The sequence below is a fragment of the Rhinolophus sinicus genome, linkage group LG07 (assembly GCF_036562045.2).
Source record: "Rhinolophus sinicus isolate RSC01 linkage group LG07, ASM3656204v1, whole genome shotgun sequence".
In the NCBI taxonomy this organism is placed as follows: Eukaryota; Metazoa; Chordata; class Mammalia; order Chiroptera; family Rhinolophidae; genus Rhinolophus; species Rhinolophus sinicus.
In genome coordinates, this window is record NC_133757.1 from 67193859 (window position 1) to 67265947 (window position 72089).

The 72089-nt window shown below is 41.4% G+C and overlaps 1 protein-coding gene across 8 annotated transcripts; it reads right to left on the minus strand.

The window, feature by feature from the left end:
- Positions 1-10723: 10723 nt before the first annotated feature.
- On the minus strand, positions 10724-39074 carry ZNF248 (zinc finger protein 248). 8 transcript variants are annotated; one of them, XM_074337329.1, is made up of 8 exons: positions 38939-39035; positions 38156-38213; positions 37575-37620; positions 37339-37440; positions 37198-37239; positions 21876-22017; positions 21484-21579; positions 10724-18508 (listed from the first exon to the last, which is right to left on the minus strand). In XM_074337329.1, exons 5-8 carry the CDS (start codon positions 37210-37212, stop codon positions 17022-17024), a joined length of 1740 nt encoding a protein of 579 aa, XP_074193430.1. In that variant the 5' UTR covers positions 37213-37239; positions 37339-37440; positions 37575-37620; positions 38156-38213; positions 38939-39035; the 3' UTR covers positions 10724-17021. The 8 variants fall into 8 exon arrangements, with proteins under 8 accessions (XP_074193430.1, XP_074193429.1, XP_074193431.1 ...); XM_074337328.1 differs by lacking the exon at positions 37575-37620; XM_074337330.1 differs by lacking the exon at positions 38156-38213 and having other exon boundaries at positions 38939-39034.
- Between the last annotated feature and the right edge of the window lie 33015 nt (positions 39075-72089).

Below are 72089 nucleotides of genomic sequence, written 5' to 3' on the forward strand. Positions count from 1 at the left end.
TATTATATTATATTATATTATATATTATATTATATTATATTATTACATTACATTACATTACATTACATTACATTACATTACATTATATTATAAAGACCTGGTCTTATAGAAAATAAGACCCGGACTTATATTAATTTTTGCACCAAAAGATGCATTAGAGCTGATTGTCCGGCTAGGTCTTATTTTTGGGGAAACACAGTATAGCCTTGTAGTATAATTGGGTATCAGGTATCGTGACACCTCCCACTCTGTTCTTATTTCTCAAGATTGCCGTGGCTATCTGGGGTCTTCTATGATTTCATATAAATTTTAGGATTATGTGTTCTATTTCTGTGAAAAATGTCCTTGGTAGTTTGATAGGAATTGCATTGAATCTGTATATTGCCTTAGGCAGTATGGACATTTTATCTATATTAATTCTTCCTATCCATGAGCATGGTATGTGTTTCCATCTATTTGTATTCTTTAATTTCTCTCTTCTTCAGTGTCTTATAATTTTCTGAGTACAGGTCTTTTACTTGTTTGGTTAAATTTATTCCTAAGTATTTTATAGTTTTTGAAGCAATTGTAAATGGGACTGTTTTCTTAATTTCTGCTTCTGATAGTTTATTATTGATATATACAAATGCAACTGATTTCTGAATATTAATTTTGTATCCTGCTACTTTACAAATTCATTTATCAGTTCTAATAGTTTTTGGTGGTGTCTTTCGGGTTCTTTCTATATAGAATATTGTCATCCGCATATAACAACAATTTTACTTCCTCCTTACCAATTTGGATGCCTTTTATTTCTTTTTCTTGTCTATTGCTGTGGCTAGAACTTCCAGAACTATGTTGAATAGAAGTGGAGAAAGTGGGCAACCTTGTTGTCAGAGGTGTGTTGAAGTACCCTACTATGATAGTGTTACTGTTGATCTCTGTCTTTATGTCAGGCAATATCTGTTTTATATATTTAGGTGCTCCTATGTTGGGTGCATAGATGTTTACTAGTGTTATGTCCTCTTGTCGGATCGATCCCTTTATTATTATGTAGTGCCCATCTTTGTATTTTAATATATTCTTCATTTTAAAGGGTATTTTGTCAGATATAATTATTGCTACTACAGCTTTTTTCTCATTGCCATTTGCATGAAATATCTTATTCCAACCCTTCACTTTCAGCCTGTGTGTGTCTTTTGATCTGAGGTGAGTCTCTTGTATACAGCATACACAAGAGTCTTGTTTTCTTATCCACTCAGCCACCCTATGTCTTTTGATTGGAGCATTTAATCCATTTAAATTTAAAGTGATTATTGATAGGTATATAGTTATTGCCATTTTGTTATTTGTATTTCTGGTCTTCATTAGACTTTTTTTTTATCTTCTGCTTACAGAAGCCCTTTTAACATTTCCTGCAATGCTGGCTTGGTGGAAATGAATTCCTTTAGCTTATTCTTTTCTGGGAAGTTCTTTATCTCTCCTTCAATTTTAAATGATAGCCTTGCTGGATCAAGCAATCTAGGTTGTAAGGCTTTGTTTTTCTTCACTTTGAATACCTCCTGCCACTCCCTTCTGGCCTACAAAGTTTCTGTAGAAAAGTCAACCGGTAGTCTTATAGGGGTTCCCTTGTATGTAACCCACTGTCTTTCTCTTGCTGCTTTCAGGATTCTCTCTGTCTTTAACCTTTTCCATTTTAATTATAATGTGTCTTGGTGTGGGCCTGGTTGGGTTCATCTTGGTTGGAAATCTCTCTGCTCCCTGGGCTTGTATGTCGATTTCCTTCACCAGGTTAGGGAAGTTTTCAGTTATTATTACTTCAAATATGTTCTCAACCCCTTCTTCCCTCTCGTCTTTCTGGTATTCCTATGATGTGCATGTTGCTGCATTTGATGTTTTCCCATAGGTCTCTTAAACCATTTTCATTGTCTTTTATTCTTTTTTCTTTTTGTTGTTCCGCTTGGGTGATCTCTGCTAAATTTTCGTCTAAATCACTGATTCGATCCTCTGCCTCATCTAACTTGCTTGTAATTCCTTCAAGTGTGTTTTTTATTTCAGTTATTGTATTCTTTAATTCTAACTGGTTGTTCTTTATGATTTCTCTAGTCTTCTTTATGTCATCACTAAGCTCCTTAAACATTCTTACCATCAGTATTCTGAACTGTCTCTGATAGATTGATTACCTGTATTTCATTTAGTTCCAATTCTGGAGGTATCTTCTGTTCTTTTTTGGGGGGACATATTTGTTTCTTCATTCTGGGTGACTCTCTGTGTTTGCTTTGATGTATTAGGCAGATCCCCTAGTGTTCTCAGTCTTTGATGAGTGGTCTTATGTAGTATGTGGCCTTTGTATTTGAATTGCACCACTTCCCTATTCTCCTGTGCGTGTGCTCCAGAGGTGACCCTTGTGTTGTGCGTATTCTCCCGTTAAAGTTGAGCTTTAATTGCTTTTGGCTTGTCAGTAGGTGGGATTGGCTCCTAGGCTGACTAGTTGTGAAAATTGGCTATATGCCCACAGTAGATGTGCTGCTGTGTGAAGGTTGACCCCCTCAGATGTGACTTGGCCCCTATGGGCTCTTGTCCTGTAGAGAATTCCCTTTGGGTGTGTCACCTGTAGGTCAAACCTGGTAATACTCTGGTTTGGTCTGGAGTTGGCCTCTGGGTGTGTTGATTCTTGTGCCTCTTTGGCTGGCGCTAGTGTAGGGCGATTTCAGAACAAAACAAATGAACAAGCACAACAAGAACAAATAAAAAATATATATATACTCACATGTAAAAACAACCGACCCCAATACTCAACATAGACAAAAATATCAAAAATAAACAAATCTATAGAAACAAAACAAAAAATAGCAACACCAAAAAAAGAGCAATACAGGAAAATGGAAAGAGTGCAGAAAAGTGGGGCAAGGAAAAGAGAAGAGAGAAAGGGGAAAAATGTGTGTGTGTGTGTGTGTGCTAAAAATGATACTACTACTAAAATAAAAAAATGATAATACGACTAAAATAAAATAAAAAAAATTTTTAAAGTCTTGGCTTAAGCCCACCTGGCTATCTCCAGGTTCTCCTCTGCTGTACAAAAACTCCTCTGCGTGTTGTGGAAGCAGAGCCAGCCACCTGGTGTCCAGGGTGACCCTGGCAATGCAGTTCTAGATGGGTGGGGCTATCAGGTGTGGTTGGTAGTTTTTACAGTCAGTGCAGTTTCTCCTCTCGCCTGCACAAACATGCGCTGAGAACACCACAGCCAGCCACTGGGAGGTGGGCTTCTTCCCTGTAAGCGGCTCTCCTGAGTCTTAGAGCACTTCTTCCATTGGGGGGTGTGGAGAGCATGAGATTTCTGAGCTGCTGAAAGCTCAGAGCTGCCTCTGCCACCCGCTGCTGACCCCTGCGTGTATCTCTGCAGCTGTAATTGCCCTGCTGGAGCAGCCAAGATGGGGACTGGGAGGGGAAGTGTCTTCTGTCTCCCAGCCCAGACTCTTCCCTAGATCACAGCTGCAAACTGGCTTTTTCCAGATCCTGAGCGCTGCAGCTCCTCCGTAATCTGACACTACTCGCAGTTCAGGGACCAGCTTGAGACTCTGGAAGTGCGGGAAAGTGGGGGAAGGGGTCCAGGTATGGAGTTGGCTTTTTGTCTGACCAAGAACCCAGCTGGAGATCTCAGCTGCGGTTACTGCCTCAAATGCTGGGTACACTGAATTATCGGCAGGAGAGATCAGCTGTGGGGCACAGGGAGAGCCCAGAGTCTGGCTGGTGCAATCTATGGTCTTTGTCCTGAGGCCCCACGTCACCGCAGTCACGGATGCGGTGGCGACTCCACGTCACTCTCTTCCCTCTTCTCCTGCTCGCCTGGTTTACCTACCTTCAAGTAATCCATGTGCGAGTCTCTTAGCTGTTCTGTGTGATGAGCAGAGAATCCTTTTTTCTTCTCTCCTTCTTCTGCCCCCCCCCCCCCCCCCCCCGTTCAAGTCATTGTTTCTCAATCTAGTCAGTTGTGTAGGACACAGCTCCCTGGCCCATGTTGGTATTATGAGCCTTGAGCTCCCCGCCTCCGCCAGGCAATCGGTCACCAGTTATCAGTTGGCTGCTCACAGCAGCTCATGGCAGCTCTCGCCGGCTGCTTGCCGCTCACGATGGCTGCTGGCCACTCATGGTGGGTGCTGGCCACTCATGCTGGCCACCAGCTGCTCCTGGCAGCACACAGCAGCCCAGCTCCAGGGAGAGCCATTGTTCACAATCTTATATGTAGAGGGCGCAGCTCACTGGCCCATGTGGGAATTGAGCCTGCGACCTTGTGATTAGGAGCATGGCACTCCAACTACCTGAGCCACTGGGAGGGCCCCAGAGAATCCTTTGATGGGTTATAGATGTTCAATTTGTGTTAAGTTCCAGAGGAGAGCTCAGGAAACCCACCTCACTGCTGCCATTTCTATGACATCACTCTTAGTCAGAATGCTTTTAATTATGAGTTATATATGATTATAAAAATGTAGCATAAGGGAGATCTTTATGGCAATTGAATATCTCTTTAGCTTGATTTAGGTGGAGATTATGTAAATCTACACCTGAAAACATGGCATCAAATTATCAACACACCTTGTAGCGATGCTAATTTTCTGGGTTTGATGTTGTTACATAAGATGTAAGTATTAATGAAAACTGGGTAGATGGTTCCAGAACCTCTCTGTTATCATTGCAACTTGCTGTGAATCTATATTTCAAAATAAAAGATTTAAGAGGTTTCAGTTAAGGTTCACTTTGGTTATTATTAATAGAGTGTCCAGGTTTCTGTGTGAATATAAGTTTTCATTACAAGTATTCACTTTATCTTGGGTGTTTCTATTGCTTATGACTTTTGAGGAATTGTTGCCTTTCATCAAGCTTTTAAATGTATGTGCTTAAATTGTTTGTAATATTCTCATTTTTTGGAGTATTCCTTTTTATTCACTTAACATCTGCAAGGTCTTTGGTGTTATTCCCTTTATTCCTAAAATTTCTAATTCCTGTCTTATATTTTTTTATCAGTGTTGCCAGAGTTTATAAATTTTATTGAGTTTTTCAAAGAACCAGCTGTTCCCCCGCCCCGAAATTTTCTCTACTTGTACTCTGATTTTAATTGATTTCTGCTATTTTCCTTATCCTTGTATATGCCAAAGTTTTATTTTGTTGTTCTAGTTTCATAAGGTGGAAACTTTGATTATTGATTTGAGAACTTTCTTTTCTAATATGAATATTTAATGCTATAAATGTCCTTCAGTGTTAGCTGTGGTATACAAACGTTGGGATGTTACATTTTCATGTTTTTCTGTTCAAAATATTTTCTAATTTTTCTTGAGATTTCTCTTTGACCCATGGATTAAGAAGTGTTTGTTGAATTCCCAAGTATATGGAGATTTACCTATTATATTTTTGTAATTGATTTCTAGTTTGATTCCATTATTGTCTGAGAACATACTTTGTGTGTTTTCATTTATATGTAATATTTATCTTTGTAGACTGGAAAAGAATATTCATTCAACTGTTGTTGGGTATAGTATTAAATCAGATCTAGTTTGCTGATTGTATAATTCAGTTCTTCTTTGTCCTTGCTGATGTGTTTATTACTTTTATTGATAGACAAATATTGATATCTCAAACTATAACTAAGAATTTGCCTATTTCTCCTCTCAATCCTTTTAGTTTTTGCTTCATGTGTTTTAGAGCTCTGTAGTTAGGTGTGTACACGTGTAGGATGGGCATGTCTTCTTGTTTACTTGATGTTTTATTATTATTCAGTGTCCCTCTTCTGGTAATTTTCTTTCCTCTGAAGTCCATTTTGTCTGACATTAGCATAGCCACTCCAGCTTTATTTTGAATAGTATTTGCATGGTGTATCTTTTTTAAAGTCTTTTTTTTTTTTTACTTTTGACCTACCTACATCATTTCATTTTCAAGAGAGTTTTCTGTGGAGTACATATAGTTGAACTTCTTATTAATTCTGAGAGTCTGCCTTTTAATTAATCTGTTTAGACCAATTTCATTTAATGTTACTGATATATTAAGTTTTAGGTCTATTATATTATTTAATTTCTCTTTATGCCTTCTATTGTTTATATGTTTCTCCCTTTATTGCCATCTTTTGGGTTATTCAAAAATTTTCTAGTATTGCACTGTTATAATTTTGACGATCTGTCTATATGGTTTTTAGAAGGTTGCACTAGGAAATACAAAATACACACTTAACTTTTCACAAACTAGAATCAGTTATTTACTTCCTCAATTGAAATGTACCAACCTTTTCATTATATAGGTTCTCCCCTCCCCCTATGCTTTTCTATGTTCCACCTACAGATATTAAAAATCAATTTCAGCGCGGCTGGATGGTTCAGTTGGTTAGAGTGCGTGCTCTTAACAACAAGGTTGCTGGTTCTATTCCCACATGGGATGGTGGGCTGTGCCCCCCTACAACTAAGATTGAAAATGGCGACTGGATTTGGAGCTGAGCTCTGCCCTCCACAACTAGATTGAAGGACCATGACTTGACTTGGAGCTGATGGGTCCTGGAAAAAACACAGTTACCCAATAAAAAATTTGTTTAAAAATTATAAAAAACTAATCAGGCCATATTATAATTTTACTTTCAAACGTAAAACATGTTTTAAAGAACTCAAGAGAGAATAGTCCATTATGTTTACCTAGATATTTCTGTTGCTTTTTCCTGATTGTGGAGGTACAAAGTTTTTTTCTATCATTACCCTGTCTAAAGAAATTCCTTTAGCAATTTTTTGGAGTTTTTTTAGTGTAGGTTAATATGCAATGTATTCTTAATTTTACTTCAGCTGATAATGTCTTTATCTCACCTTCATTTCTGAAGGATTTTTCTGCATATAAAATTCTAGGTTCACAGTTTTTTCAGCACTTTTAAAATGTGCCACTTTTTTCTGGGCTCCATCATTTCTTTTTATGAGAAATTTGTAGTCATTCAAATAATTCTTCCCTTATGAGTAATATTATACTTTTTGTGGTTTTCAGCAATTTCATTATATCTAGGTATGTATTTATTTGGGTCTATCCTATTAGGGATTCACTAACCTTCTTGAGACAGTAGGTTTATATCATATGCAGTTTTTTTTAAAAAAACACACCAAACTTGTTCTTCTCCCTTCTAGGACTAAATGTTAGACATTTTATTTTCCTACAGGTCTCTGTCTGTTCCTAGGAGGTTTTTGTTGATGTTTTTTGTTTTGTTTTGTTTAGGTTTTGTTTTGTTTTTTGTTCTTGTTTTTTTTTCCAATCAGTATTCTCCCACTTCCTCATACTGGGTAGATTCTATTAATCTATCTTCAAGTTAATGGACTCACTCTTCATTCTGCTATCGAACCCATCTAATGATTTTTTTTTTTAATTTCAATTACTGGCTACCTTCATTTGGCAATATGCACTTCAGGTTCCTCAATTTCCTTTCATGGCTTTATAGTATGCTTTTTATTGATGAATAATATTCCATTACAAGGAGTAACCAGTTTGTTTATTCTTCAATGATTTCTTCATTATTTTTTTCTGTTATTTTCTTAGTGATTGCTTTCTCTAAAATAACTATTCCCCTATTATCATACACAGCTGAATTTATCAGAATGTACATTAAATTTGGGCTTTTGTGTTTCTTCTTTAAAGAAATGTCTATTCAGTTCCTCTGTCCATGTTTTAATCAGATTATATGGTGTTTTTTTTCCCTATGGAGATGTATGCATTCCTGATATGTTTTGGGTATTAATCCCTTAACAGATACATGATTTGCAAACATATTCTCCAGTTCTGTAGGTTCACCTTTTCATTTTGATTCTTTTGCCATGTAGAAGCCTTTTTATTTAACATCGTCCTACTTGTTGATTTTTGCTTTTGTGGCTTATGCTTTGGGTGTCATATCCAAATCATCGCCAAGACCAATTTCATTTTTTTAACTTTTCAATTACAGTTGACATTTAATATTATTTTATATTAGTTTAAGCATAGTGGCTAGACATTTACATAATTTACAAAGTGATCCCCAATTTAGTCTTTTCCATCTAGCACTAAACAGTTATTGTAATATTGACTATATTCCCTATACTGTACTTTACATCCCCATGACTATTTAATAACTACAAATTTGTACTTTTTAATCTGTTCACCTTTTTCACCCAGCCTGACACACAACCCTCCTATCTGGCAACCATCAATTTTTTCTCTCTATCTATAGGTTGGTTGGTTTGTGTGTGTTTTTAATATAACTTTGCTATTTTATTTTTTTATTTCTATTTTATTGGGAAATATTGGGGAACAGTGTGTTTCTCTAGGGCCCATCAGCTCCAAGTCGTCGTCCTTCAGTCTAGTTGTGGAGGGTGCAGCTCAGCTCCAAGTCCAGTCGCCATTTTCAATCTTTAGTTGCAGGGGGCAGAGCCCACCATCCCACGCGGATATTGAACTGGCAACCTTGTTGAGAGCTTGCATTCTAACCAACTGAGCCATCTGGCCACCCCTCCAAAAGCTCAGTGGCAGCTCGTTGTCTCCAATCTAGTTGTGGAGGGCGCAGCTCACTGGCCCGTGTGGGAATCGAACCAACAACCCTGTTGTTCAGAGTTCGTGCTCTAACCAACTCAGCCATCTGACCACCCCAAGTCTGTTTCTATTTTATCTTGTTCTTTAGATTCAACATGTAAGATCACATGGTATGTCTTTCTCAGTCTGACTTATTTCACTTAGCATAATACCCTCTAGGTCCAATCATGTTGTCACAAATAGTAAGATTTCATTCTTTTTATGGCAGAGTAATATTCCATTGTATGAGTTCTTTATAAATTTTGAATATAAACCCATCAGATGTATCATTGGTGAATATCTTCTCCCATTTAGGTTATCTTTTCATTTGGGTGGTTTCCCTTGCTGTGTAAAAACTTTTTAGTTTGATGTAGTGCCATTTGTTTATTTTTTTGTTTCCTTTGCCAGAAGAGATATATAAGAAAAAAAGTTTACTAACAATGTCAGTGAGTTTACTGCTCATGTTTTCTTCTAGGAGTTTTATGAATTTGGGTATGACCTTTAAGTTTTTAATCCATTTTGGGTTTATTTTTGCATATGGTGTAAAGTGGTCATTTCATTTTTCTTTTTTAGCATGTATCTGCCAGTTTCCCCGACATCATTTATTAAATAGACTGTCTTTACCCCATCGTGTATTCTTGCCTCCTTTGTCATAAAGGACCATATAGATGTGGGTTTATTTCTGGGCTCTATTCTGTTTCATTGATCTATGTGTCTGTTTTGATGTCAATACCATGCAGTTTTGATTACTGTAGCCTTGTAGTAGTTTGATATCATATCAAGTCGCATGATACTTCCAACTTTGTTCTTTCTCAAAATGGCCATAGCTATTCAGGGTCTTTTATGGTTCCATACAAATTTTAGGATGGTCCTAGTTTGTGAAAAAGGAAAAAAAAATCCATAGGTATTTTGATAGGGATTGCACTCAATCTATGATTGCTTTGGTTATTATGGACATTTTAACTGTTAATTCTTCCTATCCATGGAAAATGCTTCCATTTAATTGCATCTTCTTCAATTTCTTTTTTATTAACATTTTTTAGTTTTCAATTACGAGTGACATACAATATTGTATTAGTTTCAGGTGGATAGCATAGTGATTAGACATTTATATAACTTACGAAGTGATCACCCTGATAAATCTAGAACCCACCTACACCATACATAGTTATTACAATATTATTGACTATATTCCTTATGCTATACTTTACATCCGCACGACTATTTTGTACCTACCAATTAGTACATAATATCTTTCTCTTTCTGGGCACCAATCACCCAATGCCTCTCACATTGGCAACCATCAAAATGTTCTCTGTATCTATTTGTTTCTGTTTTGTTTGTTCGGTTCCACATATAAGTGAAATCACATGGCATTTGTCTCTCTGTATGTCTTATTCAACTCAGCATATGCTCTAGGTCCATCCAGGTTGTTGCAGATGGCAAGGTTTTATTCATTTTTATGTCTGAGTAATATTCCATTGTATGTAGGTACATCTTTATCCATTCATCCATTGATAGGACATCCAAGCTGCCTCCATATCTTTGCTACTGTAAATAATGCTGCAATGAACACATATGGCTACACATGTCCCTTTGAAGTAGTGTTTTGGGTTTCTTCTGATAAATACCCAGCAGTGGGATTGCTGGGTACTTGTCTCTTGTTATATAGCCTTTGTTTTAAAGTCTACTTTGTCTAAGTACTGCTACCCCAGCTGTGTTATTGGTAGGAAGCTCATGGTAAAGCTCACTCTCTTAGATGGGGATAACTACCCCCATTTTGTAGATAAGAAAACTGAGCCCAGAGAAAGTTCCAAGCTATGGACTCCAGACATGGGACAGGATACTAAGAACCACTTCCCAAGTATCTAAAGGGGACCTTACTCTTAAGTGGTGTCTAAGAATAGACCTCTTTTCCTCATTGTCTGGAAAAGAAGGCTGGGGATGTAACTACATCTGAGAGGAGGGGCAAGGGGAAGCCAAGTTAAGACAGAAAATGGGCCCAATTCCATAGAAACAGATTCTTGGGAGTTAATCAGAAAACAATTTCCAGGCACTGGGAGTATATATTGTGCAGTCATTTCAGAAAGCCATTATCTATGAGCCAGCAATTCCTTTCCTGATTTTATACACTTGAGCACTGGTTTTCAAGCTCTGGGAAATGAGCCATTTGTTGGTTGTGAAATAAGTGTAGTATACAGAGAAAAGTATTTAATAGAATGGAGTACACAATACAAAATAAAACAGCAAAGCACATTACAGGTAATTAGGGTGTTATCTCATGAAACAAATCACAGATATATAAAGTTGTTGGTTAAACAAGTATATATATCTTACACACACACACACACACACCTTCCGCCAGGTATCTAAATGGTCTCTTTGCACTGTAGTCTACCCAGTGAGGTCCTTCCCTGCCCATGCTTTTTAAAATCAAGCCATGCTTCTGATGACTTTTCCTATCTTTTTTTTTTTTTATAGTGATTAAGTTTATTACGAGTTTTAAATATCTACAAAAATAGAGCAAATAGTGAACTTCAACAAATCCTAAACGGTCAGTCTCCAAAGCAGCTATAATACAGTATACACACCTATACCTGGAGGATCTCCTGCAGTCTCCGGGAAGGTACAAGCCAAAGATCCATTTCTTGGAAATCATTGTTAAGACCAATACATAGCAGTCTACTGTGATTTAAAGACAACAAAAATTTATCTTTTACAGCATTTATCACCATGATCTTCTCTCATGCAGATGTATTTTCTTGATATGGCTGCTGGTAGCAACAAGGACACAACCTACCTAGTCATCGTGACTTCTCAATAAAAATATTCTAGGATGGGTTTTCATTGGTCTATTCTGTAACAAAAGATCATCCTTGGATCAATACAAATGTGGAGCCAGGAAGAGATGGTATCATCTGGGGTAAATACCAATTCTGTGCTCACAAGGACTGATAATATTACTACAACATAGAAAAGTTACATTGAGCAAACAAAAGCAATTGCCACTACATAAAATTTAAGTACATAAGATTAGTGGACAGTTGGTCCTGTCCAAAACATCCATTGAGACATGTGGTCCACACCAGAATGTCTTGAAATTTGTCCTATCAAAAATAACCCATTAGCATATTTGGTCCTGTACAAAAAGTTCACACTTAGAAAATATCCCTGGGTTCAAATATGCCATAATATTGATTTATACTTTTGGTTTACAGGGTTAATACATTAAAAAATACTATTATGTTTTATTGGTCCAATAATTGTGTTGTGGCTGTATTGCCAATAATAACCCTTCTTGCTTTGGTATGGTACATGGTAATAGCACATAGGGTTAGGTAGATGGGTCAGGGTTCAAATCTTGCAGAAGAGTGGGATTTAATTATGTGTAGTGAGGAAGAGTCCAACAGTTAGAGAAATGCACAGAGAATAACAAGTCGAGGATGGGATCTCATGATGCACAGCGCTGTTAATATGTCACTGGGCATTTGATTGGATTTGGCTGTGTTGTTCAACGAGTTTAGTCAGAGTATCTGGCTTGTTCAGGCGTGAGAATGGGTGTGGCTCTCCTACCACACAGAAGCTGGGTTTAATAGTTTCCATGAGGATAATACCACGCATCTAATAAACCCTCTACAACTATCCCATTGTCCAGGTGTAATGTCTGATGTTTCCCTTGACTCGATGTCCTATAGAGGTATAATTGCAGTAGACTGCAAGAGTCTGCCATGATTTAGAGAGGTTTTAGTGGGTGTGACTTCCCCACTTACCTGACAATCAGTGTGGTTGACTATGCTCCAGCCTGGTCCCTACCTATTGGCTGATCTAGCCCGGGTGAACTGGGTGTCAAATCTGTAGGACATTAGTAAGATCTCCCCTAGCAGTAAACCAGCAATCATGGTCAGAAAGCTAGGTAAAAGAAAAAACCCTTTTGTTGCTTGGCAATATGACATCTTTATTTGAAAATTCTTAGCAAAATATGGCAGAAATAGTATACTCACATAAAGGAAAGCATATGCTACATTATAATGGTTTTGGTTGCCATTTCCATTCCTTTAACAGAGACAGCAGTAAAAGATACTGGTGCTGTGAAGACAGGAGAATCTGTAATGCTAGATGTACAAGTCAGGATTTGGATAACATTACAGTCATTTAAGATGGGAAAGGAAAACATCAACAGAACATTGGTATTGAAGGGGAGGTAAGGAAAAACCCTAAACAAGTTAAAACAACATGCATTAGAACCAAATGTAACACCATTATAGGTATCTCAAAGAACTCTCCATGATATTCATGATGAAGAGGTTCTGTTAATGCTACCAGAGAGGAACTCATTAAAGTGGCAAGAATTCAAAATAGACATCGACCTCCAAACCTAACTTCATTGAACAGAATTGTAATTACAGGAGTATAAAGTGACCAAATGCAGAGAACCACTTCTTATGCACAATTCTGGTGCTCAAAATGATGAAAGAATTCTTACTTGCACAACTTAGGACAATATTCAACATTTAAGTGCCAGTACCACATTATTCAATGATGCCAGCAACACAGTTCACTAAGTTATTTACTGTGTACAGTGCAGTATTGGGTTATAGTACGCCACTGATTTATGCCCTAACAGAAAGACGAGAAGACACTTACAGATATGTATATTTGCATCTGCACAGGAAAGAAATGTCATTAACCCCTTCATTGTGCACGACAGATTTCAAGACTGTAAATATGAATGTGATTTGACTACCACCAAATGCATAAAGATGCTTGTTTCACAACTGCTGTGGTGGAAAATATCTTTTTTTGGGTCTAACACATGAGTATGTGACAACAGAAAGTAACACACATACAGTTATCTGTATCCATGTTGTTGGGACTTCCACTTGTACCTTTGGAAGATGTAAATAAAGCTCTTGCATACACTGTGGAGACTGCAGAATAAAATTAGATGACTTAATGGATTATGTTGAGAGAGGGTTATGTCTGAGGAAGGCGTAGCAGAGGCAGAAGACCAGAAGCTCCAAGATATCCACCAGAAACCTGCAATGTTTACAGATCAGTACTAAAGGGTGATTAAAGGACAAACACCACAGTGGAAGGCTGGCAAAGCAAATTTCAAAGCTGATGGTAGTGCATCATCCTTCCACTTGGAGATTTATTGAAGTGTTAAAAGATGAACAGCAAAGCAATAAACAAGTTATCACCCAGGTTCTTGATGGTCATAATCAAATACAACCACCAACTTCACGATAATACTGACAAGTCAAATATGTACAACAAAAATTGTTAACTGATACAAATATAAAGCCAATAATCAAGCTGATGTACACTTTAGAGCAACTGCTCATCGACTTGAGTAACTGTGCCGAACTTCATGACAAGGAAGGACAAGAATAAATGTGAAATCCAAAATTCGTCATGAATTACAATAAAATAATGTAAATAAAATTTTAATGAAGTTAACTGTTTCTACGAGTATTACTTGACAAATCAAGGACCAAATGTTTCAATGGATGTTTTATATAGGACAAAATACCAAAGACCTTTTGGTGTGGACCAAATGTCTCAGTGGATGTTTTGGACAGGACCAAATCTCCTGCAAGGACATGGTAAAAATTCTGTATCAAGCCAACAAGAAAAAGAGTGAATTAATAAAACAGTGCAGGGGCAACTGGCTATTCATTTGGAATAGTGAGCTGCTTACCTCATACCACATGTAACAAGAAACATCACAGATGGATGTATGCATAATGCAATTTTGCATGTCTACTTCACACATGTCAAAGAGACACCTGCCACAGTGCTCAATTCCAAAAGGAATTTACTTATGATACAATAGCACAGCAAAGCAGAAACACAACTTTCAACTAGTAGAATACATTTCTAATACTGAGCCTTTACATAGGAATTTACAGGAATAAAAAACATTGTGCTGCTTATTCTCCACTGGCTCCACTCAGACCTCCTCTGTGCCCACTTGGGCTCACCTGAAAATGGCATGTTTGGGTTCTCCAAAGGGAGGCACCAACAATTTGATGCCACAATTCCAGTGCTCACAATATCTCCTATGAGGTGGTCTCTCCTCCAAGACAGCAGCTCTCATTGGGCTCTGGTAACACTTGTTTCCATCTTTTGCCCCTTTAGAGTTTAGAATGGTAATAACTTATGGGCGATGATAGTCTCTCAGTGCTTCAATATCCCTTGTTCCTGGCCCACACCTCTGTAGTAAGTCTGCCATTAAAATCTTCTTGAATTCTGTTTTTCACTAGAACCATGGCTGACACAAAGACCCATCCCTATATTAACTTGTCAAAAGTAGTAATTCTTCCCCCAAATTGCTGTATAGAATATCAACACTTAGAAAATAATTTGTATTGGGGGGAATGCCTTCAGCTCTAAGTAATAGACAGCACTAAGAATAAACAAGAAATCATTATTATTGCAGTAATATATAAGGTTCTAGTAGAGAGGAGGTCCAGATAGAGTTGTGCAGCTCAGTTATGTCACCTCTGAGCCAGGCTTTTCCCATCTTGTGTACTGTTATCTTCCAGGCTATTGCTCTTTAGGGCCACAAACTATAATCTGGCATAACGTACAGACATGAAAAAGTCCAGCAGAAAAAGCCAATCTCTTCTCATGTCTCTTCGTGTCATTACAATATTTTATTGCTGAGCTCTTTCCCTGAAGCACTGCAGAATATTTTCCAAACATTTCATTGGTCACTTGTCCACTCCAATAAAATCATTAGAATAGAATCTCCATGATTAACTCAGACTAATCTGGATTTACCCCAAATCATTTGGGGAAGGACAAAGACAAAATAGACCTCAGTGAGTGAGTCTCTTGGAACTGCTTATCAACACATTGCAAGGAAACATAAGAAACAGGAGGAAAAAGGTGACAGAGAAAGTATATGGTCCTCTATGATATGAAATACGAACCCAGTTCTTGGATTACATGCAACTCAGGTTACGTATATCATGCATAAATAGATACAGCAACGAAATACCAAGGGTATTAAAGAGGCATTTCATTACACACCACTATTTTTATTTGTAGACAGCAGTATTACTGTTTATAATTGATGTTAACCTTTGTGAAATTTATCATTGTTATTAACAGCATTTACAGTATTGACTGACCCAGAAGCAGCTGAAAAACCTCAGGAAAATATTGTTTGGGTTTTTAATGGAAGTGGTAGTTCAGTAATAATGGTCATACTCATTCATATATGCCAAAAAAGTCAGAGGAAAGGTAGGTGATGTGAAGTATTACATACTGCCCCCACTCTAAAGTGACTGAAGAACTGAAGAGACAAGAAGTACTGAAAATAGAACTGATGCAGAGGTAGTTAAAAATCTCACAAAAACATATTTTGGCTTCTTTATTGAAGAGACAGGTCAGCAATAATGGACATAGTCATATATTTATGTCAGGAAATAGGAGAAAGGGTATGTGGTTTGTACTTTAAAATTTCCAAATACATGTTCTTATACCCACAGTGGTGTGCTGGTAAATACTGGACAATAGGTTCACTGAGAAAATAAAAACCCTAAATTGTAGTTTGCCAATTTCCATGGTGTAAATACTCCTACTAAAGCCAAACTACCAAAATGATGACACTGAATACAGAGCTGGGAAGAGAAGTATGGTAGCATACCATTATACAGTATTTTTTCCATGCAGATTCAATAATATAAGTAACCTAAAGAACAAAGAAAATAGCAAAATGTTATACATTAGGAAGTGATTGAGTGTTGAATATTTATTACCTTTGTTTTTAATACAATTTTTAAATAACGACTGTGTTTAACAACTGACTCACAAAATTCCTGAAAATTGAACAATCAGCGGTAGTCACAAGCCAGTAGGAGCTTACTCTAGCATACCACTGTATGTGTATAAATATATTTACGTGTACATATATAATTATGTCAGCCTATAAAGACACTGGTGGTATTTAGTGTGGGAAATATTAATATAGATCATAATACTTAACTAAGTGTTCATATTTTCTCTTCACAAGCATGTTGGGCTCTAATGTATAAATCAAGCATACTTCAAATTTGTTATATTGGCATACTCACATAAGGCCTGCAAACATTAGGGACTCTTCACATCAATGTTTAATGCTGTTGTCATTCAACATTTTTTAGCTTCAAATTACACTGTGACTGTTGGTATAATAAATACTACCCATTATATTTACAATAAAATTTTGGTATCACATCTGGAATATGAAACTACACATTATTTTTAGATGAAGATTTTTACCACGTCACTTATTTTAATGGATTTCCTCTCAGTACAAATTTTCTGACAAAAAGTTTTAATTTTTCTTGAAAGCTTTCACACATTTAAAACATTAATAAGGTTTTACTCTAGTATAATCTGAAATCACTTTTTAGTAATTTGTGACATTCTTTGGGTTCACTAATCTCATTTAAAATTTTTTGTTAATGAATTTGAAAGGATAGATGGTTTCTGAACATTCAGGATATTGAAAGAGTTTTCACCCTTGTGTGAATTCTCTGATGTTTAGTGAGTACTGACCTCTGACTAAAGGTTTTCCCACATCCATTACACTCATAGGGTTTCTCCCCTGTGTGAGTTCTCTGATGTTTAGTGAGAGCTGATTTCTCACAGAAGGTTTTTGCACACTCATTACATTTATAGGGTTTCTCTCCTGTGTGAGTTCTTTGATGTACAATGAGGTTTGACTTCACACAGAAGGATTTCCCACATTCATTACATATAAAGGGTTTCTCTCCTGTGTGTGTTCTCTGATGTACAGTTAGAGCTGACCTGTGGCAGAAAGATTTTCCACATGCATTACATTCATAGGGTTTCTCTCCTGTGTGAGTTCTCTGATGTTCAGTGAGGTTTGACTTCACACAGAACGTTTTTCCACACTGCTTACATTCATAAGGTTTTTCTCCTGTATGTGTTCGCTGATGGTTGGTAAGGTGTGGTTTCTGACAAAAGGATTTCCCACATTCAGTACATTCATAGGGTTTCTCTCCTGTGTGTGTTCTCTGATGCTGAGTGAGGTTTGACTTCTCCCAGAATGTTTTCCCACATTCAGAACATTCGAATGTTTTTTCTCCTGAGTGAGCTCTTCGAGGTTGGGTGAGATGTGACTTCTTGTTGAAATTTCCATTTTCCTTGTGCTCATAAGGTTTTCCCCCCATGTGCACTATCTGATGTTTAAAGAGGGCTGACTTTATCCATGTTTTGTGACTTACTTTATATTCACGGGGAATCTTTCCTGCATAAGTTCCCTCATGGATAATCAAAGTTGAACTGTCACAGAAAATTTGCCCATATTCATTATATTCATAAGGATTGTCCCCCGTCAGAGCGCTCTGATGTCCCAGTCTTAAATCCATATAGAAGGACTTCCCACAAATACTGCATTCATATGGTTCCATTTCCAAATGAGTTCTCTGAGATAAATTGAGCTTTAAACTTTGGATGAAGGTTCTCTGACATTCATTATAATTACAGAGTGTCTCTCCTATCTGAACTCTCTTGTTTGTGAAAAAGGCTGCCTCCTCATGGAAGCCTTGTCCATTTTCATTATATTCAAAAGGCTGATCAAAAATTAGCTGAGTGAGATCTTGGCTATGGCTGAGGATATTCCTTTTTTGATTATAAGATTTCCCTCTAGTAGGAGTTTTCTCATGCCTAACATCAAGGAGCAATTTTTCATATACATTATATTCATCAGGCTTCTTTCCAGAATAGTTCTTATTAATAATTAAGCCTGAAATATTCTTCAAACTCATTTCACACGAGTCACATATCTTATATGGGAAATTTCTTGAAGGAACACAGTCTGTACCCAGACTGAAAGTTTTCCTTACTCTATCACCACCATCTATACTTAACATTTTGTTGGTGGTGAAAGCAAGTTGCCAAAAATGTTCATCTTGATTTTCCTGGCTGCTCTCTATCAGGTTATCAACTTTCCAGTCTTCTAGAAATGAGAAAAATAATCACATCTGATGAATCCAGTACAATTCTAACGGAACTGACTTTTACACAAATGCCCAATTACACTATCAATTCTTTTGTTTTAGGCTCAGTTTCCTAGTATGAACTAAATCCAAGTGTACATTTCCTTTACCCTTCTAGTTTGAGTGGAAAATACATGCTTCAGTGGGAACAAGGAAAGGAAACTGACAATGACATGTAATACTTTTTAAATATAACCTTCAAAAGTAAACAGAAAAAAGAAAATTCAAAGCACAGGGAATTGGGGAGTGGCTGATTCAGAGACAGGGAAACTCAGAGAATGGGGTGAACCTAAAAAAGACATTGAATGCTGAATAAAGTGACAGTGATGATTAGCAGACAAGGGCTTTCAGAGGATGAACTATGTTTGGTAGATAGAGCACAGTTTAGTCCTTATTCCCTCATATGTAGATTACTGGGGTAGGATTCCTACTAGAGTACATGCCTTGACTCTACACATCAACACCAAACTAAAGTTCTGAAAATATCAGCTTCCTCAGGTTCAAAAGAATAGCTCTATAACCCAGGATCTAGATTTTGCTGAAATTTAATTCACAAGGAACAATTATTTTTAAAAATGCTTTATGAGGCAAGCTGGAGAAAGTGAAATAAATTCAAGATATGGTGTGCAAGCAACAGAGATAGGTAGAATAGGACCACAATGTAAGAGTCAATAAAAGAAGACTTTAATTTCATTTATTAATAGGGAGCAACTTTGTCAGGCTAGTAAAAGACACAATGGATGCTTTAGGTAAAAAACTAAAAACCACTTAGGAATTAGATCAAGCCAGGAATGAAGAAACACAGACATAGTTCTGGTTATAAGTGATATCAGTGAAAAGTGAAAAAATGAAGAGATGTAGAAGATCATCTCCAAAGGAAAATAACCAGAGGCATCTAAAGAGACTGGCAGGAGGGGATAACAGGTTTAGTTGAGCGACCCAGGTCACCACGTAAGGTGGTTAACAGGATATAGACTATCCCTATTGAACTCCTGGAAAGTAGGCTGTCTGGTTTTCATGTCGTGCAGTCTGTTTCTTGTCAGTCTCCTCTAATGATAAGATCTAATGGATTTACAGCCCTGTAAAAATGTTATACCAGGACTACTTCTCTCCCAACCACTCTCTAGAAAAGGAGTCAGCAAATTATGCTTGCAAGGCAATGGTCCTTGAACTAAGAATGTTTTTTACACCTTTAGAGGGAAAAAGATGGAAGAGGCAGTTGGAAACAGTGAAGAGGAAAAAAGAGATGAAAGAAAGAGCAGCAGCTGCATCCGAAGACACATGTGGCCAGTAAGCCGAAAATATTTACTATCTGGCCTTTTACAAAACATTTGCAGCATCTTATCTAGAAGGTGTTCTCCAGCCCCCAACTCTGACACTACCTGAGGCTGACGCCTTTCAGATGGATACTTCTGGTTCTGGACTCCATACTTGTATATATCCAACCTCCTATTCAATACAGTAGGCTAGGTTTTAAGTTATCTCAAGCTTCTTGAGTCCAAATGTCAATTTCTAATTACGGCCCTATAATCTCTCCTCCCTAATTTTCTCTAGCTCAGTAAATGGCACCCTAATTCATCTTTTATGCTGGAGACAAATCACTAGAGTCGTGCTTGAGTCCTCTTTCTCTCACACTCTACATCCAATCCAACAGCAAATCCTCTTGCTTTCACCTTCCAGATTTCGGTACAAACCTGCCATTGCTCAGCACTTCCAGAAGGGACTTAGCCACTATCCTCTCCCGTCTAGAGCACCTCAGTCTCCTAACTGGTACTCCTTCCTTGCTCATGCCTAACCACCTGCCGCAGTGTACTCACTGCACGGAAGTCAGGCAGACCCTTTTAAATTGTAAATCAGATCTGATGTCTTAATCTGATTTACACTTACTAAAAAACCAAAACATGAAAAATAAGGCTTTCTCAAATCACCCCAAATAAAATTAACATATCTACCATGGTCCATGCTACTTATGACATCATCTCCTATCAATCTCCTCCACGCCCACTTGTCTCCAGCCATGCTGGCCCCTTGCCATCCTTCAAATACTTTAAGAATGCGTCTGTCTGAGGAGTTCAGCACCTGATGTTTTCTGCCTGGAATACTCAGAATCCTCAGAGCCACACTTCTCACGTCATTAGAGTCTCACCTCTACTGAACTCATCACAAAGGCTTTTTTTGACTTGCTTACCAAAGAGCACATGCCATCAATCCTCATCCCCTTCCCACTGCTTTAACTCTCTTTACTCACCATCATCCAACACTGTACATACACACACATATCTACACACACACACAAACACACATGCACGCATGTTTTTTGTCCCTCACTATAATACACACTCTGATAGCAGCGACATTATTCTTTTAATTACCTAAAAACCTAACTGGATCATAGTGAGTACTTATAGAAGTACTGTATGAAAACATACCAGCTAACAAAAGGTGTCCAAAGACAACAGAGGGAAGGTGGATAATTCTAAAAGATACACTAATTGTAAACACACAATGGGATTTATAAATGATGTAATACAGAATTGTACACCTGAAATCTATGTAACTTGACTAACAATTATCACCCCAATAAACTTTAATTTAAAAAAAGACGTATAACATAACAAAAATAAATAAATAAATAAATAAAAGATATACTAATCAAGAAAAATTATCTAAGATGAAGCCAACTGAGTTTGAGTTCCAGGTATAGGTAAATCACTCTTAAAATGTCAAAAAACAAAGGAAAGCATTTATGAAGATAAGTGACATATGGCAGAATGTGATTAAGGTCATGGAGGGATGTGGGGCACCTGTCGCTTAGTCACTTCCAAAAATCTGGGGCCACAGAAAAAAATTTCTGAAAAATATTTGAAAGGTAATAAACCCTAAACCAGATCTCATTTCCTCTGGCTTCCATCTGCCCGTGAACTCATGAACTCACCTAGGCGGCACTGGCTTGGGAATCCTTGTTCTAATATCCAGGGCTCTTCTCCTTGTTCTATCTTGATGATCACATCTGGTTTAGTAATACAATGCCCTGTTAAGAGAAAATAGTACAAAACTATGGCTAAATAGCCTGGCTTTAGGGATTCTGAAAAAAATGATAGGAAAGAAAGATACAGCTTCAGGAGCTGTCCAAAGGATGTGCCCAAACGAACCAATCCCTGAGGAGGTAAGAACACAGCATTCTTTATTAAAGGTGGCCAAAAGGGATCATTCATCTCAGGGCCTTAAATCTCAAGCTTCAAATCAAAAAACTCTATAGGGAGTTCATGTGTTTCATCAGCTGAGAAATGCATGGTACTGCTGGTCACATGGAAAAAAAATTCTTACCTATTGCGACAAGGTGGTTGTAATTTTCCAGCATTACGTCTCTGTGTAGTATCTTCTGAGCAGGATCGAGCAGATACCACTCTTCCTGGGTGAAGTCCACACATACATCTTGGAATGACACCTGTTCCTGTAAATGTGTATTCTTTTTTTATAGGAAGCAGTCAGAATAATATGAGGAGGAAAAGATTTAAAAGAATTAATCTCTTTAGAGTTTACTAAAAATTGACACATAGATGCCTTCTTTTGTGCTATACTACGTAGGATGAAAGTACCTATACAAATTGAGTTTCCACTAAGGGCCTGGAACTGTCCTGGCTACAAATACTACTGTTGAAAACAAACCCAGTTCCTATTCTTAAAGTGCTTATGACCAGATAAGGAGACATATACATTAATATTTATTAAATCAGACATTGCAGGAGATAGCACTATACACAAAGTAGCCTGGGGTTACCATGGAAATGGGGTTACCAAGGACAAGTTAGATCTTTCATATTATCTTTCATGTTATTAACTTTCACTGAAGAAGTAAAACTTTCACTTGCTAAAACGAATAGTGGCCTTCAAATGGTGCAGACCCTGACCAAGCTCAACGTATAACTAACTGATTAACGTGATCAGCCCTGCATTCTACTTGCCCAGAGAAAAGCATGAATCCTCTCTGTTAAAAGAGATCATTTCTAGAGCCTCTACCAATTTTTCTGTTGTTAAATGCAATGTTTGGCATCCAATAAAAATCTTCATGGTCTGTGAAGGACCAAAAGAAAAAATAAACAAAAGCAGACCCACATATTGGAACTGATAAACAAGAACTTCAAAATGAAATATGATGAATATATTCAATGAAATATTAAAATATAAACAAAATAAATGAAAAGATGGGAAAAGTTCAACAATATGTGTGTTGTGCAGAAAAGAAATAATAGAGCAAGACTGCGACTGCTGGCCTTTGAAAGGTCTGCCACAAGCGTGTCCCTTGGCTGGCATCTGAGATCTTGATTTCAGGAGGACTCTAACCATTCCCTGATAAGAATGGTTCACTTAGCCTAAACTGCTTGTATAGACAGTATGGTTTATGCTGCATATATGCATTCCTTCTGGAGTCTGGAATTTTATGTGCTAAGCAGAGAGCACCTACGTGACCAGCCCCTGATAAAAACCCTGAGCACTCAGTATCTGTTGAGCTTCCATGGCAGAAATTTCACATTTGTTGTCACAGCTCATTGCTAGAAGACTTAAGTATGTTCTGGGAGAAGACTCTTAGAAGCATATGCCTGGTTTCCTCTGGTCTGTGCCCCATATGCCTTTTCCCTCTGCTGATTTTGCTTTAGATCCTTCCACTTTAAAAAGTCACAACCAACAACTACATGCTGAGTCATCCCAGTGAATTACTGAACCTGGGGATGGTCTTGGGGACTTCTGATACATGTGTATACATACATGTGCATATATGCATGTATACATACATACATAAAATGGGCATTCTAGAGCTGAAAAATACAATATCTGAATTAAAAACTCATTACATAGGTTCAAAATCATACTAGAGAAAGAAGACACAATCTGAAATACGTACACATATGCATCTAACAAGAGTATCTAAATGCGTACAGCAAAAACTGATAAAACTAAAAGGAGAAACAGATGAATCTATTAATACAGTCATAGTTGGACACTTCACTTGTCTTTCAGTATTGAGAGATCAAGCAGACAAAAAATCAGTAAGTATATAGATGACCTAAACAGCACTAGCAATTAACATGATCTAACTGACTCCATCCAAAATAATAAATTACACATTCTACCATGCATTCCAGCTCACATGGAACATTCACCAAAATGGACCAGTCTAGCAACAAAATATACCTTAACAAATTTAAAACAATAACAAATAATACAAAATATGTTCTCAGACCACAATGGAAATCGAAAACAATAAACAAGACATAACTGGAAAATCTCCCAAATGTTTGAAAATAAAGCAAATAAAAATGGCGGCATGAGGTGAGGCTCCAGAAATTGCCCCTGGAACTTACAAGTTGAACAATTGTAACTCCACAAACGACTCCCTGCACAGCAGACAGGCAAGAAGAAGAGTCTAACTACTGAATTCACCTAAAGGTGTGCAAATTGAGTGAGCAGAGGAGGAGGGAAAGAAGTACAGAGACGGAGCCACGCAGGGTAGGACGCAGACCTAGCTCAGTGCTCCAAGCTTGCTGCATTTCAGAACTACTGCAGCTGTGAGAGAGGGAAGAACTCGGACTGCTAGGGCTCTGCTTATGGCCCACAGGGCTGAGGGGACAGCATATAACATGGCTGAACCCAACGCTCATGGCAGAGATCTCGCAGCAAAGACTGAGGGAAGAAGGCTGAAAACGGTGGTTTAAGCCCTCACTGCCAAAGAGAAAGGAAGCCTTAGGCACTGAGACTAGCCGGCCCCTCCCGACCCTCCCAGAGCTCGCCCTGTCCGTACCTGCCCAGTGCTAGAAGTGGAACAGTAGCAGTATCAGATCAAACGAACAGAATATTTGCAGTTCTGAGAACTGTGGTCCGCAAACACAGAATCACAGCCCAACTAGTTCCGGCAAAGGGGAGGGAGCTGTGGAAGCAGGACCAACTGTGGTGGTGGTCGCCGCCATTGCTCTGAGACACCTCTCACAACCCACCCTGGCCCTATCCCAACCTATCTGGGCGGATCCCTGCAGGAGTAAACAGAACTGCTGAAACACATGGGCTCTGAATCCGGTGCAGGAAGAGCTTTGAAACTTCAGAAGCTCTCCACATCCCCCCATGGAGGCAGCACCCTATGACCCAGGTGAACCGTTCATAGAGCAGAAGCCCACCTTCCAGAGAATCCTCCCATTGTGTGAGAAGCTGGAATAGTGCAGAGAAAATATAACACTACAGTGTGAGAGAGAATAAAAGGCTGCAGTCGGACAGAGAATAAAACATTCTACGAACATCTACTGGAAAACAAAAGAAAAACCTCTTTCTATCAACCTGTTGCACACCCATTCCTGTAGCTGTCAAGAAATAAATAGATCATTAACAGCCATGAATAACCAAGGCAACAAGACAGCTCGAGAAAGAAAATGAAAACTCTCCAGAAAATGAACTTAAAGATATGGAAATATGTGACTTAAATGACAGAGAATTCAAGATAGTAGCTATTAAAAAAAAAACTCAACGAGATGCAAGAAAACAGACAGGCAGTTTAATGAACTCAGAAACACAATCAAAGAACAACATGAACATTTTACCAAAGAGATGGAAATTTTTGCAAAGAACCAAATAGAATTTCTGGAGATTAAGAACTCAATAAAAGAAATGAAGAATGAAATAGCCCCTTAGGTAGTAGAGTTGACCAGATGGAGGAAAGAATCAGTGACATCGAAGATAGAAACCTGGAAATGACACAGATGGAAGAAGAAAGACACTTGAGACTTCAAAGAAATGAAAGAACTTTACAAGAACTTTCTGACTCCATCAGAAAGAGCAATATAAGAATAATGGGTATATCAGAAGGAGAAGAAAGAGAGAAGGGAACAGAGAGTATATTCAACCAAACAATTGACGAAAACTTCCGAAACTTGTGGAAAGAACTGGATCCTTGAATCCAAGAAGCAAATAGAACACGTAATTACCCCAACCCTAACAGGCCTTCTCCAAGGCACATTGTATTGAAGCTGTCAAAAATTAACGACAAAGAAAGAATTCTCAAGGCACTCAGGGAAAAGAAGACGGTAACCTACAAAAAAAAGCCCATTAGAACATCATCAGATTTTTCAGCAGGACAGGAACTTTACAAGCCAGCAGGGAGTTGGGTCAAATATTCAAACTATTGAAAGAGAGAAACTATGAACCAAGAATAATATATCCAGCAAAGATAACCTTTAGATATGAAGGAGGAATAAAGACATTTCCAGACACACAGAAGCTGAGGGAATTTTCTAACACATGACTTGCATTATAAGAAATACTGAAGGAGGCTATTCGACCAGCATAAATAGGGATAATTTGTGACAACCAAAACATAAAAGGGGGTAGAGTAAAGGCCTTAATTGGAATATGGGAACGGGGAAAGTAAGCATGCTGAAGAAAACAGAATACTCTAAATATGAAACTTTATTTTATATAAACTTAATGATAACCATTCGAGAAAAATCCAGAACTGAAATATATAACGTAATAAAAGAAGACACAGAGGCAAAAATCATAGAATACCACCACACAGAACAGACAACAAAAAGGCAAAGAAACAATGGAGACGCACAGTCTTACCAGAAAGCCAAAGATAGAATGATAGGAAATCCTCACATTTCAATAATCACCCTATGTGTAAATGGACTGAACTCACCAATAACAAGGCACAGAGTAGCAGATTGGATCAAAAAACTAAACCCAACCATATGCTGCCTCCAAGAGACAGCTACAAGGACAAACACAGACTCAAAGTAAAAGGGCAGAAATTGACACTCCTAGCAAATGATATCCAGAGAAAATCGGGTATATCCGTACTGGTATCAGATGAAACACACTTCAGGATAAAAAAAAAAAAGGCAAAGATGGACATTTCATAACGATAAAGGGGACTGACTACACAACAAGAAGACATAACAGTCATTAATATTTATGGCCACAATCAGTGAGTACCAAAATACACCAAGCAACTAGTAAGAGAACTAAAGGAAGAAATTAACCAAAACTCAACTATAGTAGGGGACCTAAATACATCATTGACAGCTATGGATAGATCATCTAAACAGAAAATAATGAAATAGCAGACCTGAATGACACATTAGATGAAATGGACATAATTAACATTTATAGAGCACTTCATCCTAAAACATCAGACAACACATTTTTTTTCTAGTGTACAGGGAACATTCTCAAGGATAGACCATACATTGGGACATAAACCTAGCCTCAGCAAATTAAAGAAGATTGAAATCATACCAAGCATATTCTCTGATCACAAGGCTTTGAAATTGGACATCAACTGCAAAAAGCAATCAGGAAAAACTACAAACACGTGGAGATTAAACAACATACTTTTAAAGAATGACCGGGTAAGAGAAGAAATAACAGGTGAGATAAAAGATACATAGAAACAAATGACAATGAAAATACATCCTACCAAAATTTTTGGGATGCAGCGAAAGCAGTTTTAAGAGGGAAATTTATTATCATGACAGGCCTATCTCAAGTCACAAGAAAAATCCCAGATAAGTAACCTCACGTTACACCTTAAGGAACCAGAAAAAGAAGAACAAATAAAACTCAAGTCAGCATAAGAAAAGGAAATAATAAAAATCAGAGCAGAACTAAATAAAATAGAGAATAAACAGACAATAGAAAAAATTAAAGTGACAAAGAGCTGGTTCTTTGAAAAGATTAACAAAATTGACAAACCCTTGGCTAGACTCACTAAGATAAAAAGAGAGAAGACACTAATTAACAAAATCAGAAACGTAAAAGGGGAAGTTATCATGGACACCACAGGAATACAAAGGATCATCCAAGAATACTATGAAGGACTATATGCCACCAAATTCAATAACCTAGAAGAAATGGACAAGTTCTTAGAAACATACAGCCTTCCTAGGCTGAACCATGAAGAATTGGAAAATCTAAACAGACCGATCACCAGTAACGAAATTGAATCGATCATCCAAAACCTTCCCAAAAGCAAAAGTCCGAGACCAGTTGGCTTCACTAGTGAATTCTACCAAACCTTCAAAGAGGATCTACTACCAATCCTGCTCAAACTCTTCCAAAAAAACAGAAGAGACAGTACTCCCTAACTCATTTTATGAAGCCAACATTACCCTGATACCAAAACGTGGTTAGGACACACAAAAAAAGAAACTACAGACCAATATCTCTGATGAACGCAGATGCAAAAATCCTAAACAAACTTCTAGCAAATCAAATGCAACAATGCATTAAAGAGATTATTCATCACGACCAAATGGGGTTCATTCCCGGGGCACAAGGATGGTTCAACGTCCACAAATCCATCAATGTGATACATCACATAAACAAAATAAAGGACAAAAATCATATGATTATATCAATTGATGCAGAAAAAGCATTTGACAAGATACAACATCCATTTATGATTAAAACACTTAATAAAATAGGTATAGAAGGAAAATACCTTAACATAATAGAGGCCATATATGACAAACCCTCAGCCAATCTCATAATTAATGGTGAAAAACTGGAGCCCTTTGCTCTACGTTCAGGAACACGACAGGGCTGTCCCCTATCACCTCTGCTTTTCAACATAGTGTTGGAAGTCCTCGCCAGAGCAATCAGGCAAGAGAAAGTAATAAAAGCATCCAAATCGGGAATGAAGAAGTTAAATTGTCACTCTTTGCAGATGACATGATGCTATACATAGCACACCCTATAGACTCCACCAAAAAACTATTAGAAACAATCAATGAATACAGTCAAGTTGCCGGCTACAAAATCAACATACAAAAGTCCATTGCATTCCTGTATACTAACAATGAAATCTCAGAAAAAGAATTCCAAGAAAATAATTCCTTTTGCAATTGCAGCAAAAATAATAAAATACCAAGGAATAAACATAACCAAGGATGTGAAACACCTATATGCTGAAAATTATAAGACATTTTTAAAAGAAATTGAAGCAGACACAAAGAAATGGAAAGACATTCTGTGGTCATGGACTGGAAGAATCAACATAGTTAAAATGGCCATATTACCCAAAGCAATATACAGATTTAATGCAATCCCCATCAAAATCCCAATGGCATTTTTTAAAGAAATCATCAGATTTGTTTGGAACCACAAAAGACCCTGAACAGCCAAAGCAATCTTAAGAAAAAAGAAAAATACTGGAGGTATCACACTCCCTGACTTTAGCTTGTACTACAGAGCACCAATAATCAAAACAGCATGGTATTGGCAGAAAAACAGACATGTAGACCAACGGAATAGAATTGAGAACCTAGAAATAAAACTACATAAATGTGGACAGATAATTTTTCACAAAGAAGCTAAAAACATACAATGGAGGAAAGACAGCCTTTTCAATAATTGGTGCTGGGAGAATTGGATAGCCACGTGCAAAAGAATGAAACTGAACTGCTATCTGTCACCATGTACCAAAATTAACTCAAAATAGATCAAAGACCTAAGCATAAGATTTGAAACAATAAACTGCATAGAAGAAAACATAGGTACTAAACTTATGGACATTGGGTTCAAAGAGAATTTTATGAATTTGCCTCCAAAGGCAATGGAAGTAAAAGCTAAAATAAATGAATGGGACTATATCAAACTTAAAAGCTTCTGCACAGCAAAAGAAACCATCGACAAAATAAAGAGGAAACCCACTGAATGGGAGAAGATTTTTGCAAACACCACCTCCAATAAGGGGCTAGTATCCAAAATATACAAGGAACTCACACAACTCAACAAAAAAACAAACAACCCAATTGAAAAATGGGCAGACGACCTGAAGAGACATTTCTCCAAAGAGGACATACAAATGGCAAATAGACATATGAAAAAATGCTCAACACCACTAATCATCAGAGAAATGCAAATAAAAACCACAATGAGATATCACCTCACCCCAGTTAGAATGGCTATCATCAACAAGACAAACAATAACAAGTGTGGGAGAGGCTGTGAAGAAAAAGGAACCTTCATACACTGTTGGTGGGAATGCAGATTGGTGCAGCCACTATGGAAGGCAGTGTGGAGATTCCTCAAAAAATTAAGAATAGAATTAATTACCATAAGACCCAGCAATCCCTCTCCTGAGTATCTACCCAAAAAATCTGAAAACATTGATACATAAAGACATGTGTGTTCCAATGTTCACTGCAGCTTTATTTATGGTTGCCAAGACATGGAAACAACCAAAATGTCCTTCGATAGATGATTTCATTGATATGTGGTATATAAAACTGAAAACAAGAAAAGAAGACAAACAAATGAAGGAATAAAACTCATAGACATAGACAATAGTTTAGGAGTTACCAGAGGGTAAGGGAGCAGGGGTCTCTAGAAGAGGGTAAACGGGGTGTAATATATGGTGATAGAACCAGAACTGATTCTGGGTGAAATATAGATAATGTATTACAGAATTGTACACCTAAATTCTATGTAACTTTACTAACAATTGTCACCCCAATAAACTGTAATTTAAGAATAAAAAAGAAAAAGGGCTGGTCCGGTGGTACAGGTGGTTAGAAAGTCATGCTCCTAACCCCGAGGTCACTGGTGGATTCCCACATGTGCCAGTGAACTGTGCCCTCTATAGGTAAGATCCTGAACAACAGCTCTACCTGGAGCTGGGCTGCTGTAAGCAGCCATAGGTTGGCGTAAGCTGCCACGGGCTGCCGTGAGCTGCTGCAGGCTGCTGAGTCCTGCCATGATCGGGCAGTGGCAAGCATGAGCCGCTGGCAGCTGGCAGCCGTTCAGAGCTGCCGTGAACTGCTGTGATTGGCCAACCAACCACCAGGGACTGACTGCTTGGGGGGGGGGGGATGTGGATGGGGAGGGGGGAGCGCAAGGCTCATAATAGCAGCATTTGCCAGGGAGCTGTGTCCTGCACAACTAGACTGAGAAAGAATGGCTTGAACCAGAGTAGGGGGGGAGGCGGGACAGTGGGGAAGCTCATAAATAACCAATAGGTCAATGAAGAAATCTCAAAAGAAAATTTAATGTATTTTAAATGAATACACCACTTGTCAAAATTTGTGTGAAACCAGTGCATAAAGTGAGACTTATAACATCAAATGCACATGTTAAAAAAAGATTTCAAACTGGTAACCTAAGCTTCCATTTTAGTAAACAAGAGAAAAAAGGCAAATTAAGCCTAAAGCAAGCAACAATAAAGGAAACAATAAAAATTAGAATAAGTCAATGAAATGAAAAAATAGAGGGAAAAAAATCAGTAAAACCAAAAGCTGCTTCTTTGAAAAGATCAATAAAATTAAGAAACCTCCAGACAGTCTCACCAAGAAAAAAGAGGAAAGAAACAAACTGGAATCTCAGAAATGAAAGACACCACTGATTCTAAAGGACATTGAAACAATAAGAGAATATTACAAATAATTCTATTCCTGAAAAATTGAAAACTTAGATGAAATGGACCAATTCTTTAAAAGACAGCTAACCAATTCATACAAGAAGAAACAGATAATCTGAAAAGACCTATAGCTGTTAAAAATATGAATCAATAATTAAAACACTTCCAAAATAGAAAGCACCAAGCCCAGATGGTGTCACTAGTGAGTTCTACTAAACATTTAAGGAAAAAATATTACCAATTCTCCACAATTACCTCCGGTAAAAACACTTTCATACTTATTACATGAGGCCAACATTATCTTAATACCAAAACCAGATTAAGACATTATGAGAAAACAAAAGACCAATATCTCTCATTAACATAGAGGCAAAAATCTTCAGATATTGGCAACTCAAATCTGACAATGTAAAAGAGAATTATAAACCACAACCAAGTGGAATTTACTCCAGGTACGGAAGGCTAGGTCAACATTTTGAAAACTCAATCAATATAATCCAGCACATCAATAGGACAAAGAAGAAAAATACATGATCGTTATATCAATTGATAAAAAAAAAAGCAAAAGCTTTTGACAAAATCCTACAGTCATTCATGAGAGCAAACTACAAATAGAGGGGCACTTTCTCAGCTTGATGAACACCATCTCTAAAAACCCAGAGCTAACATCACATTTAATGTCTAGCCTCTTTCCCTAAGTGCAGGAGCAGGGCAAGGATGTCCTATCTTGACACTCTTACTTAATTTTGTACTAGAAGTCCTAGCAACAGTAAGACCAAAACAAAAACAAACAAACAAAAAACAGATTAAAAAAGGTATATGTGTGGAAATGAAAAATAAAACTGTCTTTATTTTTTATTTGAAGTCACCTGTCTAGAAGAAAAATGCCAAAGAACCTACAAAACAAAACAAAAATCCTCTAGGAAGGCATAAGCAAATATAGAAACATTGTAGGATACAAGGTCAATATAAAAAAGTCAACTATTTTCCTATACAGAATAAACAACTGGAATATCAAAGTTTTGAATGAAAATAAAAATACCATTTACAATAGCGCACACACACACAAAAGTATTCAAGTATAAATATAACACAATATGTACAGGGATTTGCAGAAAAACATAAAACTGATGGAAGAAATAAAAGATCTAAATAAATGGAGATATTCCATATTCAAGACTCAATACTGTAAAGATGTCAATTCTTTCCAGCTTGATCTATAAATTCAGTGCAATTCAAGTAAAAATCGCAGCTGTTGTGTAGATATTGACAAAATGATTCTGAAGTTTATAGAGAAAGATAAAAGACCTAGAATAGCCAACATAATGTGGAAAAAGTAGATTCACATGACCTGATTTCAAGACTTTCTATAAAGCTACAAGGAACCAAGATTGTGTTCCTAATGAAAGAGGCACACAGATCAATGGAATAGAATAATGGGTCCAGGAACAGATCCACCAAAATATAGTCAACGTATTTGTGACAAAGGCACAAAGGCAATTAAATGAAGGTAAAAAGTCTTTCAACAAATGGTGCTTGAACTGGACATCTGTGGAGGGAAAAAAAAAAAGAGCCTTGACTCAGACTTTACACCTTACATAAATATTAAGTAAAAGTGAATCACAGACCTAAAGGTAAAGTGCTAAACTAAAACTTCTAGAAGAAAACAAAGAACATTGAACATAATAGGAAAAAAAATTTATGTGATCTTGGATTTGGCGATGAGTTTTTAGATACAACAGAAAAAGCACATTACATTAAAAAAAATACATAGGTTAGGTTTTTTAAAAATAAAATCTGCTCTGCAAAAGACATTGCTAAGAAAATGACAGAACAAGCCACTGAACAGGAGAAAATATTTGCAATACATGTATCTAATAAAGAAGGTACACCTAAAATATGCAAAAGAACTCTTAAGTGTCAATAGGAAAACAAATGACTCAATTGAAAAATGGGCAAAAGATCTGAACAAACATGTCACCAAAGATATATGTGGAGCAAATAAACATCTGAACAGATGATCAACATCACCTATCACTAGGGAAATGAGAATTAAAACAAAAATGAGATACTTGACACATTTATTAGAATGGTTAAATCCAAAACAATGATATTGTCATGCGAGGTGGCCTGCGGGGTCTCTAGTTCCCGCTCCCCACATAAGAACGCAAGATACAGCTAGGCCGAAAAGGAACACCCACGGAGCCATCGATAGGGGAGTCATACTACTCAGTATGACACACGTAGCAGGATCCACACCATCTGCAGTCCGCCATTCACTTTCTCTGCCTGCCAAACAACCAACCAATCAATGCAGCCCCGCAGTTACATCAGTAGCCAATTGGCTAACCAGTACAGCTGATGGCCAACCAATCACAGTCAATGGTCATTCACCACCCAAGCCGGCACCTCCCTACGCTAGGCCAGCGCCTGGAAACTGCTCTCTGGGACTCTGTCCCCACATCAATTTCAGTACCAGATGCAAAACGACAGTTCTGATTCAGCACCTTTGTAAAACAGTTTGGCAGTTTCTCAGACAGTTAAACATAGTCTTGAAACACCATCCGCAATTTCACACCTTAGGTGTTTGAAAACATGTCCATGCAAAAACCTACATGTGAATGTTTCTAGCAGCTTAATTCACAATGGCCAAACACTGAAAGAAAACAAAAGCCTATAGGTTAATGACTCTGGAATCACTTATACATGTATGCTGAAATTGAACAATTAAGTAAATGAAATATGGGTGGTGGTCACCAGATTCTCAGTGTTAAGAGTGGGAGATTACGGACAAACAAGGGAGAGGGCTAAATAGAATGTTACACATGGTAATGATTATAGCAGTAGACATCAGCATGAAGTAACACTTAATATAGATACAGATTGTTACACACTGAAATATTTAGATATGTGTATATACATGAGTTAGTACACACACATATTCCTTGATCAGTCACCTAAGAGCGTCTATAAGCAATGACATACCAGTAGCAACAGGTACACCTAGACTTCCAATCTTGGTTTCTAATACCATGCTGCCTAGTACCAGAGAGTAAGAAAGTATTCAAACAAAAACACAATAGTGGGTCATGTCAAAAGGACACAGGAACCAACTAAAAATGCTCTTAATTAACAAAGCTGGAACAATGTGAACAGCAAAATGAACAAGGTAGTATTGGACTATAACCAAAGTATAAAATACTTAGTTCAACTGATATAATAATTAAATTAATTAGTAAATAGGAGAAAAGAGACAAGTCTGTGCAGAATTCCTAATAATTTATGTGGATACTCCACCATGAAGGAGGTGTAGCATAACTCCTATAAACAAGAATATAAACGAAGCCACTTTAAAATGGAGCTGGAGCTGCCTTGTCAGAGGAACTGCCTTGCAGGTCTTGTGGAATGTTAAAACAAAACAAAATAACCTTTGGACTGGACTGGGCCTAAGCAACTTTGTTTCCCAAAGAACTGTTTGCAAAGATAACAAGAGCAGTTATTATGACTACTGGACTGAAAACTAAAAACACTATTAAGAATTACTATCACTGTTATGTTATCTGCACCCATAAAATGCCTTCCTCTCATTGATGTAAATGTTCCCCTTCCCTTTCTCATAAATACCCATGACCTTTGTCTCCTAATTACAACATTATTTGGGCTTCTGCCTGAATTAATGATTCCTGAATAACTATGCTTATTGATATCAATAAATGCTGGCTGTCGCTCACTTTGAAAGACCTTTTTATTTTTAAAACTCCCCACTTCCTACCAAAGAGTACAGTATGAAAGCAAAGGAAAAAAGAGTAACTTTACAGTGGAGAAACTTGACCAAAAGACCTCAGCCAGGTGATCAATAATGAGACATCAACTTGGTAAGTCAAGTCAGAGCTTTTACCCTTGATTTAACATGACCAAATGACACTTTAGCTCTGTGGTCTTCCCTTCAAGAAACCCATAATCCCAGTCTAATCACAAGAACAGCAGACAATTCCCAATTAAGGGGCAGTCTACAAAACACCTGAGTTATACTCCTCAAAGCTATCAACGTCATCCAAAACAAGGCGAGTCTCAGAAACTGTCACAGCCAGCAGGAGCCTAAGGAGACATGACGACTAAGTGAAATGTGGCACCCTGAAACACAACGTCTGCACAGGGAAAAACACCATGAGCAATTATCAAGACAAACAACAATTCCAGAAAATAAATCTGTAACTCATAATAGACAAGCATTAGTATCCCTAATATATAAAGAGCTAACTAGACACTAAAAAAAAAGTCAGAAACCTAGTACACAATGAACAAAAGACATGAACAGATAAGATAGTTCACTGAAATAGAAATACAAGACACCTTTTAACTACATGAAAAAATATTCAGCCTCACTCACAGTTAAGAAAATTGCAGGTACAAACTACATAAAATACCACTTTTAACCTATCAGTTGATGAAAGTCCAAAAGTTGAACCACATAATCTATGGAGAATAGCTGTGTAGAAACAAAGCACTCTCATGTAGTGTCAAGGGAATACAAATGATACTACAATCCCACAAGACTCATCAAGTTTATCAACTGTATTTACCCTTTGATCTGGCAATCCCACTTATTGGAATTTATCTAATAGAATACATCTACATGTACAAGGTTATTCACTAAAACATGGCTCGTAGTATCAAAAGATTAGAAATAGTTAACTAGTTAAATAAACTATGGAGCATCCACAATTAAATTACTATGCAGTTATAACACAGAAAGCAGCAGCAATCTATGTTGTTCCAGGGAGATCTCTGGGATAGCCTACAAAAAGAAGTTAAAAAAAAGCAAAAAAAATAATGGGAAATCATGTGTAAACTCAGTATTCAAAGTGTGGTTCCTTTAGCAGCAGAATCAGCTTTATTTGGTAGCTCATTAGAAATACAGAATCCAGAGCCCCACCCAGTTCTACCACATCAAAATCTGCATTTTAACAAAATGCCAATGAGGTACAGGTGCATCTAAATTTGAGAAGGATTAAGGATAATGGATTCCCTTTTAAAGAAAGAGGAGGCATACAAGAATGTGCACACATATTTTCTTTTAACTGAATAAACACTGGGAAGACAAACAAGAAACTAGAAATAGTTGATACCAATAGTAGGGGACCATACACTCCAGTTTGTCTAGGTCTGTCCCAATATGTGCCAGTTGTCCCAGCATAATTGTCTGCAGAACATCTTTCACTCTCAGTTTAAGTGTCTCAGTTTAGATGATAAATAAATGTCAAAGTATCTAGAGGGAGCATCAGGTACGGAGAGAATGGGAGTGTGAGTTTTTATTTACTATCTTTTATATCACTTTTTAAACCATGTTAATATATTACCAATTCAAAAATATTTTATTGAAATAAAAGACAATACTGGTCAGGAAAAATACGTAGACTGAGTAAAGCAATGGGCCAAGGACGGATAAGCAGTGGATATGCAATAAACCCGGGTATAAACAATGTCTGGAGCAAAAGAAATAGCTACTTCAGGAGGTGTAGAAAGGAATTCTGTCAGTTAGAAAAGGATGGCTAGGAGGACAGTGTCATACAGAACAACAAAGGAGACTTTCAAAACAAAGAGTGTCAAATGCTGCATAAAGGTCAAATAAGACAAAGACAAAAACTGGATTTGACTACAACTTGGTGGCCTTTTCTAGAATTGCTTCTAGTTAGCAATGAAGGAGCAAGACTGCATTTATTAGGTTGAAATGTAAATGAGAAATGCAGAAACGAAAGTCAGAGCTGTCTACTACAGCTAGAAACACAGATGAGCTGACATAAACATTTATGGGGAGTTATTCTGATATAAAGTCCCTCCATTCTGCCAGATCTTCAAGGTTTTATTCCTGAATCAAGGCACGTGAGAGAGCTGTCTACTCAAACCTCACTGTTTGGTCCCCTGAAAAATATATGCATTGAGTTCTGCTTTGGCACCATGCTGTTTCTACCACGAAATTAATACAGGCAATATAATGCATTTATTTCAGTGTTGTTACCAGAAAGATCAGAGAAAATTTTACAATAACTTGGATAACTGTAAAATTAAACATTTTACATCTAAATTTTGCCAACTGTGCTACTTTGGATTTGTTACTCTTGCTACATTTCCCTTAATGTAAAAAGATTTGTCTATTTCTACTTTTTCATTTTAAAAATATGAACCCTTATATACTTTCAAAAACCCATTTTAAAACAAGTAGGAATATATAAACAAAAAACTCACCTGAGATTTGTTCATTTTCTGCTCTTAGTGGAGGAGGGAGTGCTGAGGGAGAAGGAAGGAAGAAGGAAGTCAGGAGAACTTGGCCTGCCTTGCAGTTTCTGGATTCACCTGCCTACACAGCTCCATACACAAGATACTTACATGTCCATGTGTGGCTCCAATATATGCTGAGCTTAGACATGACACTTTTCACAGAGTGTATGTAAACATTTGTTTCTTTTTGATTTATTACCAATTTAGGTTCTGTGACACAAAAATTAAAAACATGAGGTGAGTTTAACATAGAACAGTAATCTAAAGAAGGAAACACTGTGGATTTGTTAAAACTGATGTTGCAGAGAAAATAAACCCTCAAGCCATATTGTTTATCTATTTACCTGCTAACACCATTAATTCCTTGAGGTCAGATAATCCAAGAAACCTCTGAAAAAAGGGATGGGGATGCTTAAGATAAGTTTTTTAATGTCTGTTCTAACCTGCTAACAATTTTCAAAAGGATCCTTTAATAGGAAACTAACTTTGATTTAACAGTGACAAAATAGGCAGTGGCTCAGACTCTGCAGACCCAACTTTTAATCTTGGTTTTGCCACTAACAAATTGCATGACCTTCTCGGATTCAATTTTTTTTCATCTTTCAAATAAGGTGAAACCAGATAACCTAAAAAGGACCTACTTGCACTACCATCCTGCGTGTCTATAAGGCCAGGAGTGTGGGAACCTCAGCATCTGTCTACATGCCATCAACAATGGGACATTGTTTGAGGGTAGCACACCTCCATTAAGAGTGAACAGAGTGAACCAAGAATGAGAGGAGTAGGGGATGTTTAGGAAGGAGTAATGACAGAATTTCCTTAGCTGTGGCCAGTGAGTCTTTCATCCCCACTATACCCTCACAAACTCTCCACAAAGAGATATTTCCTGTGTAGCCTGTGTGCCCACCCCTCAGCTCCAGCTCACCTCTCTTAAATTTGTCCCAGACCTTCCACGTCACACAGCCTTCGAAGGCTTCAGGATACTGTCACGATTATACGTAACAAATAACAAATGAAGACAAAATAAATAATAACTTGGGATCTGGAGAATGTTAGAGCCAGGAATGGGTCTTGGTAGCTAGCTACAGCAGCCCTTTCCCTCTTCCTTTTCACCAATGGGTTAACTACGAAATGGAAGCCCCGGCGACTTGTCGAAGTTCCTCCAGCCGCATATATTGTATACAAAACAAAGCAATACAATAGCAGTTAACAAACTGTGAGTGCTCGGGCTCCGTGACGAGCGCATTTTACAGTTAAGGGATCCGAGTCCCAGCAGGCTATCTGATCGGAGCAATTCATTAACTACCAACCCTAGCGTGGCGCGCCCGGGGCCCCGCCCGCCGGCCCAGCGTGCACGCCACACGTCGCGCACGCGTACTCGTTCTTCTCCGCAGCCCTCCGAGCGGGCCCTGCGCACACGTCGCGCACGCTCACTCCCCACCCGCGGCTACACGGCGGCGCCGCCCGTTCAGCGCAGGGGAGCCCGCGTCCCACGCCAGACCTCGGCCCACGTAGACAGGGAAGCCCCCGCCCGCCGTCCCCTCAGCTCCGTAGGTGTCGCAGACGCCTGGGGTACCGCCGAAGTCCGCGGGACTCCTACGCACCACCGGGCACCACCACCTCCACCGCACACCCCAGGCGCGCGCGGGGGTAGGGTGGGGGTGGAGGTGGGGGCTCTCGGCTCTCGCTCCCACCCTCTGGGGCTCACCCGCAGCTCCTTCGCCAAGGATTGTTTCCTCCCAGGAGCAGGAGGCCTGTGAAGGACGAGCCCGGAGGAGGAGGAGGCGGCGGCGGCGGAGGCGGCGGTGCACATGCGCAGACGGAGGGCGCAGCGCCGGGAGGCGGGAGAGCTGGAGCTTTTCTCTTGGTAGCTTGGGCTGGAAAAGCGGCTCTGCCCTTCAAAGCGGTGCCTCACTCCTAGATTGTGAAAGTAAGCTAATAGTGGTATCTAGATAATAAAGTTTTTATGAAGCTTGAAGGCGTTAACGTATAAGCACGTTAGGACAGCGCATAAATTGTTAAGTACCATATTTTGCTGTGTATAATGCGCACTTTTTTGCCCAAATTTGTGAGGGAAAAATAAAGATGTGTATTACATACTAATTCTGTATCTATATACCTGTTTTTAATTATTTATGCTTATCAGTTAAAACTGTAACTGGAAATCAATAACGGTATCCATATGCAAAAATAATACCGTTCGATACAGTAGTCGGTTTTGTTGAACTTATGACCATCTTGCAACGATGAAGAGTTCTTGGCCTTCTATCATGTGTGAATATCGTAAATTTGTTACTGGTACATAAAATTTCGTGTACCATGTTAAAAAAATAAATGCTAAAATTCCTTTACAATACAAAAAACTAATACCTAAATGTAAACAAATAAAAAATTGAATTAAAAAATTAAAACAAAAGATTTTTACCCTGAAAGTTTGGGCCAAAAACATGGATGCGCATTTTACACGGGAGCGCATTATACACAGCAAAATACGGTACATTTCTCAAGATTCCCTTTCCCAGTATACATCATGCCCACTCCTTTAGAAATCAGCTGGTGGTTTCTTCTTTATTGAGTTGAGGGATTACTATCTGAGACCTTGCTGCTGTTTAGAGCTCTGTCCTTGCCTCGGAGATGTTCACCAAAACTGTGCTTTTTAGAGAGACCAAGAGAAAAAGGTGTGCATGAACTTGATGTATGAACGTGAACAGATGTTATTTTTAGTTTAGATAAATTCATTTTCTAGCAGTTAGAAAAGAAATTTATCTAAACTAAGATAACATATGTGACCAAGATAGTTATACTCTGGAATGAGGGGGGAAAGCAAGCTACCGTGTTTCCCCAAAAATAAGACGTAGCCGGATGATCAGCTCTAATGCGTTTTTTGGAGCAAAAATTAATATAAGACCCGGCCTTACATGGTATTATACTATATTATATTAAATACCCGGTCTTATATTAATTTTTGCTCCAAAAGTTGCATTAGAGCTGATTGTCTGGCTAGGTCTTATTTTGGGGGAAACACAGTAGCAATTCGGTATTAAACAATAATAAAAATTGCTCGTATGTAAGAACTTCATAACCAAACCTAAAAAAGAGGGCATACTATCATTTCCCAAAACCAACTGTACTTTTCCTGGAAATGTGCACATCCTCCTGACATTTTTAGCAGAGTATGATCATATGGGCATATTATTGTATAATGAGCTTTTAATAAAACTACATGAACTATTTTCAGTCAGTCTTTAATAACTTCAGAATTACAGAAGAATTACAAAGATAAGTTCCCATATACTCATTACCCAGCTTCCCCTAATGTTAACGTTTTATATAGCCATGGTACTGTGGATGGAATAGGGGCCACATGTTAAACCTGACAAGCTCAGGAAACTGAAAATAATAACATAGGATGGCGTGAACATAAAAATTCCTAACTAAGGTGGGCCATGGCGGGGAAGTCACATCCTTGGCCTGTAGCTTCCTTGACAAAGGTCAGTCTTTAAGTGAGCCTGTCTGTTGTCTTTTTGCATCTAAGATAACATACCCTTTGGAGTGTCAGAGTAATCCCTTTTTCCGGACCCCCTAGGGGGCACAACCCACCACACCAGAGCAGGAAACTACATCTCTCATTGTTATCTTGTTCCCCAAATACCATCTCTGTGCTGTAAAATGCTATTAACTATCCTGTACCCACCAATGTAAAAGAAGTGTGTGTCTCTCCATTTTGCTTTTTATCCAATCCCAGAAATTTCCCAGCTTTGCTTTCTCCCACCCCCTTAATCTACAACCAATGGATTTCATGTAACCTTCCTCTTTGATTCTAATGTATAAAATAAATTGCAAAACGGCTATTTTCCGGAGCATTTTCTCAATCCGTTGAGACTTTGCTTCCCAGAAATTGTCGTCAGTTTGGCTCAGATAAACTGTTATAAGCTTTCTCTTAGGCCGGATGTTTTTTCGTTGTCATTAGTACATTTATCAAAACTAAGAAAATAACACAGGTACAATTCTGTAACTAAACTACAGAGTTTATTCAGATTTCATCCTTTTTTTCCACTAATGTCCTTTTACTGATCCAGGGTCCAATCCAGGATAGCACAATACATTTAGTCACCACGTCTCTTTATTCTCCTCAAATCTGCAACAGTTTTCTGGTCTTTCCTTGTCTTTCATGACATTCAGGTATTTGAAGAATAGTGGTCAGATATTTTGAAGAACGGCCCTGAATTTGAATTTGATGTTTTCTCTTGATTGGATTGAGGTTATACATTTTCAGGGAAAATACCACAGAAAGGATGTACCCTCCCTATATATCAGGGGGCACATGATACCAACATGATTATCATTAATCTTGACTACTTGGCTGAGATGGTGTCTGACCCCTTTCTCTATAGTTAAGATTTCCCTTTCCAGTCTACACTTAAAAGTCGGTTACTAAGACCAGTGCACACTCAGGGGGAGAGGAAATAAGCCCCATCTTGAATTTGTGTTCATACTTTAAAATCACCATTTCTTAGTAGATTTGGAGAGAGACACTTTGAGGCTACGCAATTATACTGTTTCTACTTAAAATTTTGGCCAGTAATTTTAGCTTTCATTTGTGGATCTTGCCTGCAATAGTTATTATTGTGGTATTCTAAATAGTGACTTTCATTTATTTCTTGTGTGTTTATTAATTGGGATTTTTCTGTAAGGGAAATTTTTCATTTCCCCCATTTATTAATTCCATCATTTATTTATATCAATATGGACTCATGATATTTTTTTTTTCTCAATCACTATTACTCAACCCCACCTTTCTCACCCAACCCTTGGCACCCTCTGATCTGTTCTCTGTTCTATAATTTATCCTTTTCAGAATATCAATGGCATTATATAACATGTATCTTCTGGGTTTGGCTTTTTTCACTTAGCAAAATTTAAGATTTATTTATATTGTTCATTTTTTTAGGTTAGTTTCTTTTTCTCCACTCTTCATTTTCATCCAATACTATTATGTTATTATGTTGCTCAAATTGTTCCAGTTTTGGCATTGAGAACTCTCAGAGGTTAGCTTTTGGATCCTCTTAACATATTATCATTTTTTGAAAAGCACTTCCTTACTTTTTGACACCACAAGATGCTCCAGGTTCGTCTTGTATTTTCCCAGCCCCCGCCCTCAAATTAGCCATTTTTCCAAGGATCCCTGGCTCCATTTATTGTGGAAATCAAGATCTGAGATCTAGGTGTGCTTATTGATACTGGGTGTAACTTTCTAGACTCTCAGCAAACAGAGCTATGAAACATGTATGTTTACTAATCCATGTTAATAATCTATATTGGAATATCTCTATATATACATATGTGTATCTATATCTATATATGAGTCCACACTGATTATCTCCTACTGTAACTCAGGGTTCATTCTAGCCTTCCCACTCACCCCTTAATTTTTAACTTCAGTTACACACTGAGATACCTGGATACCATTAACTACTATATATATACTTATTCTTTTAAGCCTACTATACATATAAAGTAGTTTCAGAATTGCTAAAACCTGTGAGAATTTACCAACTAGACTAGTGTTTATGTACATTTCTTTTTGTTTTCAGTCTTATAATATCCAGTCAAAATGTTGTTTTACAAAGTTATTTAGGTCAGCTTCTTTTCTCCCACCTTTTTGTCAATGAAAAAACATCCAGCCTAAGAGAAAGTTTATAAGAGTTTATTTGAGCAAAACTAACGACAATTGTCAGGAAGCAAAATCTCAATGTATTGAGAAAATGCTCTGTAAAATGGTATGGTGGTTTTGCAACTTGTTTTGTACATAAAATCAAAGGAGAGAGGTTACATGAAATTCATTGGTGGTAGATTAAGCGTGTGGAAGAAAGAAAGTGGGGAAATCTCTGGGATTGGATAAAAGTAAATTGGAGAGATAGATACTTCTTTTACATAGGTGGGTGCAGGGTAGTTAACAGTTCTCTTTTTAGAGCACATAGAGATGATAATCAGGAAACAAGCGTAATAATGAGGGATTCTGTACTTTCCTACTCTGGTATTGACATTCCAAGGATGTCATTTTAGGTACAAAAAGACAATAGGCTCACTTAAGGTGAAGACTGACTTTATGAAGGAGGTTTTAGACTAACGATGTGACTTCCCACCATGGCCCACCTTAGTTATTCATATTATTTTTGGTCACACCATCTTTTTTTGTTTTTAATTTTTTTATTGGGGAACAATGTGTTTCTCCAGGGTCCATACAGCTCCCAGTCATTGTTCTTCAATCTAGTTGTGGAGGGTGCATCTCACTGGCCCATGGGGGAATCTAACTGGCAACCCTGTTGTTTAGAGCTCACACTCTAACCTACTGAGCCATCCAGCTGCTCCTGTTCATACCATCTTATGTGGTTATTTTCAGTCTCCTGAGCTTGTCAGGTTTAACCTGTGGCCCCTTTTCCATCCTCACTTTTCATTTAGGTTACATGTAACCTGAATTTAATTTTTATTAGTAAAAATAGAGTGACTTGTCTCATACCATCCACACCCTTTTTTTTTTTTTTTTTTTTTTGAATAGAGTTAGTTTTTCTCTTGGTGGTCTATAGCTTTATGGGTTTTGATGAATGCGGCAACACAGTGAAACAGGTTAGTTAACATGTTGTTAAGTAGACAGGGAGGTCCCTGGTGAAATAAACAAAAGGCAGCCATATCCTGAAACTCCAGGTTTTGAAATCACTCCTTCGCTCCAGGACAAAACGTAACAGTGCCTTGAGGTTAATCATAAAATTCCTTTTTGCCAGACAAACAGAGCAGATCTGATAGATAGGAGTGGGTTATTTTGTTAATACCCTCAAGATGGGCAAGCAGAACAAACCTGGTAGATGAATTTCATTAGAAGGTGCCAGTTCGCTTCTTCAAACAGGCAAGAGAAGATATAAAAATAAGAGCCTTTGCTCCATGCTGGGCACCCCATTCGGGACCCCCTCTTGCTCGGGAGCTCTGACCCTTTGTTTTCAATAAACTATCCTGTTTTTAAAACTCCTCACCTCTCCTTGGTCTGTGCTTCCATTCTTTGGTTTCACAAGACACGATCCCGGCTCTCACTCAAATATCTCCTACATCATTTTGGGGCTCGTCACAGGATTGAAAGAGAGGTAAATATTATCTGTGCCTTTCTACTTGCACACCCTATGGGCCTTCATAATTTTTGTCTCTTTCTCCTGTCACACAAATAGTGGGGCTCCCTCGGCCACTTAAAAGCAAATAGCAGTGGCCACCACTCTTAAGCCTTGGAGGTAAGGCCTTGTGGAAGGGCTGTAGTCAATCTGTTCCGGCGTTGAGCCGGGGGAATGTTGGCTTCAATCAGACCGCTTTCCCTTGGGAAGGAGCCAGAAGATGAAATGAGGTTGGGGTGAACAATCTCGGGCAGCGACTGAGGAATTCTGACTGGCTGCTCTACAGTGTTTTCTGAAAGCTCCCTGGATCTTCCTCTGACCCGTAAGGGTGGCGTTGGATGCTCTCTCCCCCTCCCTATTGCTTTTTCCTATTCCTGTGCTGTTTTTTCCCTTTCTGCTAGGAGACTGAATACTGGAGCAACGTGCACAGCGCGCAGCGCGGCTCGCGACTGGGATTGCAGACCTCCCCAGCCCAACTGCTTGTAAGGGTGCTGGCTGAATGTCTCCAACCATGCTGCTCTGTGCATCCTGTCACTATCTCTCCTCAGTTCTTGAGATGTCGGTCCAGGGCCCCTTACCCGCGAGACCTCCTCAGCACTCTCCGCCAATCTCAGGACATCTTAAGAACATGGATCTCTGCCTCTATAGGACATCCCTTGTTACCCAGGATACAATTTACTGGCATATAGCACACCCTCTCGTATCATCCTATTGGGAACGCCTCTTAGTTTTAAAGTTTTAAAGCACAGATGCAGGTGTCCAGGAATTCCTACCCAACATCTCTGTTGTTTTTGTACCCTTCCCACCTGTTGCCAATTTTTCAATAATTGTTTGGCGGCTCAAGTTCATCTACGACACCGCCCCTGGGGTCCGGAATATCTCACCGCTTTCCTTTTACATCTTTGTTGTTGCCGACTGTCAGGCAAAGTTTTCAAGGAGGACCGACGTATTCTGGACTCGCTTTTCCTTAAGGAAGCAGCCTTATGAGAAGCCTTTTGGGGCTTCAGATATCTCTGTCTTCCCTCACATACTAGGCTTCAGGGCTTCCTTCCACTCCCTCTTGCCTAAGCCATATGCCTTCCTTACAGGGTTTGAGTATATACTCTCTCCTTGAACACCTTGTTGTGTGGGAGACCCTGCTCGCTGCGCCATTTGTCGGGCGCGGAAGCCTTCTCGCCGCGCCATCTTTCAGGCGGGGCGGCCTGCGGGATCTCTGCTCCCGCTCCCCACACAAGAACGCAGGATATGGTGAGGCCGAAAAGGAACACCCACGGAGCCATAGGTAGGGGAGTCATACCACCACGGTCTCACTGGAGGCTGGGCCCACCGGACGCATGACCTGCCGTCCGCTTTTCCGTCGACCGACCGACGACTCTTCTCCACTCTCTCGACTCTGTTCCTCTCTCTCGGCTCTCCTCTTCCGCAATCCTCGGCCCTCCTCTTCCGCTCTCTTCGGCTCTGCTCGGCAATCCTCCGTAGCCGCAGCAGTTACACCAGTGGCCAATCAGCTAACCAGCCACAGCCGACGGCCAATCAGCCACAGCCCACGGCCATTCACCACCCGAGCCAGCACCCTTCCACGTGAGGCTGAGAGCCTGTAAACTACTCTCTGGGGCTCTGTCCCCACACACCTCTATTCAAAACGCCGCTATTAATCAATCGCACCATCGATTTTCAAGATGCCCAGAGTTGGGCCATATACCCTTCCATTTTATAACACCTCATTATTGGCTACAGCCTTTATTGCCTGTGAGTCGGCACCAGACATTCAGGCGGGGACACACACACACACACAGATTTGGGCAGGTGAGCATTGGGGACACGGGTCAGCAGCCCAGGTAAGTACCACTACCCCTGGCCTGCAGTGTCTCCACACTGGCCATGAAACCGGTTGTGCGATTTCCTGGCTAAGCCACTAGAGGACACTCTAGACATGGTTGCTGGGGGGAAAAGAATGATGAAGGGACACCTCTTCTCCCCCACAGAATGGACAATCGGCTCATGCCCCCCTCGCCCCCCTCAATTGCATCTTGAAACATTGGGATGAATTTGACCCTCAGACTCTGAAGAAGCGGCATCTAATCTTCTTTTGCTCCAAGGTTTGGCCTAAATACAAATTAGATGCGGAGACTTGGCCTTCAGAGGGAATTATTAATTACAATAGTATTGTGCAGCTAGATCTGTTTTGTAGACGGGAAGGCAAATGGTCAGAAGTTCCCCATGTTCAGACTTTTTTTGCTCTGAGGGACAACCCAGACTTCTGTAAGAAATGTAAAGTTGATTCGGCTCTTTAGGCTGTAATTTCTAGCCTCCCTCCTCTAAAGGAGACCCCTTCTAAGGAGACCCATTCAAAGGAGCCTCGAATGGGACCCTTCTCCCCCAAGAAGGCCCCCACAGGACGCATCCAGTCAGAAGACCATCCCAAACCCCTATACCCTAGTCTTCCTCTTGAGCTGGCCCTTGCTGGGGCTCCCTCCCATTAGCCTCCTTATCCAGGACCTCCTATACAACAGCGCCCCCAACTGGGAACAAATCTTCCCTTACAAGAAATGCCAGGAGAATTTGGACCTGCTAGAGTTCAAGTCCCTTTTTCCCTACAAGATCTCAAACAAATAAAGGGAGACTTAGGGAAGTTTTCAGGTGATTCTGATAAATATATAGAAGCCTTTCAGAACCTGACTCAGATCTTTGACCTCTCTTGGAGAGATTTCTTGGTAATTTTAAACCAGACTCTCACAAGTTCTGAAAAACAAGCAGCCTTGAAAGCTGCCGAAAAGTTTAGAGAGGAACACTTCTTCATATATAATGAGAACAAGACAGACCAGGACTCAGTTCAGGAGCTGTGGGGACAGAGCCCCGGAAAGCAGTTTCCAGGCTCTCAGCCTCACATAGAAAGGTGCTGGCTCAGGTTGTAGATGGTCATCAGCTGTGACTAGTTGACCATCAGCTGTTACCGGTTAGCCATTATCCCCTGATATAACTGCCGTGGCTAAGCTAGCAAAGTGTGGCATGGTGGTGTGGTGTCCTGGTGTGGCGTGGCGTGGCGTGGCGGAGTGTGGATTGCGGATTGCAGAGAGGAGGATTGCAGCTAGCAAGTGAGGTTGGTTGGCAGTGTGGGGACAGAGTCCCAGAGAACAGTTACCAGGCTCTCTGCCTCACATGGAAAGGTGCTGGCTCGGGTAGTAGATGGTCATCAGCTGTGGCTAATTGACCATCAGCTGTTACCAGTTAGCTAATTAGCCCCTGATAAAACTGCCTCAGCTGCGCTGGTTAGTCGGTTGGTCAGTTGGCAGGCAGAGAAGCAGACAGCAGGTTTCAGGTCGTGTGGATCCAGCCTCCAGTGAGACTATAATGGTGTGACTCCCCTACCTATGGCTCCGTGGGTGTTCCTTTTTGGCCTAGCCATATCCTGACTTCTTATGCGGGGAGCGGGACTGGAGACCCCAGATGAAGAGACCCTGCCTGTCATCCTGTGTCATGCGGAGGACCCTGCTCGCTGCGCCATTTGTCGTGCGGGGTCTCTGGTCCCGCTCCCCACATAAGAACGCAGGATACGGTGAAGCCAACAAGGAACACCCACGGAGCCATAGGTAGGGGAGCCATACCACCACGGTCTCACTGGAGGCTGGGCCCACCGGACGCCGACCTGCCATCTGCTTTTCCGCCAACCGACCGACCGACGACTCTTCTCCACTCTCTCCTCTGTTCCTCTCTCTTGGCTCTTCTCTTCCGCTCTCTTCGGCTCTCCTCTTCCACTCTCTTTGGCTCTGCTCAGCTCTGCTCGGCTCCTCGGCAATCCTCGGCAGTCCTCCGTAGTCCTCCGTAGTCCTCCGTAGTCGCAGCAGTTATACCAGCGGCCAATTGGCTAACCGGCCACAGCCGACGGCCAATCAGCCACAGCCGACGGCCATTCACCACCCGAGCCAGTACCCCTCCACGTGAGGCCGAGAGCCTGTAAACTACTCTCTGGGGCTCCGTCCCCACACTCCACCCCTACAGGGTCTCGCCTCACAATCTACGCGACAAGCGTCTTCTGCGAGGGTCCCTGTGCCATATTAGCCTACTGACACCTACGGACGAAAAGAAACGGTAGTCTTAGGAACCAACAATGGCAAATCCCTTCCATCTGGGAGGATACACGCTAGCTTTTTGTCCTGGGAAAGGAGGGTCGCTGCCACTGGCACCTTTCCCTGTTTGTGGTACCAGACCTTTATGGCAGTACTTGGGGTCCCTTGCATAGTTTCAACATGTAATAGAACAGGGGACCCCATAATAGGCCATAGTGAGAGCACATAGTTTCCTCGCAAAATCATCCTGGTATCGGGACCTCTGTATACTACAGTCACTTGCTGTGGCCACTCAGCCACCACCCCTGGCATCACTTGCAAATCATGAGTCAAACAGGCCCCCCTTGGGGCTATCAGACCCAACCAGCGACAGTGGGGGCTTTTGACCTGCCAGGGCCAAGTCCATTGCTGCCGTTCCCCTGCTTTCAAGCATGTGGGTGCTGGCAACAAAATGTTCCCATTTCTGCCGTAGCCTGGCTTTAACAGAGTCTCCCATTAAATCATGAATTGAAGGCACTGCAGCGTGCAAGGGTGGCGTCACCTTATTTAACTCCCTATAGTCCACAGTCATTCGCCAGGTCCCATCTGGCTTCTTGACAGGCCACACTGGGGAGTTAAAGGGACCGTGCGTTGGCCTCACTATATGTGCCTTTTCCAATTCCAATATTGTACGACCAATCTCCTCCTGTCCTCCTGGCAGGTGGTACTGTCGCACTGTAACCACGTGCCAGGGCTGTGGCAACACTTGAGAGGGTGGTGAGCATGCCCGCGTGTCACCGCTTTCACCACCCGGATCCAGAGACAGAACTCTCCTACCGACGTCTGCAAGCTGAGGCCATGTAGCACGTCCACCCCTAGAATGTATTCTGGAACGGGGGAGTCATAAACCTTGTAGGTACGAGGAGGAAGCCTTCCTATACCCAGTGGTAAGGAAACGGCTTTCACAGTCACAGTTTTTCCCCCGTAGCCATCAATGCAGACTGCTGGTCCAGGGAACAGTTCTGGGTTCCCATAAACGAGACTGCAGTCGGCGCCAGTGTCAACTAGAGCCAAAACCCTCTGTACATTCGAAGGGGACCAATGTATGGACAGTTCCACGTGAGGCCTCCGGTCCCTGCTCGTCCCCTCTGACCGGGTACCTTGGCCCCACCCCTAATCAAGCTGCAAGGGGTCAGCCTCAAGCAGCTGCATGAAGTCCTGGAGGGACACGGGTCGTGCTTTCCCAGACTCCTCCTTTATGTTTCTCCGGAATTGTTGTTCCAGACGCAACTGTTTCCAAAGTTCCAGCAGGAGTGCATTGGGTTGTCGGTCTATTTTTTTCCTATCGACCCCTGCTGCCACGAGATCACGCCACATCTGTGCGCGTGTTACTCTCTGAGGCCCGCGACTTCGCCCCTTTACCTTTGGTTTCGGCTTCCAGGTCTCAACAGCGCGGACCTCCTGTCTTAACTTCCTTCGCCTCCGGCTTTTAACATCCCCTAGGGTGGCCATGGCAGTTGTAACTTCATGGATCCGTCGCCCTACATGCGGTGTAAGAATAGCAACCAAGGATCCAAAAGCATTCGCAGGTGCAGTACCCAAAACCAGATCTCTCATGCTGGCAGTAAAAAGCTCGTCATCTGGGCCCTGCATGTTGAGGTTAAAAATAGCATGTCTCATACCCATTTCATGGATTATTTGAGTAAGTGCTGTATATGACTGCCATTGACTCACAGTGTCTGGCAGCTCGCCAGCCTGTTCCCATACGGTGCGTACCGCAGCTGTGAGCCACGCCATTAGAGAATGGTTGCCCTGGTTGTTGGCCAATCTATGGCAGTTTTGTAACCTTTGTCGCAGGGACAGATGCACTGTCACGAAGGCTAGCTTTTCCATCTCGCCTGGGGAGCAGAGAATGCTGTCTGCTCCCTCATCCCATAAACATAATAGCCAAGCCGAGACTGGCTCTCCAGGGCGCTGTCTGTACTGACTCCCCAGCTCCTGCAACTCAGTGGGAGTGTATGAGGTGTAGGTTGTGAACTCAGTCACAGCTGGGTTGCCGGCAGCAATGCCGCCAGGGCCCAAAGGTTGCTCACATTTTACCCTTTGTTTTAAGATTGGCCGGGCTTGGGGGTTGGGAGCTACATTGTCTCCACTTGCTTCCTCTGCCTCTGCCTCAAAGTCTCCAGCTTGGGGCCCCTGTTCTAACAGGCGGACCCGGGCTTCCAGCGCTTCCAACCGGGACACCTGGTTCGGCACCCGGGCCACTTCATTAAGCCCATTTTCTGTGTTGAGACTCAAGGCCTTGAGAAAAATCCAGCCCACGTGGCCGGCTGTAGCCTTCTCCTCCTCCGGCAACCGCTCAGCCAGAGCCTGCAGGGCCCTCTCCACACTGGCCGGAGAGCCATCCATGTCCTCCCACCCCTCCTTGGGGGTCCAACTCCTGAGAACAGTGGCCACCGAACACCATATATTGTGTGGGGGCCATACATCCTCCTGCCCAGAGTCAGATGCCATTCCTACCTGGTCGGAATCTTGCTCACCGTGCCAGGTGTCTGAGTGGGTGGAGGCCTCGGTGTAAGATGTCCACAACCCTCGGAGCTTAAGGCCGCAGCAGATTACCAAAATGAACACAATGCCGTCCATGGCCAAGAGGGTGATGTGCCTGCTGGAGGCTTGAGTCTCCCAGGCAGACCGTGCCTCCCACTCCCAGCGTAGCTCCTCGCGGGCCTCCCGAAGCTGAACTTTTGTACGCATAAACTGCTCGACCATCCTTCGGTGAGTTTCGGCCGGTACCATACCCTGCTCGCTGCGCCATTTGTCGTGCGGGAGACCCTGCTCGCTGCGCCATTTGTCGTGTGGGGTCTCTGGTCCCGCTCCCCACATAAGAACGCAGGATACGGTGAAGCCAACAAGGAACACCCACGGAGCCATAGGTAGGGGAGCCATACCACCACGGTCTCACTGGAGGCTGGGCCCACCGGACGCCGACCTGCCGTCCGCTTTTCCGCCAACCGACCGACTGACGACTCTTCTCCACTCTCTTCTCTGTTCCTCTCTCTTGGCTCTTCTCTTCTGCTCTCTTCAGCTCTCCTCTTCCGCTCTCTTCGGCTCTGCTCGGCTCTGCTCGGCTCCTCGGCAATCCTCGGCAGTCCTCCGTAGTCCTCCGTAGTCGCAGCAGTTATACCAGCGGCCAATTGGCTAACCGGCCACAGCCGACGGCCAATCAGCCACAGCCGACGGCCATTCACCACCCGAGCCAGTACCCCTCCACGTGAGGCCGAGAGCCTGTAAACTACTCTCTGGGGCTCTGTCCCCACACCCTGCATGACAGGAGCCTTTCCTACGGGACAACAAGCAGTACGTGCTGCACATCCACAGAGAGAACCTGACACAGCCGTGGGAATTTGGCAAAGAAAACACTTTCTGGCGTGTATTTTGGAGCGATTGAGGAGAACTATGGCTAAACCTGTCAATTATTCAAAGCTATAGACTATTAGCCAAAATTCGGAAGAAAATCCCTCAGCCTTTTTAGAATGGCTCCAGGAGGCCCTAATCAAATGTACTCCCATAGGGCCAAACTCCCCTATGGGGGAAATTCTTTTGAAGGACAAATCCATAACCTACGCTGCCCCAGATATCCGCAGGAAATTACAAAAACTGGCTATTGGTCCTGAAAGCACCTTGGACCAGTTATTCAAAGTGGCCAACTCCGTCTTTTGCAATTGGGACCAGAAGGAAGCCCAGGATAAGGAGAGGACAATAAGAAAGAAGGCAGAAGTACTGGTGGTTGCCTTACAGGGTACCCAAGGAAAGTCCGACTGCCACCGATGTGGACAGTCTGGTCACTGGCAAAGGGAATGCCAACAGCAACTGGAGCCGACCCGGAGACCTCCGCGGCCCTGTCCCATCTGTAAAGGGGAGTCAGACTGTCCCCGGAGGCCTCCATCCCTGAGGCCAGTCTCATCCATTCAGACTCCCACACTGGACTGATGGAGCTTAGAGCTTCTACCAGTGTCTCCCCTGTCCCATCTAACCATCGGGACTCCCAAGCCCCAGGAAACCCTAGAAGTGGAAGGGAAATCTATTGATTTCCTTCTAGACAGAGGCGCCACATTCTCTTTCCTCCTCTCCAATCCAGGGACCCTCTCCAATCAATATGTTACCATCCGCGGAGTAACAGGCTAGCCGGTTACTAAGTATTTTTCCCAGCCCTTAGGCTGTGTATGGGGCAACTTAATATTCTCCCATTCATTTCTAATCATGCCAGAAAGTCCTACCCCACTATTAGCAAGAGACATTATGACTGAGATGGAAACTATTATTTTCTTGCCCCCTGGAGGTATTTGTAGTTGCCTCCCGGTAATATAAGCTGACATCAACTCTGATGTTTGGGCCACACAGGGGGTAATTGATCGTGCCTTAACAGCCACCCTGGTCCACATTCATCTTAAGGACCCCACTCTATTTCCTTGCTGGAGAAAATACCCTGTGGGGGCAGAGCCCCAGAAAGTAGTTTACAGGCTCTCGGCCTCATGTGGAGGGGTGCTGGCTCAGGTAGTAGATGGCCGTCAGCTGTGGCCATTGAGCCGTTGGCCACTAGTATAACTGCTGTGGCTATGAAGGAGAGTGGAGGAGAGTGGAGGAGAGTGGAGGAGAGTCGTCGGTCGGTTGCAGAGAAAACGGACAGCAGGTCGCACGTCCAGTGAACCCAGCCTCCAGTGAGACCGTAGTGGTATGACTCCCCTACCTATGGCTCCATGGGTGTTCCTTTTTGGCCTCACCGTATCCTGCATTCTTGTGTGGGGAGCAGGAGCAGAGACCCCGCAGGCCGCCCATTTGAACTTGATGTTCACGTAACCCAAGAGGGGTACAGATGGGGCCTCTGGCAACGGCAGGAGCGTCTCCGGTTGCCAGTGGGACTTTGGTCCCAATTATGGAAAGGAGCAGAGGTCCGCTACTCTCTAATAGAGAAACAGCTGGCTGCTGTGTATGCAGCCCTAGTGGCCACAGAAGCCATCACAGGAACGGCACGCGTGTTGGTTCGAACAACCTATCCTGTCCAGGGGTGGGTCCGTACATGGACCCAGGGACCCAAAATGGGGGTGGCACAGATCACCACCCTCGCCAAGTGGGGTGCCTACTTGGAGCAATGTAGCACCCTTAGTTCAAGCCCTTTGAGCACAGAGCTACAACAGGTCCTGGGGCCTGTGGAGCTTGTAGCCCAGGCTGAGCCAAGTGCTCTGCCTATAGGGGAGGACTTGGAGCCCTCACCCTACAAAGAAGGACAGTCCCCAGTACCTGAGGATGCCTGGTTTACCGATGGTTCTAGCCGAGGGGCTGCAGCTGTTTGGATGGCTATTGGTGTGCAGCCCAAAACAGACACCATTTGGTTTGATACTGGGACGGGCCAGAGTAGCCAGTGGGCTGAATTACGGGCTGTGTGGATGGTGATCAGCCACGAGCGTGGGCCCCTAGTTATTTGCACTGACAGCTGGGCGGTGTTCCGGGGCCTAACGTTGTGGCTGCCTACATGGAAACACCAAAACTGGTTGGTGGGACACCGTCCACTGTGGGGTCAAGCCATGTGGCAGGACCTCTGGGACCTAGGGCAGAGAAAGGAGGTGACCTTAATGCATGTCATAGGTCACTCCCCCTTAGTGTCCCCAGGTAATGATGAAGCAGACGCCCTAGCAGATGCGATGGTTAGGCGGGCTCCTGCCACTGATGTGGCCCATTGGCTGCATAGGAAATTGCAGCACGCTGGAAGCCGAACCATGTGGCAGGTGAGCAGACGCTGGGGCCTGCCTTTGAAATGGCAGGAGATAGCAGATGCCTGCTATGACTGTGCCGTCTGAGTCCAGGACAGCCCCCAAAGGCGAAGGCTCCCCTGGGAGACACAGCAGATTACGCGAGGGAGAGTGCCCCTCACTCGCTGGCAAGTGGATTACATTGGACCCCTGTCTAAGGCCCGCAATGCGATATATGCATTTACAGCAGTGGACACTGCTACGGGGTTGATGTTTGCTTGGCCCTGTCCGGCTGTGGATCAGCAGCATACAGTGGTCGCCCTTACACGGCTGTGCGCCCTCTATGGGCGCCCCCAAGTCATTGAAAGTGACAGGGGTACCCATTTTACGGGGCAAGAAGTGCAGCGCTGGGCTGCCAGGATGGACGTGCAATGGTTGTTTCACACCCTGTACAATCCACAAGCAGCTGGCATGATTGAACGCTATAATGGCCTTTTGAAGCAAGGTCTCCGGGTGTCTAAACACCCTCCCATGATGCGTGACTGGGCTTCTCATCTATGGGATGTCTTGAGAGTCCTGAATGAGAGACCACGGAAGGGAGGGCCCGCACCAGTAGAAGCTCTGCTACATCGAACGGCCGCTCCCATTCAATTACAAGTTACCACCAGTGAGACTCTGTTAAAGCCAGGCTACGGCAGAAATGGAAACATTTTGCTGCCAGCACCCACATGCTTGAAAGCAGGGGAACGGCAGCAATGGACTTGGTCCTGGCAGGTCAAAAGCCCCCACTGTCGCTGGTTGGGTCTGATAGCCCCATGGGGGGCCGGTTTGACGCATGATTTGCAAGTGACGCCAGGGGTGGTGGCTGAGTGGCCACCGCAAGTGACTGTAGTATACAGAGGTCCCGATACCGGGATGATTTTGTGAGGAAACTATGTGCTCTCACTATGGCCTATTATGGGGTCCCCTGTTCTGTTACATGTTGAAACTATGCAAGGGACCCCAAGTACTGCCATAAAGGTCTGGTACCACAAACAGGGAAAGGTGCCAGTGGCAGCGACCCTCCTTTCCCAGGACAAAAAGCTAGCATGTATCCTCCCAGATGGGAGGGATTTGCCAGTGTTGGTTCCTAAGACTACCGTTTCTTTTCGTCCGTAGGTGTCAGTAGGCTAATATGGCACAGGGACCCTCGCAGAAGACGCTTGTCGCGTAGATTGTGAGGCGAGACCCTGTAGGGGTGGAGTGTGGGGACGGAGCCCCAGAGAGTAGTTTACAGGCTCTCGGCCTCACGTGGAAGGGTGCTGGCTCGGGTGGTGAATGGTCGTCGGCTGTGGCTGGTTGGCCGATTGGCCGCTGGTATAACTGCTGCGGTTACGGAGGATTGCTGAGGAGCCGAGCAGAGCCGAGAGAGAGGAACAGAGGAGAGAGTGGAGAAGAGTTGTCGGTCGGTCAGTTGGCGGAAAAGCGGACGGCAGGTCGGCGTCCGGTGGGCCCAGCCTCCAGTGAGACCGTGGTGGTATGGCTCCCCTACCTATGGCTCCGGGGGTGTTCCTTTTCGGCCTCACCATATCCTGCGTTCTTGTGTGGGGAGCGGGAGCAGAGACTCTGCAGGCCGCCCCGCCTGAAAGATGGCGCGGCAAGAAGGCCTCCGCGCACGACAAATGGAGCAGCGAGCAGCGTCCCCCGCATGACAGTGCCCCAACTTTAAGCCTTCCCACAGAAAAATCCTTTCATTTATATGTAACAGAAATAAAAGAAATGGCTTTACGAGTCCTAACACAGCCCAGGGAACCCTCACAGCAGCCAGTGGGCTATCTAAGTGACGAACTGGATCCTGTCGCACGCAGCTGGCCAGCTTGCCTCCTGGCCACAGCTGCAGCTGCTCTCCTAGTTCCCGAAGCCACCAAGCTCACAATGGGGCAAGATTTAACCGTTTTTGCCCCACACCATATTCAAGGGCTTTTAAATGCTGATAATAGTCACTGGCTCACTGATGGCCGCCTCCTGCAGTATCAGGCCCTCTTGTTAGAAGGTCCTGTAATCCAAATACGGACCTGCTCCACCCTTAATCCTGCCACCTTCCTCCCAGAGACGGAAGAAGAATTAACTCATGACTGCCACCAAGTTTTAGTGCAAACCTATGCTGCCAGAGCAGATTTATAAGAAACACCCCTAGACAACCCAGATTGGATGCTCTTCACTAATGGGAGCTGTTTTATAAAAAATGGCATACGAAAGGCTGGATATGCTGTAGTTGAGACAAGTTAGTTAGCATTTTGTTAGGTACACAAGGAGGTCCCTGGTGGAATAAACAAAAGGCAGCCATATCCTGAAACTCCAGGTTCTGGAATGTCTCCTTCACTCCAGGACAAAGATATGAGAATATACCTTGAGGTTAATAAATTATCTCATAAATCCCTTTTGGCTGGACAAAGGAGCAGATCTGATGGGGATGGGTTTGTTAATCCCTTCAGGATGGGCAAACAGGATAAACCTGATAGACTGAATTCCATTAGAAGCCCCAGCCCCCTTTCCCAAGCAGGCAAGGGAAGGTATAAAAGTAAGAGCTTTTGCCTCAATCACTGGGCAACCTGGTTGGGACACCCTCTCATTCCAAGAGCTGTGACTCTTCACTCTTTTAATAAACTATCCTCTTTTTAAAACTCTTCGCCTCTCTTTGGTCCGTGTTTCCATTCTTTGGTTTCACGAGACATGACCTTGGCACAAATAAAATATCCTACATCATAGTTACTTTACGTAATATCTTAGAAATTGCAAGCCTTCCTGCAAGGGCCAGCACACAACTGGCTGAGTTAATAGCTCTCACCTGAGCACTAGAGCTGAGTGAAGGAAAAAGAGCCAACATATACACTGATTCCAAACATGCCTTTTAGTCTTACACGCCTATGGCAGCATTTGGAGAGAAAGATGCTTCCTAACAGCCAGTGGGTCACCCGTCAAATATCACCAGGAGATCAACCGAGTGTTACAGGCAGCACATCCTCCGAAAGAAACAGCAGTCATACACTGCAAAGGACGCCGAAAAGGAAGTGATGACATTTCTGAAGGCAATAGATTAGCAGACAAAGTAGCTTAAAACGCTGCCCAAATGGGTGTTAACCCTATACTAACTCCTCCGGTTTGGGATGAGTCTGTAACTCAAATTAAGCCCCAATATACTAAAAAAGACCAAGATTGGGCCGAAACAATGGGCTACACTGCCCAACCTACAGATTGGTTACAAGGGGAGGATGGTTATTTACACCTCCCAGCTGCCAATCAATGGAAAATTCTTAAAACCCTCCACCAAATCTTCCACCTAGGAAGGGATAAAACCTTACAAATGGCCCAAAGATTATTCACAGGAAAAGATCTTCAAAAGAGTATACAACGTATTCTCACATCCTGTGAAGTCTGCCATAAGAATAACCCTCTAACACATCCTTAGACACCCATACAGGTACAAAGACAAGGCAAATGCATAGGAGAAGATTGGCAATTAGACTTCACCCATATGCCCAAGGCCAAGGGATATAAATATCTCCTAGTATGGGCAGAAACCTTCACACACACTGGGTTGAAGCCTTTCCTTGTAAGACAGAAAAGGCAATGGAAGTAGTTAAAGTCCTACTCATGGAAATTATACCTAGGTTTGGCCTCCTCAGGTCTCTTCAAAATGACAATGGGCCTTCTTTCAAGTCTTCAGTCACTGAGGATGTATCCAAAGCCCTGGGAATAAACTATCACCTCCATTGTGCTTGGAGGCCACAATCCTCAGGCAAGGTAGAAAAGACCAATGACATCATCAAGAGGTATCTTTGAAAGCTCTCACAAGAAACCGGTCAAAATTGGATAACTTTACTTCCCATAGCTCTCCTTTGCATTCAAAATATTCCAATTACGTGTGGCCTGAGCCTTTTTGAAATGTTGTATGGTAGATCTTTCTTAACCAATGACCTCCTAGGTGATCATGAGGCTATGGAATTTACCCAACATAAAACCTCGCTAGCACAATTTCAACAGGCTATCCAACAATTGTCAGAAGCTCAACCCTGAGCAGATAAAAAACCCTTATGTAACCCAGGAGATGAAGTTCTTATTAAATCTCTTCCTTCTTTGTCTCCAACGCTAGATCCAATGTGGAAAGGCCCCTACACAGTAATCCTCTCCACTCCCACTGCAATTAAAGTACCAGAATTTGACTCCTGGATCCACCACTCCCGAGTCAAGCCTTGGACACCCCCAGATAGGAGCCCTGGATACTCCAGCCATCCCCAGGGAGATCTAAAGCAGATCCTACATCATTCAGATAAGTGTTCAGATGGTGAGACTTGATCCAAGAAGGCAATAATCGAAGGTTACATTTTTCTATTACTGACCTTCCTCCTTTTTCTAGATGTCTCTCTCTTTCATTTGGCTCTAGATCCCACACCCCTCTTCTGCCTTCAGTGTCTCTTGTGGGCAGGCTTGAGCTTGGGGTTATTCTGTACTGTGTTCCTGGGACTCACCCTGTTAGTCCTACACATTTCCCCTGAGGTTTAAGATGGCTGCACAACTCATCTTAGCTCTTCTCCTAGGCAACACATATACTCTACAAACAGGGAATTTTAGAATGGATCCAGCTTATGCCAACTGCCTTTAACCTAACTGACTGCTGGATCTATGGGAAGGAGTCTCTAGGGACTGTTATCCTGCTTCTACACTCACCTGGTTACAAGCTAATTACACTGTTACACCCTCAATTTCTTACACTCACCCCCTTCCCCAAAGAGTATGTTGGGAAACTGTTCCTAGCCTCCTGCAAAGAAGACATGGAAAGTAAAAAACAACAGACTCCCTGTTCCAACGAAACCCAGGCTGTTGCCTGGCTAGATAGGCTAAGCCTTAACACCTCTGCCACCTTCCCACTTTGCTTTGAAAATATCTCCCAGACAACATATCCAGAATTACTCCTTGGACAACTTCCTGCCTCCCAATGTAAGTTCACATTTAAGGTCATCCCAACTTCTAGAGAAGAACATTGGAATTCCTCAAGACACCACATTCTAAGAACCTACAAAGATCACACTAGACGTCACACGTTCCTTAGAACACCCTACCCCCATGAGGGAGGGCATCCTTTTATACCACCTCAAACCAATCCTGTTCAGCAGGATGGTCACATATATTCTGCAATACCTCTCAGCTCAATCTAGCCTCAGGACTGCTCCTCTCCGCACACCAGTTCTCCCTAAAAATCTACCCTTCCATCAATTTACTCCCCACACTCTCCGTAAGAGCCAAGGCAGATTGGGATATAATCTGGCAAAAATTAGCGGGGACACACTCCTCTTGGTCAGCCAGACCCAAGACCCTTTATACCTATGGGTTTAATCTTAATTTAATAACTGAAGAAGGTCTTTTTTTCTTCTGCAGTACTAAGGCCTATATTACTTTACCCCCTGGCTGGACAGGCCACTGTAGCCTTGCTTTCATAGCTCCTATGGCAGACCATGCTCCCGGCACCAGCTATATGCCACATGCTTTAAAACAATCATATCCTAGGATGCGAAGGGTGGCAGTAATGCCGTTTTCCCCCCTTTCTTCCACCTCTCCCTGCCCCTCCAGTTCAAGCCGTTGTTTCTCAGTCTAGTTGTGTAGGACACAGCTCCCTGGCCCATGCTGGTGTTATGAATTATGAGCCTTGCACTGCCCTGCCAACTCCCCGCTGAGGCAGTCGGTCACCAGTCATTGGTTGGTCGCTCAGAGCAGCTCACAGAAGCTCTCGCCGGCTGCCAGCCACTCATGCTGGCTACCGGCCAACCATGGCAGCACATGGTAGCCCATGGCAGCACACAGCAGCCCACGGCAGCACACAGCAACTCACTGCCAGCACTCACACTGGCTGCTGGCCACTCACACTGGCCACCAGCCACTCATGGTGGCACACGGTAGCCCACTGCAACTCATGCCAACCTCCAGCTGCTCACGGCAGCCCAAATCCAGGGAGAGCTGTTGTTCACAATCTTAGCTGTAAAGGGCACAGCTCACTGGCCCATGTGGGAATCAAACCGGTGGCCTTTGGTGTTAGGAGCATAGCGCTCCAACCACCTGAGCCACTGGGCCGGCCCAGTAATGCCGGTTTTAATCCCAGTCCTAACCGGAGTTTTGGGAGCATCTGGTTCAGCCTTAGGTGGAACTTCTGTTCATCTATCTGTCCAACTAAGAAAGGCATTAAAAGAAACCACTGCCGGAATGCAACAGCTTGCCCAACAAGTAGACTCACTAGCAGGGGTAGCTCTTCAAAACAGACCAGGCCTAGATTTGTTAACCTCCTATGCAGGAGGGACCTGTGTTTATCTTAAAGAAGAATGCTGTTTTTATATAAATCATACTGGGTCTGTAGTTACTCATTTAGACCCTGCTGAAGAACTAATAACATCTATCAAAAATGTTTCAGGCTGGTGGACATCCCTTAAAGCCAGACTCCTACAATGGCTATGGCCCCTTGTAGCCCCTCTAATAACCCTCCTCTTTCTACTTTCATTCGGGCCCTGCCTCTTCAACCTAATCACTCAGTTTATTTCTTCTCACCTAGAAGCCATTAAGTTATAGATGGCACTCAACATGGAGCCATGTATGGACCTGCAAGACGTGCCCATCTACTGGGGACCCTTAGATAGACGTCTGGACAAGCCGTAGCTGCCAGTCTGTTTCTATGCCCCTCCTCAGCCTGAAGTAGCCAGAGTGGTCATCGCCCTATTCCCTAACGGCAGTTAGGGTTAGGTCTTCAGAGGGGGGGATTGAGACAGGTTAGTTAGCATGTTGTTAGGTAGACAGGGAGGTCCATGGTGAAATAAAAGGCAGCCATATCCTGAAGCTCCAGGTTTTGAAATCACTCCTTTGCTCCAGAACAAAATGTAACAGCACCTTGGGGTTAATCATAAAATTCCTTTGGCTGGATAAACAGAGCAGATCTGATAGATAGGACATTTTGTTAACACCCTCAAGATGGGCAAACAGAACAAACCTGGTAGATGAATTTCATTAGAAGGCGCCAGTTCCCTTTTTCAAACAGGCAAGAGAAGATATAAGAATAAGAGCCTTTGCCCCATTCTGGGCACCCCATTTGGGACCCCCTCATGCTCGGGAACTCTGACCCTTTGCTTTCAATAAACTGTCCTCTTTTTAAAAATCCTCCCCTCTCCTTGGTCTGTGCTTCCATTTTTTGGTCTCACAAGACACGATCCTGGCACTCACTCAAAAATCTCCTACATCAACAGTACCATGCAAAACAATTCTGTTACCATAACTATTGCCTGTTTTTACTCAATCCCTCCTTTGTCCCCCAGCCCTAGTGATGTAGGTGATGTTGGATCTGCTAGCAGTTTCTGAGTGTGGGCCAGGATCGTGTCTCATGAAGCCAAAGAATGGAAACACGGACCAGGGAGAGGCAAAAAGTTTTAAAAAGAGGATAGTTTATTAGAGGAAGGAGAAGAGGTTGTAGCTCCCGAGCGGGAGGGTGTCCCAAATGGGGGGATGCCCCATGACTGAGGCAAAAAGTTCTTACTTTTATACCTTCTCTTACTTGCTTGGGGAAGGGGAGCTGTTTGAAGAAGGGAACTTGTTTGAAAAATGAACTGGCTCCTTCTAATGAAATTCGTCTACCAGGTTTGTTCTGCTTGCCCATCCTGGAGGAATTGGCAAAGTAACCCACTCTATCAGATCAGCTCCATTTTACGATTAACCTCAAGGCCTTGTTACATTATATCCTGGAGCGAAGGAGTGATTTCAAAACCTGGAGTTTTAGGATATAGCTGTCTTTGTTTATTCCACCAGGGACCTCCCTGTCTATCTAGGGACATGCTAACCTGTATCACTAGCACCCACTGATCTGTTTTCTGTCCTATAATTTAACCTTTTTCAGAATGTCAAATAGATGGAATGGTATAATATACAGCTTTTAGGTTTGGCTTCTTTCACTTAGCAAAAGTCATTTAAGATTTATTCATATTGTAGTGTGAGGAATTCTTTCATTTTTATCACTGAGTAGTATTCCATTTATAGATATCCCACAGTTTATCCATTTGTTACTGGGAATGCCGTTTTCTTTGATTCTTATTTTCTTGAAGGAAAGAGTTCAATCAAGAGACAGTTTGAGCAGCATAGAACAGCCAGAATTTTACTAGTAAAAGAGAGTATACTCTGAGACATGGAGCTGGCTGACCCAAGAGAGGGAAGCAGCCTCACCTTACATTGTGTGAAGGCTTTTATTTCTACAGGTAGAATTGCCTCTCCCCTCCCTTCTCTTATCTATTTTTCTGCCCCTGAGGTGCCTAGTCCTCTAGTCTCTGCCATTTAGCAATGCATTTCTTGATTTAGAGGTATATGTTAACACATCCCTTAGAGGCATGTGTAAGCCTGTAATCCCACTGGGCAGCTGCAAGGGGTCTTGACCCAAGTAGGAGCTGCAGCAAGGGACTTTCTAACCAGGCCTAAATTTCTCCTTCTCCTGCTCATTTTTATCTACCTATCCTATCATAATGATAGCCTAAACACTAATCTGAGACATGAGTCAGGGTCACTAAACTTGTAGTTCTCCCGTAACAGCTATGGATAATATAACACAAATCTCATCAACTAAAACCCCCAACAGAGGGAAGCTTTTCACAACAAAGCATGGGACATTTTTATTAGCAGATTCAAATGTGTCTCTTAGTTTTTGTGTGATAAGAAATCAAAAGTTGATAAACTTAGGTTAATATAACAATGTTTCAATATTTTCTCTTGTTTGGTAATTATTTAAATACTCAATGAATTTGATTAAAAGACTAGGTGTACTCCAATTTAGTTAGATTTGTTAAATGAGTAGCTCCTTTTAAGAGTCATGGCTTTGCTGTGAAGGGAAGCAGAGTTTACCACCCCAAGATATGCCTTTTGGAATATTGATTTTAAGCTATTATTATGAAACAAAAGACTCAGAAAAAAAAATGTTTGACCTCCCCCCTTAGCTGCATAAAAGGAATTTAGATGGTTGACCTACTCCAGGAGGGCCATTCACATGGAGATGCCCAGCAAACATTTATTTACCAAACATTTGCTTTTCATCTCCATAGGAATGACTTGCCTACCCTTTGAAGTCTCAAATCACAGCCACCTTTTGTCCTTAACTTCATAATGGAATATTAACCTCAACTACTCAATATTTCTTTGGGTCTCTATTCTTATGGCCCCAAATAAGCATTCATATAATATACTTTGTACATTTTCTTCTGTAAATCTGTCTCTGTTAATTTGATCATTAGCTCGAAGAACTTAGAAGATGAGACGGAAAATACCTTTTGCCAACATAGCTGACTGTCATGATTTCTAGTTCAAGATTAGGAAAGAATACAGTCATGCCCTGGAGACTGGAGACCTGCCTGTAAAACAGGTTTCAGGCAATATATTGCTTGAGATAAGGAAAGGATGTAGCCTGCTAAGCACAAGATAGATGTTTTCCTTCCTAAAGGTAACATCTCTGACACACAAGCCTAAGGTGGGTTGCAGAACTTTGTGTGGTCAACAAGCAGGAAGACCTCTCCACTGCAGTAACAAAGACCACCGGGGATGGATGATGCTAGGAGAAATAAATCAGATTAAGGAGATCATAGCTTATATCATAACTTATGTCATAAATAACCAGTCCACACAGTCTACGACCATGAACCACTTACTCATCATATCACCCCTTCTTCTTCCCTTAACAGATGCCAAATGTAAACCATTGGGAAGTTTGGGTCTTTGAGCATCAGCTGCCCATTCTCCTTGTTTCAATACCTTTGAAATATATGTTTAAAGGGACTTCTTTAAGAAAAAGAAGGAAAAAAAACATAAATATGAGTAATAAAATGGCAATAACTATGTAGATATCAATAATCATTTTAAATATGAATATATTAAATGCTCTAATCAAAAGATAGCATAGTTGAATGGACAAGAAAACAGGGCCCACCCATATGCTAGCTACAAGAAATTCATTTCAGATTGAAAGACACATATAAAATGAAAATAAAGGGATGCAAAAAGATATTTCATGCAAATGGAAGGAAAAAAAGCAGCAATAGCAATACTTATATCAGACAAAATAAACTTTGAAAGAAAGGCTATAATGAGACAAAGAAGCATATTTCATAATGATAAAGGGATCACTCCAACAAGATGATATAACCCTTGTAAACATTTACACACCAACATAGTAGCACCTAAATATATAAAGCAAATATTGACAGACATAAAGGGAGGGATCCACAGTAATATATCATAGTAGGGGAAATTAATACCCCACTGTAATCAGTGGATAGATCTTCCAGATAGAAAATCAATTGGGAAACAGATACAGTTGTACCTCAGTTTTCAAACATAATCTGTTCCGGAAGACCGTTCGAGTTCGGAAACATTTGAAAACCGAGGCACAGTTTCCCATAGAAAGTAATGCAAAATGGATTTACCCATTCCAGACCTTTAAGATCAACCCCTAAAACAGCAATTTAGCATGAAGTTTTTTCTATCTAATGATACCACAGATCCATAAAACGACACACAATGATAGCAATAAACACAATATGCTGTACTGTAAAAGCAATAATAAATAAGCACAATGTAAAAACAGTACTGTAGATGATAAAAATGAAAATGTAATTTTTTCTTACCTGCAATGATGCCAGTCATGGTTTGAATAGGGATCCCCTTCAATAATCACAGTAGGTGACTGTTCTTAAGGTGTTCTATAGTCCTCTTCCAGAATCACAATAGGTGACTGTCATTTATTCAGTGTTCTGTAGCGCTCTTCCATAATCACTGTAGGTGACGCCTCTCCTGCCATTGCTTCCCTTGATTTTTTCACATGGCTGACACCTGGTTTAGACTCACTGGATCTTTTCCTCACTAAAAATTTTTCAATTGACATTTGCTTTTTCCGATGTTTTAACATTTGTTTAAAGTGAGACATAGCATTATCATTGAAAGTATTAGTGGCCTGACTTACAGCAGTTTTTTCAACAAAAATTTGCACTTCAACCCATTTTGCACACATTTCTTTGATCAGTGCAGTAGAAACACTTTGTCTTCCCTCCTCCTCTGAAGATGATTCCTCAGTGGCCGCCTGTTGCTGCTCCGTCAGAAGGTGTTGAAGTTCTTCTGTGGTGAGTTCAGTCTTGTGGTCCTCCACTAACTCCTCCACATCATCACTGCTCACGTCCAAGCCCATGGACTTTCCCAGAGACACAATGTCCTCAACAATAGGAGCATCCTCTTCAACATCCTCACAGACACGTTCAGGGACAGCGTCTGGCCACAATTTCTTCCATGCTGACGTGATTGTTCTGTGAGACACATCCCTCCATGCTTTGTCTATGAGATGTAAGCAATGTAGGATATTGAAATGATTCTTCCAAAACTCTCTGAGGTCATCTCAAAGCACCTTTGGAACACTGCTTTGGTGTAAAGCTTCTTAAAATTAGATATGACCTGCTGGCCCATGGGCTGGATGGGAGGAATCATGTTGGGGGGCAAACACTTTACATTTATAAAACTGAACTGTTCCACCAACTTGTCCTCCAAGCCTGGGGGGTGAGCTGAAGGGTTAGCCATAACAAGCAGGCATTTCATTGGAAGATTTTTGCCTTGGAGGTATTCTTTTACACCTGGCCCGAACACTTTATGAACCCACCAAATAACAAATTGCCTGGTTACCCAAACTTTGCTGTTTGTCCACCCCATCACATGCAATTTGCTTTTTATAACAATTGCTTTTATTAAATATCCTGGGGTTCTCAAAATGGTAGACTAGCAAAGGCTTCAACTTAAAATCCCCACTTGCATTTCCACAAAATAAAAGGGTTAGCCTGTCTTTCATGGGCTAAAAAAGGAGAATGGACAGCTGATGCTCAAAGACCCAATGATTTCTCCTCCTGTGTTACGTTACGTCTTTGGCATTTTCTTCCAAAAGAGGCCTGTCTCATCACAGTTGAAAACTTGTTGGGGAAGGAAACCCTCTACCGCTACATAATCTTTAAATTCCAAAACAAATTGGTCAGTGTCTTCTTTTTCAGCACTGGCAGCTTCACCATGTCTTGCCACATTGTGTATGCCATTTCTCCTCTTAAACCTTTCAAACCTCCCTCTACTTGCCTTGAAAATATCACTCTCAGCATTTGTTTTTGATGAGGTCAGTATGCAAATGTAAAGCTTTTTCACAAATTATGCTCTCAGAAATGCTGTCACTGGCCGACTGTTTTTCATTTATTCATATGAAAAGCAACTTTTCCACTTCAGTTGTCTGCGTTCTTTGTCTTGTAAGTGTTTTAACACCTCTTGCAACATTGGCTCCTTTAATGGCTTCTTTATTTTTTATGATGGTACAAATTGTAGATTTGGCAATACCAAACTGTGTTGCCAGATCACATCCACAGACAACACTTTCATGTTGGGAAATAATTTCCTTCTTCACCTCTATTGTTGTTCTGTTAATGATTCTCTTGGCTTTGCAGCTTTTATCCATTTCTCACAGCAAGGGGTGATTGGCAGAGGACTCCTAAGATGACATGAATATAGATTAATTGCACACAGTCACAAAAACAAATTGGTTGCAGAGTGCTCCTGAGATGAGATGAGCACAGATTGATTGCACAGTCACCAAACAAGCCCAAATATCACCTCCGTGTTGCGCGGGTGCTCAGGACTCAACAGCCGACAGCTAGGCCTCAGGATCTTGCACTGAGCAGAAGCCACGTGACATGTTTGACTTCCAAGGCATGTTTGAAAACCGAAGCATTTACTTCTGGGTTTACGGTGTTCGTAAGCTGAAATGTTCGTCAATGGAGACGTTCGAAAACCGAGGTACTACTGTACCCCAAATGACACTTTAGACCAGATAGATTTAATGGATATTTTTAGAGCATTTCACCACAAAGTAGCAGAATATACAATCTTCTCAAATGCACATGAAACATTTTCCAGGGTAGACCACATGTTAGGCCACAAAAAAAGTCTTAATAAATTTAAGAGGGTTGAAATCATATCAAGTGTTTTCTCTGACCACAATGGTATGAAACTAGAAATCAATTACAAGGAAAAGACACACACACACACACACACACACACGGAAGCTAAATAACATGCTAGTAAACAATGAATGGGTCAACAATGAGATCAAAGAAGAAATCTAAAGATACTCTGAGGGAGAGACAACCAAGATGATGCAGTAGGTAAATGCTGCATCCTCTCACACCCACATCAAAATTACAACTAATCTACAAAACAACCATTATTAAGAATCGCCTAAAATCAAGCTGAACTGAAGCCTTTCAACTAAGCACTTGCAGAAGTAGCTACCTCCAGACTGGTAGGAAGGACTGGTAGGAATGGGAGGGCTATTTTGGCTGTGGGGGTCCCTCCACCCCCTAAAGGAGAGAGATACCCCAGACCCACCCCAGCCCAGGGTTCCAGTGCCAGGGAGAGAAGTCCCCATAATTTCTGGTTGTGAAAACCAGAGGAGATTGTGATTGAGTAAGACCGAGGGCGGCTGCACTCCCAGGCGCTCCTCTTAAAGGGACTGCGCACGGACTTACTCACCAACAGAATCATTTGTTCTGAGCTCCAGCACTGGGGCAGCAGCTGGAAAGGCAGCAGAGACATATGGTGGGGGAACTGAGTTGTCTGGCTTGGGACAGGGGCTGGAGAAGTGGCTTTTTCCTGGACGGGGGAGCTGGAGGAGGTCATTGTTTCTTTGTTGAGCCCTCCCCCTTCCCAGCATGCGAACACAAGTGGCCGCCATTTCTGAGTCTCTGCTATTAGTTCATAATGCCATGGTGATTGAGACCTGGCCCTGCCCAACTTTTGGACACACCCAGGCTGCTTTCAGTGGCTTTTTCATGCAGACCGCCTGCCTTGGCTCAAGCTGCAGACTTTCCTAGGGTCTCTCAAAGGTTTGTGGAACCCAGACAAGTAGGATCTGGCTTGAGCATGTCCTGTACATTTAGCCGAGCAGCCCTAAGCCGGCACTAGCAGCAGCCAGCCTTGGCTGGTGGCTTGGCCTCTCAAGACGCTTCCAAGCATGGCACAGATGGCAGTCATCTGCGGATTTCTTTCTGGCTCCCACTGGGTGGCCCCGGGTGGGGCACGGGCTGTGGCTGAAGTAGACCTTTAGTGGATCCCCTTCAAGGTGATCCTGGGGCTGGCGCCCCAAGTGGCCAGCTTCAAAACGAGCTGGAGCATTACCCAGCCACCTCCAAGTACAACACACCCAAGGGGCAGATTGGGCAGACCCTGCTCTGTAGGGTCAGCCCCTGCACAACAACTCTTCCAGTCTTCACAAACAGGGAGCCCGAGGGTCAGTCCTTCCTATTGATGTGCAATTATCAACCAAAGCTCAACTACAAGAGGAGGGCTCACACAATCCACACAAGGGACACACCTAGAAAGTTTGGCTCAGGTGACCAGAAAGACTGCACCACTGAACCCCACAGCACACCTAATGCATAAGGCCACTCTACTAAGACCAGAAGACAAAGCAGCCCCACCTAATACATAGAAACAAACACAGGGAGGCAGCCAAAATGGGGAGACAAAGAAACATGTCCCAAATAAAAGAACAGAACAAAGCTCCAGAAAAAGAACTAAGTGAAACGGAGATAGCAATATATCAGACACAGAGTTCCAAACATTGGTTATAAGAATGCTCAATGATTCCAGGGAGAGCTTCAACAGAGAGATAGGAAGCTCCATAAAAACGGAGATGGAAACCATAAAAAAGAACCAGTCAGAAATAAAGGATATAATAGCGGAAACAAAGAATATATTACAGGGAATCAACAGTAGATTAGATGAAGCAGAGGATTCAACCAGCAATGTAGAAGATAAGGTAGCAGAAAACACTCAACAAGAACAGCAAAAGAAAAAAGAATCCAAAAAATTGAGGAGAGTTTAAGGGGCCTCCAGGACAATATCAAGCATACCAACATTCACATTATAGGGGTACCAAAAGAAGAAGAGAGAGAAGGAATTGAAAACCTATTTGAAGAAATAATGACAGAAAACTTCTCTAACCTGGTGAAGGAAATGGATATATCACAAATCCAGGAAGCACAGAGAGTCCCAAACAACATAAACCCAAGCAGGCCAACACCAAGACACACCATAATTAAAATGCCAAAGGTTAAATACAAAGAGAGAATCATAAAAGCAGCAAGAGAAAAGCAGTTAGTTACCTACAAGGGAGCCCCCATAAGACTGCCAGGTGATTTCTCAACAAAAACTTTGCAGGCAAGAAGGGAGTAGCAGGGAATATTCCAAGTGATGAAAAGCAATGATATTTAACCAAGATTGCTCTATCCAGCAAGGCTGTCACTTAGAATTGAAGAACAGATAAGGAGCTTCCCAGACAAGAAAAAGCAGAAGAAGTTCAACACCACCAAACCAGTATTACAAGAAATCTTAGAGGGACTTCTTTAAGATGGGAGGGGTGTTAAGGATGGGTGAAAGGGGAGGGGATTAAGAAGTACAAATTTGTTGTTACACAGTAGTCATGGGGATGTAGGTTATAGCATAAGGAATATAGTCAATAATATTGTAATAACTAGCTATGGTGTCAGATGGGTACTAGATCTATCAGGGTGATAGTTGGGAATGGGGTTCGGGGCAGGGTGCAAAAGGTGAAGCCATTAACAAATAATTGATAGTTAATACAGTATGGGGAATATAATCAACAATGTTGAAGATCATGTAAGGTGCCAGATGGGTACTGGACTTATCAGGGGGATCACTTCATAGACTGTGTAGATGGCTGACCACTGTGCTATACACCTGAAGAGCTGAAGTAGAATAATATTGAATGTCAACTATAACTAAATATATAGGTATATATAGTCACAAGATGTGGAGTACAACATAGGGAAGACAGTCAATAGTATTGTAACAGCTGTATAAGATGTCAGAGGGTTAGTAGCTTGGGGGGTGAGTTATCACTTTATGAGGGATTTAAATGTCTAACTATTACATTGCTTTGTACACCTGAAACTAATAAAAAATTTTTGAAAAGGCAATCACAGGATGTAAAGTACAGCATAAGGAATGTAGTCAGTAATATTGTAACAACTATGTATGGTGTCAGATGGGTACTAGATTTATTGGGGTGATCACTTCCTAAGTTATGTAAATGTATAATCACTATATTGTATAGCTGAAATCAATATAATACTGTATATCACTGCAATTAAAAAATAAAAAAAATTTAAAGATTGAAAAAAAGATACTCTGAGACAAATGAAAATGACCCAAAATCTATGGGACACAGCAAAATCAGTCCTAAGGGGGAAATTTATAGCAATAGAGGTCCACCTCGTGAAATGAGAAAAATATCATATAAATAATCTAACTTTACACCTAAGGGAGCTGGAAAAAGAATAGCAAACAAAGCCCAAAGCAAGTAGAAGGAAGGAAATAATAGAGTTCAGAATGGAAATAAATTATATAGGGGCTAAAAAAGTATATACAAAACATCAATGACACCAAGAGCTGGTTTGTTGAAAAGATAAACAAAATTGATGAGCTTTTAACCAGAAAAAGAGAGAAGACACATATAAAATTAGAAATGAAAGAGAAGTGACAACTGACACCACAGAAATACACAGGATTATAAGAAAATACTACTTGCAATTACACACGAACATATTCGACAAATTGGAAGAAATGGATAAATTCCTAGAAGCACACAATCTTCCAAAGCTGAATCAAGAAGAAACAGAAAATCTGAACTGACCGATTGCTACTAATGAAGTAGAATCAGTAATCAACAAGCTTCCAACAAACAAAAGTCTTGGAGCAGAGGGCTTCACAGGTGAATTTTACCAAATATTCAAAGAAGAATTAACACCTATTCTTCTCAAACTTCCAAAAAATTCAAGAGGAGGGAGGCCACTGAAGCTCATTCTATGAGGCCACCATTACCCTGATTTCAGAACCAAAGGCAGAGATTATATATATACATATATATACATATACGTATACCAATATCTTTGTTGAACATAGATTCAAAAATTCTCAACAAAATAATAGCAAACATAATTCAGCAATACATTAAAAAGATTATTCATCATGATCAAGTGGGAATTATCCCTGGGATGCAGGGTTGTTTCAATATTTGCAAATCAATTCCTGTGATACACTACATAAACAAAATGAAAGATAAAAATCATATCGTCATATTAATAAATGCAGAAAAAGCATTAGACAAAATCCAGTGCCCATTTATAATAAAAACTGTCAGCAAAGTGGGAATAGAGGGACCATATCTCAACATAATAAAGGCCATATATGACACACAGTTAATATCATATCCAGTGGGGAAAAGCTAAAAGCGTTCTCCTTAAGATCAAGAACAAGAACTGCCCACTTATACCACTTTTATTCAACATAATACTGGAAGTCCTAGCTATAGCAATAGACAAGAAAAAGAAATAAAAGGCAACCAAATGAGAAAGGAAGAAGTAAAACTGTCATTATTTGCAGATGACATGATATTATATATAGGGAACCCCAGAGAGTCCACCAAAAATTATTAGAACTGGTAAAAGAATTTAGTAAAGTAACAGGATACAAATTTAATATTCAGAAATTGGTTACATTTTTATACACAAATGAATTATCAGAAAGAGAAATTAAGAAAACAATCCCATTTACAATTGCATCAGAAAAAAATAAAATACTTAGGAATAACTTTAACCAAGGAAGTAAAAGACCTGCACTCAGTAAATTATAAGACACTGAAGAGAGAAATTGTGGAAGATACAAATGAATGGGAATAATACCATGCTTATGGATAGGAAGAATTAATATAGATAAAATGTCCATACTACCCAAAGCAATATATAGATTCAATGCAATCCCTATCA

Bases quoted from the DNA above. Each gene is read 5' to 3' on its own strand.
- ZNF248 (XM_019717334.2), bottom strand. The intron at 21,580-21,875 runs GTAAGAATTTTT...TTCTCTTAACAG, and splicing joins CAACCACCTTGTCGCAATAG to GGCATTGTATTACTAAACCA. The intron at 18,509-21,483 runs GTGAGTTCATGA...TCTCATTTCTAG, and splicing joins CCCAAGCCAGTGCCGCCTAG to AAGACTGGAAAGTTGATAAC.